General features: G+C 54.4%; 4 protein-coding genes across 11 annotated transcripts; 2 read left to right on the forward strand and 2 right to left on the reverse strand.

Moving 5' to 3' along the window:
• Positions 1 to 4,473: 4,473 nt before the first annotated feature.
• On the reverse strand, positions 4,474 to 31,553 carry UHRF1 (ubiquitin like with PHD and ring finger domains 1). Of its 4 annotated transcripts, XM_062618754.1 has the most exons (17): positions 17,360 to 17,464; positions 16,317 to 16,479; positions 13,500 to 13,763; positions 12,648 to 12,820; positions 12,057 to 12,272; positions 11,404 to 11,510; positions 11,046 to 11,232; positions 10,232 to 10,355; positions 10,037 to 10,144; positions 9,369 to 9,473; positions 8,403 to 8,509; positions 7,786 to 7,948; positions 7,549 to 7,686; positions 7,063 to 7,174; positions 6,785 to 6,942; positions 6,512 to 6,610; positions 4,474 to 5,980 (listed from the first exon to the last, which is right to left on the reverse strand). In XM_062618754.1, exons 1-17 carry the CDS (start codon positions 17,452 to 17,454, stop codon positions 5,834 to 5,836), a joined length of 2,466 nt encoding a protein of 821 aa, XP_062474738.1. In that variant the 5' UTR covers positions 17,455 to 17,464; the 3' UTR covers positions 4,474 to 5,833. The 4 variants fall into 4 exon arrangements, with proteins under 4 accessions (XP_062474738.1, XP_062474740.1, XP_062474742.1 ...); XM_062618756.1 differs by lacking the exons at positions 16,317 to 16,479; positions 17,360 to 17,464 and adding an exon at positions 31,451 to 31,553; XM_062618758.1 differs by lacking the exon at positions 16,317 to 16,479 and having other exon boundaries at positions 17,360 to 17,698.
• LOC134163665 (perilipin-4-like) lies at positions 27,649 to 33,285 on the forward strand. Of its 5 annotated transcripts, none has more exons than XM_062618742.1 (7): positions 27,649 to 28,089; positions 28,540 to 28,735; positions 29,285 to 29,367; positions 29,680 to 30,282; positions 30,349 to 31,117; positions 31,511 to 32,019; positions 32,103 to 33,285. In XM_062618742.1, exons 1-7 carry the CDS (start codon positions 28,030 to 28,032, stop codon positions 32,661 to 32,663), a joined length of 2,781 nt encoding a protein of 926 aa, XP_062474726.1. In that variant the 5' UTR covers positions 27,649 to 28,029; the 3' UTR covers positions 32,664 to 33,285. The 5 variants fall into 5 exon arrangements, with proteins under 5 accessions (XP_062474726.1, XP_062474727.1, XP_062474725.1 ...); XM_062618743.1 differs by having other exon boundaries at positions 29,680 to 30,021; positions 30,100 to 31,117; XM_062618744.1 differs by having other exon boundaries at positions 27,651 to 28,089; positions 29,680 to 30,385; positions 30,509 to 31,117.
• A 627-nt stretch (positions 33,286 to 33,912) lies between these two features.
• On the forward strand, positions 33,913 to 37,343 carry TICAM1 (TIR domain containing adaptor molecule 1). The gene is made up of 2 exons (XM_062618759.1): positions 33,913 to 33,980; positions 34,786 to 37,343. Exon 2 carries the CDS (start codon positions 34,964 to 34,966, stop codon positions 37,052 to 37,054), a length of 2,091 nt encoding a protein of 696 aa, XP_062474743.1. The 5' UTR covers positions 33,913 to 33,980; positions 34,786 to 34,963; the 3' UTR covers positions 37,055 to 37,343.
• A 4,204-nt stretch (positions 37,344 to 41,547) lies between these two features.
• Positions 41,548 to 44,511, reverse strand: FEM1A (fem-1 homolog A). Its single transcript, XM_062618760.1, has one exon. The coding sequence runs from the start codon at positions 44,284 to 44,286 to the stop codon at positions 42,238 to 42,240; it is 2,049 nt and encodes a 682-aa protein (XP_062474744.1). The 5' UTR covers positions 44,287 to 44,511; the 3' UTR covers positions 41,548 to 42,237.
• Between the last annotated feature and the right edge of the window lie 23,946 nt (positions 44,512 to 68,457).

Raw genomic sequence — 68,457 nt, forward strand, 5'->3', positions numbered from 1 at the left:
TATATTCTTTGCATAGGAGTAACTCCTTCCACTAATGAGAAAGGAACAGCCAAAGATTCCTTTTGGCACTGGACGAGTCTGTCTCCCTGCCCCAGCTTCTTTCACTTATTACAGGGGAACCTCAGAATTAGGAACTCGCTGTCACAAAGCAATTACCCCAACGCACTCCAACAGTTATTTCAGGTAATTGCTGAAACATAACTGTAAGTTTTAAGTTCTGGTCTGAAGATTTCTACTGACTCCATGAATGTTAAAACAGGAAAAGGAAACAGAACAGAAAACAGGGAAAGTTCGTAAGACACAAGTGGCTTTTTGTACGTGAAAAGGGGAGGGAATAAAAGCACCATCAGGCACCCGAGGAACACAGCTCCTGAAAATTAACTCCCATTGGTTAGAAGAGACTTCACTTCAGAAGGTGCAAGCTTGATAGAACACAATCATGCGTTTACACTGTCCCAGCAGAAAGACAACCGGGTAACGCAGCAAAACTCCCATGTTCTAGGCCTTAACAGCAACGTGAAACCAGCTTGTGCCCCTGAACAGCACCATTCTCTACAGCAGCTTTAATTAAAACTGTAAGAGGTAAAGAACAGGTATAAAACCAAATGTAATTTGTGACTTTAACCCTTGAAAACAAAGGGGTCCAAAACAGCCTTTCCGCAATACACCCATCTTCTAAGCAGCTATATACACCACTTCAGCATGAAGAATCACACCCAGTTTTAAAGGAAACCCCACTATCACCTTCTAATGAAGGGTTTCATGAAGAGCTTCTCCTTTCCACCACCTCCTCCATCCCAAAGGAGCCCAACACATCTTTGATTTCTTTCTTTACAGAAAGGGGGCAAACTGAGCCGCTAAAACCCAGGGCAAGTCCCCAGCCACAGTGTGACAGGACAAACAGCTCCTGCAGCCCATGACTCCTTCAGGACCGGTCACTTGTTCACCCTGCAAGGTTCTGTGCTCGGGACTGGGTAGGGGACCCCGCGGTTCGACACGGCAGGAATATTGCAAAAAATAAAAGTAAAAAGAGGAAAAGATTGAGGTTTAGCCCTAAAATTTGACAGCCTCTGAAAGAGAGGGGGGGAAACAGAGAAAAAGAGCAGATGTCCTGCTCCTGCCCCGGGTTTTCTCCCCGCGGGCCTGCTGCGCACTGCCGGCAATGAGCACAGGATCACGGACCCAGCTTTCAGCCGCCCACCTCTCACTGTAAACCCCCGACCGGGAGCTCGAACAGCACAGCACGAACACCCCCACCCCCCCCACCGCGGTGAACGAACCCCGGCTGCCGGTACCGGGGGGCGGGGAAAGGGACCACCCTGGGCAGGCTCTCCCCCCCCCCAAGATCCTGCGCTGAAACACGGAGGAACCTTCCGCGGACACCGGGCCTGGGCCGGGGCGGGTGCCCGGTGGGGGGACACGGCGGGGACGAATGCGGGATAGGGGTTTCGGGGGGCTCCCACCGCGCCGCCCCAAGACAAAGCGGGCGGAGGGCACGGAGAAGCGGGCCACGGAGGGCCCGGCCCGGCCCCTGGCCGCACAGACCGGTCCCTCCGGCCACCGAAGGCCGGGCCGTGAAGCAGAGGAGGGCCAGCCGGAGGAGGGAGGCGCGGCGGGCCGTCCGGAAGGGAGAGGCATAGCCAGGGCCCACCGCTAAGGAGAGGTGGTGGGGAACGGGGAAGGACAGGGACGAAGCCCGGCGCCCTGAGGGGTGGGCAGCGCCGAGCGGCGGGGGCTCCGGCGCCGCGGTCCGGGGGTGGAGCCGCAGGCAGCGGTAGGGCCCGGCGGGGAGAAAGAGGGGGACAAGCGCCGGTCTCCCCCATACCTGGGCCCGCGGGCGGCACCGCTCGGCTGCGGCGGCGGCTGAGGTTGAGGCGGCGGCGGCGGCACCACCGGGCTCCCCGTCAGCGGAGCGCTGAGCGGCCCGGCGCTGAGGCCGGGGCGGAAGGGGGGCTGTGAGGAGAGCGCAGCGCCCCGCGGCCAGCACCTGCCGCCCGCCTCCTCGCCGCGCTCGTTGGCTGCGGCCGCCACCACCTTCATCGCGATTGGGCGCTGCGCCGCTGAGGAGCGGCGGCCCCGGCCCATGGCGGCGCTGTTCACTGAACAACAAGGCGAGTGCAGCTGTTGATTGGCGCGTTGCTCCGGGTAACGGCACGCCCAGCAATAGGCGGAGCAGCCGCTCTCTGTCACGTCTTGCCGACGCTTTCCGCCAATGAGACGCGCCTAGAGGGAGACGGCGGCCCGCCCTTGCTCGCTATTGGAGGAGAGGGAGGCACGGCGGGCTGTGATAGGCAGAGCGGGGTGCCCGTCAAGCGCCGCGCCGCTCCGCGCTCCGGCGGGGGGCGCGCGGCGGTGAGTACGTGAGGAGCCGCACAGCCGCGCGCGGGGGGGGAGGCGGGGGGGGGGGCTGCGGCCGCGCTGCGCCAATGGGGGGGGGAACGGCCCCCCCCCCCCCCTCACCTCATGGCGGCCGCGAGGGGGTCCCCCCCCCCCCCCCCCCCCCTTCACCTCATGGCGGCCGCGAGGGGGTCCCGCTCCTTGCCCGCTCCCTGCCCGCTCCCTGCCCGCTCCTTGCCCGCTCCCTGCCCGCTCCCGGGCTCAGGGCCCCCGGGCCCGACCTTGCCCCTCGCTGGGGCACTCGGCGCTGCCGCAGGCCCTGAGCCCCAGGGCCGCCCGGGCGGGGTCAGGACGAAGGTGTTAAAGATGGCCCGGGCGCTGTGGGGACGCTGGGGTTTCCCCGCTCTCATCGCCCCGGTGCCGGCACCGTGACGGGAGGAGCGGGCCCAGGGGGAGCGCAGCGCCTCGTGACAGAGCCGTGGGCGACGTAGAGCCATAGACTAGGTCGGGTTGGAAGGGACCTTGAGCTCAGCCAGTTCCATGGGCAGGGACACCGAGGTGTCAGGGGGCTGGAACTGGCTGAGCTCAAGGTCCCTTCCAACCCGACCTAGACTATGATTCTGTGAGAGAAATGGACACCACGGCCTGGAGCCGGGTGCGCTCCAGCTCTTGGCCATGTTTGAGGCCCCTCATGGACCCCAGGAACGTTCCCCAGCTCCTGCCGGTGCTCCAGGTCGGCTGCATCGCGCAGCGCATTCTGTGAGAGCCCTGGGATCTACCTGCAGCTTGTTCCCTTCCTGCCCAGAGGACGCGGTGGTACCATCACATCCCGGCAGCCCGGTTCCAGCCCCTACCCGGGACCTGCTCCCGCACGCGTCCTGCTCCCTCCGTGCACTGCAGCTCCCATCACCTCATCGCCATCCCCACAGCAGCCGCTCTTCAGCGTGCCTGCAATTACAGGACCACAGGAACCTGCCACGATAAAGGAATATCAGGGGCATCTTTTAATTTGCACTCAATTAAACTCCAGCCCATGGCATCTGGCTGTGGGAATTCCCAAAATAGGAAGGACATCCTTGACTGGGTTATTTTCCCTTTTATCAGTGTGGTTATTCTCGCTTCCTCATCCACAAAACACATTTTATCACATCCCATATTGGATATTTACTCCAGACAAGTACGTACAGGAAAGGAAGTAGCATCCTACTAATAATCTCTGCCATTAAATCCCACAATCCCTTCCCCTCCACACCCCAGCTCACTTTATCGCAGTCATTTCCCTTGTAGAGCTTTATGTTAAGACCTGCAAGCCCAGAATTACAAAGCAGCTGATTTGCAGCCATTCTAATTCATGCTAAATAAACACCAACACTGAAACCTACACAGCAAAACCAGGTTTGGCTTCCAAATACCAAAACCAATGGACCAAGGAGGTCATTGCAAGGGGGTCTTTTCCATTCCAATGCACAGACATTCCCTCAATTTCAGCCGCTCACCCCAAATTCTTACCCCAGAATAAAATGTGGAAGGGCAGTTCCAGTGAAATTTAAATAAATTTAAATAATAAGCATTTAATGTTAACAGCAACCTTAAAATTAACTCATTCTAAAAAGGGCAGATTAAACTGCTGCTTAATTTCACAGCTCTCGTTTTCAACATCTCGACTGCCTTGAAGTCTTCTTCATTTACTTTATCTGCACTTGTCTATGGAAACCTCAGTGTTTAAATGTACTTCTCTGCCTTGGGAAGTTGACAGAGATGCTCCCACTCCTTGCTGTAAACACCTCCCATACGCTCCGTGGCACTTGGAACAGGTTTGGCTTTATTCCATCAATGTGCAGACAATTCCCATTGCCAGGTGATCCTTGGGATCTCAGTACTGTGGAACTCTTAACGGAAGTTATGCCCCCAAAAGAGAGGGATGCGGGGAATCTCCCTGTTTCTAGTCGAACATAACATAGGCCTTTCAGTGGTGCCTAGAATAATAGCAAATTAGTGTTTTCCCCTATTTCTTTTTAATGAAAAGTCATAATGAAAATAGTAGGTCTTGGAAAAGGCTTAGCAGAATGGAACAGAAATACAAATCCCTGCACAAGCAATGAGGACACCCATTTCAGAAGGAATTACAGGCAACACTTTCATCAGAAAAGATATTTATTTTGAGAACTTCAACTTGCACATTGTACAAAAAATTGACAAATTCAGCACAAAAACCTATAAAACATTTGCTTTTTTCCCCCCTAGTATATTAACGTAATTTTAAGAAGAGTAAGCGTTAAGAAAACCAAAAATAGGCACATTTGTTCCAGTCTGTCTGCAGTAAAGTGTGAGTAAAAAACATCCCTGTCTTGTTGAGGTATTAAACTGCAAACTTTGGTAATGGTAGAAAAAGACAACCCATTCACAAAAGCGAGGCCTTCTCGGGGTCATGTACAGTAAAAAAATGGTTCATAGAAAAGTCAGAATTGGTTATTCTCCATTTCCAGGTAGAAACGCAGCAAAAAGAAGTAAAAAAAGACTGACGTTACCATAATACACCTAGCATTAGGAGGAAACCTGAACGGCAGCAAATTCGTACTAATCATGTACAGCTACAGTGTTGTGTTTTAACCAAAGATTAAAATCCGGTTGGCAAGTTTAAAAGATTCAGTGCTTATGAAAAAATAGATAATATGTGGTGATTCAGAGCCCAGTCTTTCAGCAAAAGGACAAAAGGCACTTAAGAATGGCTTTAGTATATTCCATAATGGCATTTCTGGAGAGAAAACAGCACCCGGCTGAACCAACAGTTCCCAAGTAAGAAAGAAGCCCAGCTGAGGTAGTACTTCATATTGCTCCAGCTACTTGGCTATCTGCAAGCAGCTTCATTTGTTTGAGATACAAAATTAGCAGGAAATGGCTTTTGAGAAGTTTGTCAAATGTCTAAAACCCAGTTCTTTACAAAAATATGTAACAAATACCCACTTGTGGTTAAAAGATCACAAGCCAGGAGCCATCACGTACAAAAGGAACATCCAAACTGCTGCCAAGGTGATGCCCAAGTCTACCTTTATGGCCAAATCCCCAAACACTGAAGATTGTTCTAGCAACCAAGCCATTTTTGGGGAATAAAATTTCAAATACAATAAGAAAAGAGAGGGGGCAGAGGGGGCACTCTGAGACCTTTCCTAATCTTTAGTGGCCTGACTGGAAGCACTTGAAATCCTTTTGAAAATAAGCATGATCATTCTGTGCTGATGGGTGACAAGTTTGAGGGGGAGAAAAGAAAAACAAAAAATGCAAAAATTCAATGTTTAGAACAAAAACAAAACCCACGGACATACAAAAGGATTTTCCTTAAACTTTATAGTTTGGGTTTTTTCCCAAATAAGGAAGACTTTAAAGCCTTTTCGGGGGTCTGGGAGAACACAGACTACTTGTTTCTCTTTTTAAATTAAGCCCATTGAAAACCCATTAAGAAGCTTGCACAAAAGAAAATGAGAAGTGCTTTACAGAATCACCGTCCATTGCCATATCCAGGGAAGAGCTGAGTGAGGATGGTCTGCAGCGTTTCATTCACGTGCATGCTGTAGTTTTTGCCCAGGTCGTAGCGACAGGCAGGACAACTGTACACATCGGCTTTGAAGGATCGATCCAAACAATCCTGGTGCAGGACAAACTTGGTTAAGAGGGAGAGAAAAATGCACTGCAGCTTGATCTACAACACCCCCCCGGAGAGAAGGAAGTGAACCAGGGAAAAGTAGATCCTGGTTCACCCAAGTACTGACAAGAGGTGAGAAAAGCCAAGAGTGATGCATGCAAGCTGCTTTATTACATGCATTTCAATGGAGCATCTCAGTCATGGACACTACTTAGGGGTCAGAGGTAGTTGGTTCAATGGCATTTCTAAAGAGCAAGAATTCTCCTGCAGCTGCTAAAGACCATTGGAACTTCTGCAAAAACACATCTGTCTTCAAAAGAAGAAAACAAAACCCCCCAGGCTCTGCCACACTGTGGCATGACTGCGCCCACAGAGCTCTGGTCATCTTTGACAAGAATCAGAGTAGCAATAGAACATTGGAACTTTCTTTAAAGCAGACTTTTCTACGCAGAAGAACCTTTTAAGATGGTAAAACACTGGCACGGGTTGCCCCAGGAGGTGGGGGATGCTCAACAGAAGAGTTCAGCTGCTCACCTTGCACACGTTGTGCTGGCACACAGTTGTGACCGGCCGAAACACGACCTCCTGACAGCAGATACACAAGAAAGCCTCTTCCACTTTACTCAGAAATTTCTGTCAAGAGAACAAGTGCATCAAGTTATTGCTACCACCTCTGAAAGAAACAACCCCACAGCCCACTCTGGGTCTGCAGCTGTTTCTTTAAAGCAGCCAAGAGGTTTGTGTCTAGGTACAACAGTATTAGTTGTCTCTATTTTGGGGGGATAAAAAGAGAGCCCCATGGTATACCGGTCCATCTTTGAGAGCTTCTAGTACTCCATTCCACAGCTTTTCATTGGCTTCATCATTTTTTATAAGAGATTTTTGCTGAGTTGTCAATTTGTATGGCTCAACTTTCGTTTTCTTTGGAGTCCCCGCAGGAGAGGTCATGAGTTTTTCCTCCCCACCTAAAAGAAAACACAACAATTTTTTAGACACCCAAACAAAAAGCAACCAGAAAAGAGTAACCAGGTAAAATGCACAAAAACCTACAAGGCTTTCTCTATCCACTTGCCTACTCCACAAACCTGCTGATTTCCTTTTCCTCTTTCCTTTCCCTGGGGTATCAAACTCATCATCTCCATTATTCTCTTTTTCCTTATCTTTGTTTGCAACAGCTTCCAAATACCCTTCAGGATACTGCAGGAAAACAGAGAACAAAAAGGACCCAATGCACAACACCAGTTTAGACTCAGATTGTTACAGGTCAGCAGAACAACCTCTGGAGAGCTTCTCCAGGGGTTCTCTGCCTAACAACTGATCCCAGCTCTTTCAAAGCAGCTAGACTAGAGAAATTCTATAAGGAATAAAACAGGAGTTTTGTTCATTTAGCTTCCTAAAAACCCCACAAACAACCCACAAGACTGAAAGCACTGCTTCCCCCTCAGCGTAAGGGGGGGCTGTCTTGATTCTTACACAAGGATCATCCTCAGTAAGAACATACGATGGAAAAGTTCCTTCTCTCCATCAACTTCATTGCCAAGGGTAACCCCAAGAATGTTCCAAAAGAGTACCTGCATGGTTAGGCCAAGCTTTTTCATCCTGTCCTTTCCTTCCTTGGTCCAAGGAGCAGGTTCTTCATCATCCCTCCTAAGTAAGTAACGCCACACTAAAAATCCAGATTTCCCTGTCTCAGGCCAGTATTTCACAACCTAAAAAAGTCAGAGTCAGGTCCATCACACGCCATCAAAACCCCTTGAGAGCCAAATTATCTCCCCCTAATTCAGTAAGAGAATTCAGATCCTTCTTACCTTATATATTCCATCATATCTGTTCCCTTCTACAGGAGCATATTTACTGTGTTTGCCACCTTTCACATTCCTCACCACTCGGACTGGCTTTCCAGCTCTCCAGTCCTTGGCTTCAGCTCCATTTTTATCATTGATGGGGGCACTGCAGTTCAGAGCCAGAGCTCTGGAAAAGAAAGCCCAGTCAACACTAGGAACAGTGGGAGCCTCCTGACTGCAGACCACGTTTAAATATGCTGATTATTCATGGACAACCTCCTCCACTCGAGTCCACGCTTACTCGTAAGAGCAACGGTTCAGAATGACAAGTGACCAGGGGCTAAAAGGTCTTCAGGAGACAGTAGGAAAACTTCTACTCTAATTTACTCCTCCAGGCCTTAAGTTTCAGTCAATATTAAATCTGAGACTAGGACCATTTACAATCCCGTTTCACTTACACTGCCCTGTAAGAAGCATTTCCATCTTGCAGCTGATCTGCAGCCTAAAGACAACAGTGGAAACCCAATTCTCACCATTTGTTCCATTTAGCCAATTCCTTTTGATGCAAACAGGACAAAGAGCTTCTCAGGGTGACAGACTGCCAGCCCTGAGGTCAGAAATGGAGCGCTAACGGCACTGACCTGTTCATGTTGGTGAGTTTTTGATCACAAGACTGTTCCGCTGTGCGTTTGTTCCCAGAGAGATCGCGCCCTCCGCTCCCTGTATATGTGAAGGAATTTCCATGATCCTGAAACGTACATGGATGGTTTCGACACATTCACAAAGATCATTCAACAAAAGCAGGTGAGTTTTTAATCAAGCAGCTTTAATGCTGTATTCTCAGAAAAGGAAAGACGCTTCCTCCCTTTATCTCCCAGCCTTGCTTAAGTCCGTGGTGCTCCCTTAGATTGTGAGAGAGGACTCAGGGTGACAACTGTTGTTGTCACACCCCCAAACAGTGCCCAAAGAGCTCTGTGCTGCTCACACAGAACCAGCCTGGAAGCGCAGGGGCATGCTCCACATGAGAGTCATGTAATAACAGTGCAAGTGCTGAGGCACAAGTTACCTGCCCTTGCACTCAGAAACAAGACTTAGAATGGCTGCATTGGTGCGTGGCTGTTCTACATGAGCTTTACCAGGCTGCGGTCAGGGTAAGGCAGCACGGGCTGGTGATGTAGCAGTGCCTGCACGAATGAAGAGCAGAGCCTGGCACAGCCTCCCAAGGGCTTGGTTTGACTGGCAGAACCAAGACATGTAATCAAAGTAGGACTTTGTTGCCTGGTTTTGTTCCTTGTGTGTCCTTTGACACACCAAGCTCAGGCAGAATATACCAGGAGACTGTTCAAGCTGTGGGTGTGACAGAGACCCCAGGGAGGCAGCTCAGGACTCCTGGAATAAAAGCTGACAAATAGACATTGAACGTAATTCCAGGGACCCCGTTTCTCAGCTTGGCAAACGTGACTGGATTGTCCTTTCCATTTGCTTAAGTATCGTCAAGATGGGGACGTGATGTGCCCCATAGGGAATGTAAAAAAGGAACTAAGGAAAAGTCTTTGTTGGAACAAGTTAGTTTGGCTCTCAGACAAAACTAAGCAAGGTTCACTTACTATGTCATCTTCATAGCCCCCTGCCAGCACCAAGGAGTAGGCACCATCGTTACTCCTGCCATGGATCCCCGCAACGTGAGGCCTGTGAACGCCGGATTCACTCACCTGAAAGGGAAACCTTTGCTTGGTCACTGCTGCCCACAGGCTACAACCAGCACAGCTGCCCCTGGTCTTGGAACCAAGGTCACTGACAAACAGTACTACCACAGCTCTGGTTTGCACATGGGGCAGGGTGAAAGCACGTTCTCAACACTGTGCTGGATTTAGAAGACTTCTGATAGCCAACACTTGAGAACAGGCTCTGGACAGGTCAGTGCTTTTTCTTCCCCAGTGTTCTATCAGGATGAGAAAATAACCTGTTTAACGTGGGTGTTTGAGAGAGACCCTCACCAGAACAAGTGGGAGGCACCACACACATCCAGGACAAACTATTGGAAACAAATAGGTTTGGGTGTTACCAAAAAGCACTGAAAAACCCAAACACACCCTTGGAACGCCTGGACAATGCACCATTAGTTATGGAACACTTGAGCGACACAAAGCCCGAGTTCTTCCCTTGCTGCGCTTACATACACACGCTCCAAGATTTAACTGTTTCAGGTTTCTCCTAAGAGCTGGATCGTTCCCATTTTTCCCTACGGGGCTCAGGCCCGGATCTGCCTTCCTACCTGCACTCTGAACTTCCACATGGTGCCAACCGGAATCCCAGGAATCGGTCCGTAGTGGTTCGAGGGGACAATGGTGCATTCCTTTGTGCGACCGACACACGCCATGCCCTGTTCCAAGGAGCAAGACCCATCAGCCAAGAACGACGGGGAACTAACACACGCTATGCTTCAAAAGAAAACAGCTTTTGAACTGACCTTGCCCCAGTCTCTCCGCGAGGATGAATTAGCAGATGCCATCTTTTGTTTCTTTTTACTGTCTTTTAATCTCTCTCCTGCTAAAACCACCTCACTTGCATCATTTCGACATTCAGGGCAATACCTAAAGTCACCAGTCAATGAAAAGTAGCAAAGCCTTACATTGACAGAGAATTTCCTCAAAACACACTGAGTTATGTTACAGACTAGACAGGACACCAAAGCAACTCTCCCTGCTGGAATTACACTGGCATTAGCTAGTGCTCTACACAAGCTCCTAAACCATTGCAGATGTGGCAGGAAATCAGCTGTACCATAAAATCCTTGTATAAAATGCTGAAACGGGACAAGGAACAACACAGTATGTATGTACATCGCTATCTATATGCATAGAGGCAGATGTATTGCATTATCTATCTCTGTATATCTATCACCATATATATTGCAGGTCAGAGTATGTATCACCGGCCTGATGTGGTGACAGAGCTGCAGACTACCTGTAAGCAGACCATAAAAACCATGACACAAGTTAAGGCTCTTGGCATCAGGCTTGCAGTTTATAGGTAGCTCCTCTTCTCTGACAGGTATAGAGATCCCAAAACTAGCAAAAGAACTTGGAAAGCCACTGGCTTCGAACATGCTCTGACTAAACTGATGCTCAAGAAACGCTACAAAGTCCTTCCAAAACACCCAACCACACACAAGCATCTCTTGAGCTCTACAGTCACGATATTGCCACCTAAGGGCAGCGCGAAGCCCTCGCCTTCTGCTCCTAATCAGACAGTAACTGCAGCACCACAGACACAGAACTCACCAGTCCTCATCGTCTGGTATGCTGCTGAGGGGAGGGTTGAGGCAGTAGATGTGGAAAGCCATATCACACTCGTCACACATGAGCTGTTTCTCTGGATCCTGTTTACCTCCACAGATGTGGCAAGCACAGATTCTGCACGTCTTGTTCGGGTTGTCCTTGCAAGCTTTACACACAGGTCCAATGCGACCTGTGAGCAGAAAGAAACCACAGCCCCCTTCAGGCTCCAGAAGGGACCGAGATACACTGGGAACGGACAGAGGTGGCACAACTGCGGGGGTCCTGGAACCCTCAGACCTCACAGAGACAATCAGAACATCCCCAAGGTAAGACTGAGGCACGAGAACCACGCAGCACTCACGTTTTGCTGGAGGAGCAGTCAGTGGGCAAGCACTGCCTGGCTCTTCTATTTTATAGATTTCATCCACTAATATAATTCTGCAGTCATTCAAGGAATCCCCGGCATCCCTGTGAGGAGAAGGGAGGAAAGTCTGAAAGGTGAGCCTGTGACAGCAGCAGAGTTCACAGCTGTGGAGGCTCCTCAGCAACGTGCATGATGTGTCTTTAGTCCTGTGCCACACAAAACCCACTACAGCACCACGTCAGCTGGGCCAGTGGCACAACAGCATCACCACGAATCCCATCCCCTTCATGCAATTCACGTGTAAAACCCTTTTTGTTTTAACAAACTCCAGCACTTGTAGCATTCCAGTCAGCATTAGTGACTGTTCTACCCCAGAAATGAATTTCAGACTGATTCTTCTCAGATTTTATAGTTTCAAAGTCAAAATCACTGCGGGGAGAGGGAAAAAGAGGAACATTCTGGCAACCCTGTGAAAATTACTGAGATAACACAGCAGACAAGTCTCTGCCTCCTCGCAAACACGGGGCACTCCATGACTCCACAGTGCACATTGCTCATGCCCTGCAGCTGCAGCAGCATTTTTGAGGAGTCGCTCCGAGTTAAAAGCTTAAGCAGAGCATTCGGTTTATTCCACCTTACAATTTGCTTACCCAAGTAATATCTTTGCATTTATCTCCTTGATCATTTTCATTTCTCTTTTCTGCAGGATCTCTGCATCGTACCAGAACCCTCTCTCCTTTGGCTCATCGGGGTTGTAGTTGACCATCACCACCTGCCCCACTTCCAGCTGGTGCCACTTCAGAATAGTCCGTGCACGAGCCCGTACATCATTGGAACCCAACTGCACAACTCCATTCTCTGGATAGCTTGGAGCAGAGGGAAGGCAGGGAGGGACAGAGAAGGAAAATCTCATTCAACATCACAGCTGTTCCAAGTGATGGATTTTATCCAGACAGGTCAATTTATGAGCTGATGCAACATGCAATTTCCCACTCAGACACAGCCAGAATGGGGCACTCTGGCTCTGCTGCTATTGTATCCCACTTCAGACTTGGATAACAGCATTTCATAGTTCTAAAAACCTGATTCCAACCCCCTGGAATTCCAGCTGTAAGACAAACTTACAGCTCACAGGGCTCAGTTACTGCACCAGCCCAGTTCTGGTTTACCCTGTGGAGCTCTACAGTCAAATTTCCCATCCACGTCATGCTCCAAATGGACAAGAAGGGAACCAAACTCACTCTTCATACTTCACGTGGTATATTACATCTTCTTCAGGAATGGCTCTCGGCTGCTCAGGATCTGAGCAGCTCTCAGCGGATGCACTTGCAGGTTTTTTTCTGCTTACATTTACAACCTGAGCTTCAAACCATGCCCCCATGTTCATATCTCGAGCGTCGACCAGGTCATTGATCTACACAAAGCAAAGGACACAGCTCACTCAAATGGGCTTTCCAATGAAGCATTCATTTCCAAGGCTATTAAGGACTGAATCATCCCAAGAACCCCATGATCAAGATATTTCACAGATCATCATAAAAATTTAGATCTCCTTCACCCTTCCAATCCCAACCGAAATACAGGTTGAGCCCCTAAGGCTAAATATCCATTCTGCACCAACAGGAGCACAAGCAGGCTTCTTATCTAGCACAAACCCTTATCAGGCAGTCTGTAACAGACTTCCCAAGGGTCTAGCTCATAGTCTGGCAAAGGCAGCACTAGGTCTGCAATAAAATCCACTGAAACAGGCAAGTAAAGGGATGCTGCACAGCTGGCTAAGATTTTCTTTTGTTCATTCAAGGAAGTTTCAGCTTTGACAAAGGCAGCGACTCCCAGGTCGGAAGGATTCAGAGTTTTTAAATCAAAACGGGCCCTCGGAATGCTTCCGATTCGAATGAAGTCAGTTTTGTCGTTGTAGTTAAAAGGATAACATGAAAAATAAAGCATTCTGACCTACAACACGAGGCACTGAACGCACTGGTGGTGCAGGGGTTAAGAAACGGAAAAGCAGTACCCACAGAATGAGGGCACAAAAGTCACTTCCCCATCAAAGAGCAATTCCCGTCCGGCTGCAGCTCCCGGGAACCCCTCACCTTATAGAGGCCAAAGCCCGGGTCGGTCCAGTCGGGCTGTGCCGCCGTGCCGGGCTGGCCCTCCAGTTCCAGGGCACCCTCGCCGTTGTGAGAGCTCTTGTCGGATTCGCTCTGGCCCGAGCCGCAGCCAGAGTCTGTGTCCGAGAGCTCGGGATCCTTTTCCTTGCTGACAGCGGGAAGCGCGGCGGGGCTTTGTCTCACCAGGAGCTGCACGATGTCATTGAGGCCGACGCTGTAATCGAAAAGGGAGTGACCGTCTTCCATCTGCAGGGAAGCAGTGAGACCAGGCGGTTATTGCATGCAGAGCCACCCATCGCGCTGCCATCGTCCCTACGTGCCGAGACGGAGCACGTGGCTTTCAAACAAGGAACTTGGCTTGAACTTCAGCACCACAGATCCATATGGAGTGCTGTTCTTACCATAGAAATGTTCTTTCCTCAGCCCTCTGCAAGCCAGGAGAACAAGACCTCCACGCTGCGGTAGACTCAATACCCAGAGCAAGCCACAGCGTTGTAGGAGATCTGAAAGGGTTTGCAGTACATTCCCAAGACACCAGTTCTGGGAAGGACTCAAAGAACTCCAGATCCCCTACATTCCCTATCAGGATTTAAAGGTAATTCCACACTACTTACTAACTGACAAGGAAGTTCTTTATTCCTTAATTCAGACACATCAGAACACCACCTTGGACTCATCTTTATATTGGACTCGTGTACGTTCCGGATGACGGTTACAGCATCGCTGCTGAACATGGGATTAGGCAGAAGCCAAATTGCTCATCGCTCGCCTCTCTCTGGGCAAGCACACAAGTTTCCCATTGAGAGTAAAATCAAGAGATTCAATTCAATGTGAAACTGCCCCCTCGCCCCAAGCACGTCCCGCTTCCACAGCCTCTCCTAGGTCAGCGGGTTTGTCTGGCAAGGCTTTGGCTGCGGTTTTGGCTGCGGATCCTGCCCCTGCAAGAAGTCCACAGGACCACGAGGCCTCTGCGTGCCCTCCGCAGAACTCCGAGGAGCGCTCCCACTTCACAGTTAAACCGTCCTGCTGGAGCCCACAGCAGGGGCAGAGCTTCACCACATATTTAAGGTCTGACTAAGAAATTACACAGGAAATGATCATCCCCTTCCAGCCCAAAGCACCAGAAAAAGCAGCCCCTGAGCTTTGTTCTCTATCGGGGGGGGGAAACAAAGCAAAACCACAAAAATTCACCCTTTGTGGGAATCACTGGGATTACTCAGCTCTGATCTATGGCACGAAGCGGCTGTGGAACAACCCCTGGAAACCTGAGCGGGCAGGAAGAGCTCTGGGCTTTTCGGAGATGAAAACTCCTCGAGATGCACAAGAACAAACCTGAACCCGGTCGTTTCTCACCACAGAGACCACGACTCGGCTCTGAACACGGCGCTGGTCTCAGCAAGGTGCGCCAGAGGCACCAGTGCTGCCAGGGATGGAAAAGCCGAGCCCAGGCGCCGGCCCCAAACCCATGGGAGCGCCGGGAATGGGCTGGAAGAGGCGCCCGCAGCCGAGGCCGTACCTCAAACAAAGGCTGTGGGGCTCTGCATGGACCAGGCTTTTCCCACCATCATTGGGGGATTTGTAAGGATTCAAACAGGCGAAGCGCAGCAGGGGGAGGATGCTGAAGGGAGGCTGAAAGCCATGGGGGGAACGTTCCTATGGAAAACCGCGCCTAAAGGAAGGAGTGCTGGAACTGCACAGGGAGGAGCTGTCTTTGTCAGGCAAGAGCATCCTCACCAAAACAAGTTATCACTTCCAAAGCTCCGCTCACAAGATCATCAGGGCAGCCCTGGCAAAACCCAGGACCAACCCTCCCTGATCGCTTCATCCACAGCCACAAATGGGCAATTACTGCACCCACAACTACACCAGTGAACAGAGAGGAGGCGGTGCGAGCCCTGCAGAGATGCTACACGTTCCTACAAGCCTCTTACACTACTGCTGGTACCCGAGCTTGTTAGATTAAAGCGGCTCCAGGTGTGTTTCCATATCCTACAGTCACACCTGCTAATTCTAACGCACCACCAGCTCTCATCACCCTAAAATGGAGGGAAAGGGGGCATAAATAGCCTAGGAGAGATTGTCTAACACCCCCCATCCTATGGGATTCCAGCTGCAGCCCAAAGCAACTGCTACCTCTGCCATAAACGTCTCTGAACAACCAAGCACGGGCACAGGAGTTGCTTTATGTGCAGATTCAGCAGGGCAGGGGATGGAAAAGGGTGCTTTGGGAAATAAGTTTGGAAAATGGATTTGAGAGCAGGGTATTTGGGAAAATGTATTAAAAACCGCATTGTAAAATCGGTGTGGTTGGGTTCAAGGTTAATTTTGAGGGATTACGAACTCGGGGGAAGAGAACAGCTGCCGTACAACTGCGGCGCTGTGGGGAACACGCTCGAAACGTCACGGCACGTTCTTCACTCAATGAGATTTCGATTTAAGGCAGCACAACCCCGAAGCCACGAGCTGCTCCCCCACTCTGCAAGGGAAAAGCGGCTCTTGACGGCTTTCCGAGGGGCTCAGTTCACAGGGCAGGAACCCCGGGAAGCGCTGCGCCTGCAGACATCGCAGCGGCGGCGGCAAGGCAGGAAAGGGACGGGCTCGACGGAGGAGACAACGAAAACCCCTCCGGCCCGGCTGAGAGGGGAGCCTGGCAGCGGGGCCCGCAGCGCCGCAGTCGCTAGAGGGCAGCAGAGCACCCGTCTGCGGGCAATTAAAGCCGAGTCAATGAAGCTCTCGCTCCCCAGATGGCGGGGACATGGGGCGGGGGGGAGCGGTGGGGCCGGGGCTGTCGGACGGTACCTGCTTGCCCCGGTAGAAGAGCCGCTGCCGGTGCGGCTCCACGCCGAACACCTCGTGTATCCGCAGCCGCAGCCCTTCCACCTTGGTGAGCTTGGAAAGCGAATCCACGCGGTGCGTCTCCTTCCCGTCCATGGTGCGCACCTGGATCCACATGGCGCCGGTCCTGCTCGCGCCGGGGACACCGGGAACGGATCGGGGTGAGAGCCGCGGCACCGGCCCGCCGGGCACCGCATCAATGGGACCGCGCACCCCGCCGCCACGCCCCCTTTCCACCCCCCCCGCTACCCTATTGGCCAACACCCCGGCCGGCTCCGGCGGTGATTGGTTACTGGCGGGTTTAGCCCCCCCCCCCCGGCCCTCCCACGCTGACCCCTAACGGCTCTGGGCCGCGCCCCTGCCCCTCCGCGGGCGCGCGCCAACTGCATCTCGCGCCACAATTGAAACCGCCCCGCCCACCGCCCCCGCGAGGTCTCGCGAGATCATGCAAATGAGACGCGTCTAGGGTCTTAAAGGGGCCGTCACCACCCGACGGCCCGGGGCGAGCGATGCCCCCGGGGGACCGGAGGGGTTGGGCGGGGAAGCAGCGGAGGGCACCGGCGGCCGCAGCCCGCGCGCTCGCCCTGGGACGGGGCAGCCCCTTTGCTCCGCCCGCGTTAAACCCCGGGGGTGTCAGCGGTGCCCCCGGCCCCCTCCGCACCCCCCCGGAAGCCAAGCGGGGCGATGCCCCCACGGCCCTCCCCGGCGCCGCCGCTCACCGGGGCCCCGCGGCCCCATTGCAGGGGCACGGAGCGGGGTCGGCGCCGCTGCCGCAACCCGCGCCCGCCGCGTCCCGCAGAGCGGCACCGGAGCGGCCGCGCCCCGCCGAGAGCGGCCCCGGGCCGGGGTGCGGGGAGCCGCTGACCCGAGGCGCGGGAGCTGTCATCGGCCTGGGCGCCGCGGAGCCGCTCCCGCAGCAGCCCCGGCACGGACACGGTCGGGAGGGGGGGGCCAAAGCCCCTCCAGCCGCTCCCCTCCCGTTACCCCCGGTCCCGGTCGGGACTCACCGGCGTGGCGGGGCTGGAGGCCGGTGCCGCGCTGCGCTCCGCGGGCTTTGGAGTTTGGCGCGGAAAAGCCCCGTGCGCCGCGGGCGCCCGCCCATTGGCTGCCGCTGGCGGGAACGAGCGAGAGGGGCGGGGCCGCCGCCACCGCCTCCCGGGAGCCGGGATCGGGGTTCGGGGTGGGGGGGTCATGGACACCCGGTGGGACCGGCGCTCCCCGGGGGCTGCACCGGGGATCCGCGAGGCGCAGAACCCCCCCGGTTCCCAAAGCGCGGGGTCCGGTACCGGGAAACCCCCGCGGGCACCGGGAGCCGGTATTGAGCCGTAAACACGGCCACGGAGAGCCGAGTGACCCCCTCCCACAGCCACCCGGTGCCGCTCCTCCGCAGGGGTCCCCAGCCCCTGGGGACGGAATAATCCGAATAACCGGAATAATCCGAATAACCGGAATAATCCACACAATCCGCAAGAGGCCTCTAACCCTTCCTGTGCCGTTAGATCCAGGTCGCTCCAGGGGCCCGTGTGCTGACCCCATGGCCTGGGTGACCCGGCAGAGTGGGGCCGATGGGATGCGCTGCTCCAGGAGGATGTTTTCCCCCCAAGTACAAAACTGCACACGGGAAATGCGCCGCGGGAGGGGGGAAACCGCGAGCGGGGGGGGACCGAGAGGTTTCCGAGGAAAGTCAGCTTCAAAATGAGTCTAAAACCATGGAAATTGGTGGCTGGGGAGGGGGAAGGGGGGAAGACACCGGGGCTGGAAAAGCGGGAATGGCGGCGGGTTGGGCGCTGCCGGAACAGCTCCGCTGACCCCGCAACCTGCGGACAAAGGGAACGCGAGGCGCGCCAAGGGGAAGGCAACGCGGCCTCTCCCAGTTCCCCCCGGCCCCTCCAAACAGGGATCGGGGGGATCCGCAGCCCCCAGCGCGGTGCCGGCTGCACACGGAGCACAGCGCGGGAACCTCAGCGTTGCTCCTGCCCTGTCGTGGCTCCATGGGGATCCCTCTGTTAAGCCGGAGGTCACGGGCTGGGAGCCGCTGGCCTGGACTCGGTGAGCCCCATGCGTGCGGGGTGCTTCAGGGCAGAGCCTTCCCTGTGTGCCTGCACTGGAGCCTCAGCCTTGCCCTCGGGCAGCCCCAGGCCCTGCAGCCCGAGGGGCCCCGGGTGCTGCAGACCTGGTCGGGAGGAGGAGGAAAAGCTGAGCATCGGAAAGCACGTTTTCACCCTTCTGAGGCCCAGCTCCAGTCTGAACGCCCCAGGACTGGATGTCCTGGCCTGAAGTTCCAACTGGTGTTGCTGAGCAGCCCATCCGGATCCGCATCCCACCACCCACGTACATCCATTGCCAGAGGAGGGCAGAATCCACATCCCTCATGGTTTTGAGATGCAGGACAGTTCTATGACAGACTTTTACTACCCTCCTTCAGGTCTTGCCCCCGCCCCCCCCATTAGGGTACCATCTCACATCCATTTAGGAAGCACCCATACAGGTACCCAAGCATGGGACACACACACACGTCCTTTGACCCTCAGCAGCTCCCCCCACAGCGCAGGGAGCTTCCTGTAGGACACGGATTGCTCAAGGGAAAGGCTTCAGGCAGCAGCGGGGAGACCGGCGGCATCCCCAGAGCTGAGTCAGAACAAGCAGCCCCCTCCTAGAGAAACCCCACTCATTCAGAGAATCCACGCAGGGCAAAACCCACGCTGCAGCCTACGCGCTGCTCTGCTCGCCTGCGCCTACTCAAGGCTCAGTTCCACATCATTCCAGTAATGGGACGTTGCTTTCATTAGAGTTGAGTGATACCTGCTCTCCTTCCCGTTCATTAGGGGATAGGACGTGAGGGAATGGTGATGGGACAAAGGGAATGGCTTGAACCTGCCCAAGGGGAGACTGAGATGAGCTCTTAGGCAGAAGCTCTTCCCTGTGAGGGTGCTGAGGCGCTGGCACAGGGTGCCCAGAGAAGCTGTGGCTGCCCCATCCCTGGCAGTGCTCAAGGCCAGGCTGGACACAGGGGCTTGGAGCAAGCTGCTCCAGTGGAAGGGGTCCCTGCCCTGGCAGGGGTTGGAGCTGGAGGAGCTTTGAGGTCCCTTCAAGCTCGCAGAGAACTTGGTGCTGCAGAGACAAAGCCTCAGGCTTCCACTGACTGCCAGAAGGAGCAGACCACGAGTTGGTCACAGCGCAGTCACCCCAGGGCTGCGCGGTTTGGTTGCCTCCCTTTCGCATTGTTTTGGGCAGCTGGGATGCAAAACGCTGCTCTGCCATCTGGTAATGCCCCCTGCTGGGAGGAAACAATATCCCGCTCGTGTGCCAGCAGCGATGGCCACGGCAGCCCCGGAGAGCCTACAGCACGGGTGAATTGACTGGCACAGAGATGCAGGCGCTCTCCAGGCCATGGCAATATTGTTCCCTGTGAGTCTGGGCACGGCGTTTGAGGAGAACAAGAGTCCCAGCGTGGACATAAGAACCGGCAGCTGATGAACACCCTTAAAGCAAGGCCTGGGCAAAGAACCACTGAGAGCTGCTCTGAGCAGTCCCAGCGGGGGCAAAGGTATCCTTGGGTGGCTGTTGGAGCCCCGCGATTCCCAGTCCATCCCTTCCAATGCCCTTACAGCACTTGCCAGGAAAAGCAGCAGGCCGCTGGTCCCATGAAGCCACAGGAAGCATCACGCGAGATCCCAGCGCCCTCCATGGTTAACAGGGTTCAGCTCACAGGAAACCACCTGGATTCAGGAATTCTTTGCACCTTTGGCTTCTTCTGCAACCCCCCTGGCTCCCACCAGCTCAAGAGGCCACATCTGTGGTGCTGGGATCACCCCAGCCATGGGGAAGCTGCAGAGGAGCAGCTAAGGGGAAAATCCTTTGCCAGGCAAGGCCTCCCCTCCTCAGTGTCCCCATGGAATATCACTGCTTGACGTGCCAGTAACTTCATTCTGGCTTCCACCTTCCCGAAGAGAAATCATTCGGAGCTTGGAAATCACTGCTCAGATGTGGAAATCAGTGCAGGAAAAGAGGTCCCAAAGCAAAACCATTGGAGCTGAGGACACAGAGGCCTCCCGTTGCCATTCAGCTCCTTCACTTTCTGCTTCTCAACATCCATGAACTTCCCATTGCCGAACCTTCCTGCTCCCAGTGTTCAAGCAACGCCTTATCCCACTTGTAACCTCCTGGTTTTGGGGGCAGCCTTCCTCGCGGGCATTCCCGGTTGTGCCTCTATGGCACCAAACAGGTATTTCCTCCAATTCCCCAGCTGCTTGGCAGGGGGGCGGCCAAACTCCACGGCTGGGGAGTGCAATGGTTACTGGGGAAGCAAGAGCAGGGGTCTCAGCAAGGGCCTGAGCTGACACCCACCCCGCCCTGCCCCGAGGGGTGAGGTAAAGCCCCGCAGGAGCAGACGGGTGCCAGAAACCAGCCTGGGGAGCAGCGGAAGGGGGAACTGGGCGCCGGGGAGAGCAGCCAAGGAGCCACGAGGCTGCAGCGAGGGCAAAGCCGGCGCCAGGCGCTGCCTGCCCTCAAGCCGGGGCGGAGGTGCCCGAAGGGCAGCGGGGGCTGGGGAAGGCTCCCGGGATGCGCGGCCGGAGGGGGCCGAGCCCCGCGCGGTGCTGAGGGGGAGCAGGAAGCGGAGCCGCGCGGGCCTCAGCCTTGCATCACCCCCGCCCGCCCCGCGGCCCCACGGGCGCTCAGCAACGCAGTGACCGCCGCGGGAGACGAGGAGGCCGCTTCCGCTGCAGCGGAAACGGGGCGCTTCAGCACCACGTGTGGTCCCCGAAGGGACGGCGCTGAGCTGCGACCCACAACAGAGCAGGGGAGGGGTCGCACCTGAGCGCGGGGACCCAAGAGCCCCACATCGGTGTGGGTGCGCACGCCCCCTAACAAACCCAGCCAGCACCGGCGCGGAAACAAGGGCAGGGAGCTGGCAGCGGGGGGGTCCTGGCTGCCCCCGGGCACAGGAGATGGGGTTCAGGCCTGGGGACCACCAGGAGGACTCTGCCCCACGTCCTGCTGCTGCTGATGTAGGGTTTGCACAAAGGCGGGGGTTACTGATGGGATGCTGCCTCTTGTAGGACGCGCTCACTCCAGCCAGCACAGCTCCCTTACCCCAAACGTGTTTCTCTGCTTCCTCCCATATCCTTCCCACACTCACCCAGCTCCTTAGAACTGAGTTTATCTTGGCCTGCAGTGTATGCTGCTTACACACAGCTCACGTATATAATGTACCTTGTTCTTACACACAGCTCATGTATATAATGTACCTCGTTCTGCTTACACACAGCTCATGTATATAATGTACCTCGTTCTGCTTACACACAGCTCACGTATATAATGTACCTTGTTCTTACACACAGCTCATGTATATAATGTACCTTGTTCTCCTTACACACAGCTCATGTATATAATGTACCTCGTTCTCCTTACACACAGCTCATGTATATAATGTACCTTGTTCTCCTTACACACAGCTCATGTATATAATGTACCTTGTTCTCCTTACACACAGCTCATGTATATAATGTACCTCGTTCTGCTTACACACAACTCATGTATATAATGTACCTCGTTCTGCTTACACACAGCTCATGTATATAATGTACCTTGTTCTTACACACAGCTCATGTATATAATGTACCTTGTTCTCCTTACACACAGCTCATGTATATAATGTACCTTGTTCTCCTTACACACAGCTCATGTATATAATGTACCTTGTTCTCCTTACACATACAAGAACCACAGGACTGAGCATGCAAACCTTTGCTCTGGAACTGCAAGCTCCAGGTTTTCGGTGTCCTGGCACGGAGCAGGAGCTCCAAGCGTTGCTCTTTTGACCTAGTAGCTAAAGCCCCACTTCAGATACCAAACAACATTACCTCATTAATGCTAATTACTGCTTATCTCACGCGAACCATTTGCCACTGGTGCTCACCTTCGCCTCTGCCGCGTTACCAGCCACATGAAGGGGATCCATGCTGACAGCACCGGTTTCCCCACTCAGGTGATGAAACAGAACCTGCCTCAGGAGACTTTCACCATCCCCACCACAACTGCCCTACTCAGGCAGTTTGCATCATTGACACCTTACCTGAGGATGCAGCTGCTCTCCTCAGACAGGCCAACATTCAGACAACACAGGAGTGATCCTGATTCCTACCCCCCCAATCCATCAGATCTTCCAAGGACGGACAAGAACACCCGTTCTTTCCCCTAAACTCATCACAGCCTCTAAAAGCCACCGTGCCGCATCTCCTAACCAGCCTCACAAACACTTCCCAAGCACTGCTCCCCTGGAGGGGAAGCGGATCCCAGGAGGGACCATGCCCTGGGAACTGCTCCTTCCTTAGGAGCATCCTCAGTGCTGGATCCCCATCCCTGGGAGTTTTCAGGACTCAGCAAGACAAAGCCCTCAGCAGAGCTGGGCCGGCGTTGCCAATGGTCCTGTCTTAAGCAGCAGGATGGATTGCCTGACCTCCAGAGTCTTTCCAGCCAACAGCTCCATGCCAAGCCTGACGCAAGGGGACTCCTTCCCCCCTCAAAGCTGAGCACTGGGAATTGTCTACATTTCTGTCACCAACAGCACTGACAGCTCCTGCTCTGCCTTCACGGGTCACAGACATGAGACCCGAGGTCTCCTGCATTCACTGCCCAAAACCAAGGTGACTCAATCACTTTAATGGCTCTAGAAGACTTCAGATCGTTCTTCCCCGTGCCTCAGATTCCTCCCCCGCTGATCTTGTGAACAGACAACAGGAAGCTTAATTGGCGGCTTCCAACCAGATTTTGAGATCGGGAGATGGAAAGGCACAAATGGAAAAGCAAAACATTGACTAAACTGTGAATTATGTGTTATTGCTCAGAGCCCTGCATTGCTGGGGCTCCTATCTTCAAAATCACAGCAAAGCAGCAGCATCTTTCCCCATCGCTTATCTGCTGGAGCCAGGCAAGGGCTGAGAGTGGGAGCGCACGCCCTGCTCCTCGGGTAGTTACAGCACCCGTGCTGCAGGGTAGGAGAGCTCTGCCAAGAGCACACCAGAGCCAAGTGAGGTTTCCACACCACGGAGCCCACGTCCCGCTTCTCCGGCACTTGTTGATGCTCCCTGCGATGCCAGCGAGGAGCAGCCACTGTCCTGATGAGCTCCAGCACCCGCACACGGGCTTCCCAACCACACCACTCACGAGCCAGTCCTGACAAGTGCCCTGGGCTCAGCTCGCTCTCTGGCCAAGCCTTTCTCAGTGTCCTGAAGAAGGCAGCAGCGTTGGGGCTGCCATGGTGGCAAGCAGCATCACCAGCTCAGAGCATGGGCCCAGGAGCAGTGCCTGCAGGGCCATGGGCTGAGCCCACCTCACAACACAACTCACATCCCCATAGACTTCCATCACCTGCATCCCCCAGCACCACCTCCCTGTCCATGGTTGCTGTGGGGCAGCAGGACCCCATTGCATGGCCCTGCAGTGCCTGGGGATGGACACCCCGGCAGCGATGTCCTCTTTGGGGGTACCAACCACCACCACCACCACCATCACCTCCCTGGGGGGGCCCTCACCTGCCTCCCACACCCACAGCTCCCGCCCCTCTCTCTGCCCTGCCCTCCCCATTGGCCAGGGCAGCACCTGCAGCGTCTCCATTGGCTCCCTCGGCTGCCCATCAGCCCCCGGGGGTATTTATGCGGGCGAGGTCCAGCACTCCCTGTGCTGTCAGCGCTGGGAGCCAAGGAGCCAGGTAAGGCTGGGCTGTGGGGCTGTGGTTGTGGGGCTGGGGGAACCCCCCAGGTCTGCCCCTTGTTTACCCAGGGGCTCTGCAGCCTCTTGCCCCGCGTGGCTCTTTGCGGCTCCCCCAGGGATGGAGGGTGCGGACAGGGCTTGGAGCTGGCTCCATCCTAGAGCCCTTGGCTCCTGGCTGCACTAAGGCTGACGTGCCCCTGCTGAGGGGCTGCTCCAGCTCCCTGGGGAAGCACAGGGCTGTGTGCTGCGTTTCTGCTGCTTTCCCCATCTGGGGGTGGGGGGTCTTGGCTTTCTGAGGCCAAAGGTGACATCTTACGGTGTCATGCTGTATCTGCTGTGCCTTGGGGAAGAGCTGGAAGGCATCAGAGCCTTCTCTAAAGGCTTCCTAGACTCCTCGATAACGCCATGTGGCTGTGATCGAGCAGCTTTGGGCCTGAAAGCTCTTTTCTGCTTCTTAAACAAGAGGACCAAAGCTGTGTGAGGGTGCACTGGAGACAGCTCTCCCCCCAGCCAGTGCAGGATGCATACCCTGGCCATCAGCAGTGGTGATGCTGTGGTATGTGCTGCAGGAGGCAGCTGATCACTTGGGCATCCCCTTCCTGTTGACAATGCTTCCAGCCCTGCCTGGAGCTATTTCACATGATCCTTAGGTGTAGGCATGATAATGGTGCTCACCAAGGGGGTGGCTGGAGTGACAAGGTGACTCTTGCTCTGCAGATGGAGGCTCTGCTCCCTGCTGAAGGGAGCCCTTGGCAAAGTGCCTTTGTGCTCCTCAAGACTAACCAGGTTTGCAGTGTGGCTTGGTGACTGCCTGAAACCCTGCATGGCTGCAAAGGGCTTCAATTACTGACGCTGGCCCTGCTGAAAGGGCAGACGGCAGTGCGCGTTAGAGCAGCGTGCTGCTTGCTCTGCAGGTTACAGCCTCTGTCTGAAGCCGAGGTGTGTTCTGTGGAAAGATGGGGAATGGGAAGTACTGAGGAGCTGTTTTAATGAAACCCCCTTTCCTCTTTCCTGGAGTATCTCCAAATTCTAGCAGCTTGGATAGCTGATGGTAACTGCCCCCAGGAGTTACTGGCCTGCAGCCACTGGCTGCAGTGCTTGATTTCTCTTGGAAGCGTGGCTTTAATCTTTGAGGTTCCCTAATGCCGATGGCTTTCCAGACAGGTCAGATGAGCACCTCCGCCAGCAATTCCCAAAGGGATGTCCTAAGGTGAAGGCTGAAGATCATCTGATCCTCTTCCTAAAGCAAGCTCTGCCCTCAGAGCATCTCCAGAGGGCTCCCCGGGCTGTGGGCAGTGCCATCCCCACTGTTCCGCAGCTCTAGGAACTGGGGTATCAGTGGCAAATCTCGAGAAGAATGTAAATAAGTGCTTTCACCACCAATGGGCCCTGATTAGCCCTCCCTGCTCATAGCCAAAGCACTCCTTCAGCTTTGTTTGCCTAAAGGGTCATTAAGGAATTGCCAGTTAAGCTATTGAGCAGGCATGCAGCCATGGCCAGTCTGTCTTCCCAAGGTAAAACACTTCTGGAAGGGAGAAAAGCTTCCTAAACAACAAGAGCCCACCCTCACATCTGATCTTCAGGGAAAAGCAAAGCCTTGCCCCAGCTAAAGGAGTAGTTTAGCGTGGGATGGTCATTGTCAGGGTGACAGGAACCAAGCCCCAGCAGGAAGGGACTTGTCCTGCTGCCAGGCTAACGCGTGGCACTGGCTGTGACAGTCAGACCTGCTGCTCTTGCTGGTTCACCCAGTTCAGACTGGTGCCAAACTGGGCAAGGACCAGCAGCTGAGCTATTCTGCCGTGCCAGAAATGGGTGCTGAAGTTTCACCTCGCTGAAACTGCCTGTTTCAGCTTTCTCCAGTAGTGACCTAGTATTTCTCACGTAGCAATGGTATGAAACCATCTGCTTGTCATTTATATCCAAAGCAAACAGCGATGCTGTTTGTGCTCTCTGGCCTGGTGGTTCCCCCCACACTTGGGGGGGTCTCTCTGTTGGGATTCCCCCTTGCAACTGGCTTGAAATCGTGCCTTCCTTCAACGGATCCTGAAGCAGCTCACCCAGAAGTGCCCAGCACTGTGCTTTCCTGCAGGCTCAGAAGGAAAATGAGGTCTGCTCAGCACTTCTGCAGGGAAAAGAGAAACTAAAACCATGCTGTGGGCTCAGGAAGATTTGCCTGCCCCACAGATACTGGCATTGCAACACACCTCATCCCTCCTACGTGGAGGAGAGCAAACCATGCCCTAACATGACTGTGCTGCAAGGATTATCAGACACGGATGCATCCATAATTAAGATAGGCTCCTAGTACTTCAGAGGTTGGTTCTAACCTCAAACTGGTTTTTCCATCAGATGAGGAGTTGCTTCTGACTTACGCTGCAGCCAGAGTCCTCTCCTTTCTTGGCTGTGGTGTGCCTGACACCAAGGCCAGTAAGATCCTCTGCAGCTGAGTTTCTCCCACCCTTCTAGAAGTGTTTTACTCAGCAAAGGGGCTGTTTGCAGTGCTGTGGAAATAGCTGTGCTTTGCCCCGTGACAGGGCTGCAGGCTGATTCAGCCTTCTCAGCTTCCCAAACACCAAGCAGCTTGCCCTAAAGCAGAGCAGGAGGAATAAGCAGTGAGTGAGCAAAGCCTGTGGACTTTGGGACTCTGTTCAAGCCCTGCTTGGCTTTGGAGCCGGGCTGCTGGAGTTCAAGCTGTGCTTCTGCAGGGCTGTTAAAGCCTCTCCCTTGGGATGCTGGAGGTCCCCGTGCCTGGGACCCCTTTGCTGCAGACAGGGAGCACTCGGTGCCCCATTAAAACACTGATGAATTGCATGCTTCACGCAGCAGCAGCAAGATTTGTCCCCCTGAGAAGCCTCCCCTGGCTCCAGCCAAGGGCCAGGCCTGAAAAGTGCTTGTTTCACTACTTCTTGCCCGGCTCTCTGTTCCTGTTTGCACAGGAAAATAAAACCCTTACACAAGGCAAAGAGCACAAGAAGCAAGACAATGGCCTCCTCCTGAATCAGATGGCAAGTTCTGGGGGGCAGAGCCTGGAGCAGTGCTTGGCTTGGGAATCCAGTTTGTGAGGAATTTTGGTCTGGGGGCTTTCCATTGGAAAATGCCACAGCGGTTCTAAGAATAGGGCTTCACTGGCACGGGAGAGAAAAGCACTGGAGAGCAAATATGCTGAAATCCTTTCTGTGCCTGGCTAAGGATGAGAAGCAATCCTGGATTATCACCCGATACTGGAGTGTCCAGATACCAGCCTAAATCTGTGCTGGGGAAGCCAATACCCACTGAAGATATTGCATCATTTTTATACTTGAAGTTCTTTATGGCATGATGTAATGAGAGCACTGCTGAGGCTTGGTTTCACAGGAAGCGAGGAGAGATTCCCTGCTTCACTGGGCAGCAGGAGGAGAACACCAGGAAAGCTTCAAAGGATCTTCATGTCCTTCCCCGCGCTGCGTCTGCCCCTCTGGCTGGAGCTGGTAGTGGTAGGGAAGGTGCCAGAGGGTCCCCACCATGAACACAGGCAGAGTGGGGTCACCAAATGACTCTTGGTTCAGTGTCCTTTGCAAGGGATACTCCAGAGGAGAGGGGCTATCAACATCGAAGGTGAAATAAGGTGAAAGAAGCCCACTGCTGTTTCAGCATCTCCAGTCAGTCTCTTGTAGAAGGACAGTAATCGAGTGAGACAACCTCCAGTGGTTCCTCACTTACATTTGCTCTCCAAGGAGCAGCTTGGTGGGCATCCAGACAGGGTGAACCCACCACACACAAAATGCAAGACAGATAAGAGTTCTCACCCACTTCTAACCTGCTGCTTTGAAGCCAGATAAATGTTATCAGCAGTTAAATAAGTGGGATGGTTATTGAAAGTATTTGGCCGTTTGGGGATTGAGGGAGGTGGCAGAGCACAGTCCTTCTCCCACATGAATATGCTGTCCTACCCTTGTTTCTCCTTTCAGCTGCAGCTGTGTTCACTATGGCATCACAGAAGACCACAAAAAAGGATCTGCTGAAGGCTGAGGAACAGCAGCAAGGGGTAGGTGCCAGGGCAGACAGAACTCTAACATGCAACAGTTAAACTCCCTGCTGAGGTCCACTGGTGCCTGTCAGCACCTCAAAACAAAGATTAACCCTATGAAGCTGTGGCTAAATCTAAACTCAGTTGGCTCAGAAGCTCAAGAGAGCTTCAGGGCCTGCTCAAGTAATTCTGACACATGAGCTGTTACAGGCCCTATTTCCACATCTGGGTTTGGTGCTGAAACTCAGAGTGACTCAGAATTCATGAGCCCAGAGCTCACAAACTTTTAACCCTGGCTTGTCACTGCCTTGCTATCGGGTTTTGGATGAGTCTCTTCAACTCTGAGTTTAAGAAGGATGAGGAGATGAATTGGTCTCCTAAGGGACCTTTCTGCATAGACCCATGGCTTGTATTCACTCCCAGCTTGAGGCTGGGTCTCTAATGTCATTTATTTCTCTTGGGGTTTAGAGTGCTGTCAATCGAGTCACCAGCTTGCCCTTGCTCAACTCTGCTTTTAACCTGGTCTCATCTGCCTACAACTATACCAAGGAGACCCATCCTTGCCTCAGCGGTGTCTGCAGTGTGGCTGAGACCGTGGCTGCTGTCGCAGTAGGTAGCGTGGTTGGGGGGGCACAGCCCATCCTGAACCAACTGGAGCCGCAGAGTAAGTGAGGAGTGACCCTCTCTACACAGATGAGGAGGTGGGGAGGGGAACTTCATGTGTCTGTTGGATGCTGTCTACCTCCTATAGCACCTTGTTCTAGTTGATTGTAGCACTGAGTCTTCCACTTGGCAGCTCCCAGCTGCTCAATGGACACAACAAAGACTGGCCTCTTGTCTGTGGTTCCTTTAGTTCACCAGCCAAAACCTCCCTGCTCTTCATCTCTCTAAGCTAGGAGCATCCCAACTGGTAGTAGCAGTGTCTGCCTTGGATATAGCTCAGTCTGTCTCATCCCAACCCTTTAGGCTGATAATCCCACCTGCCCAGGGCAAGTATTGCACTCCAACTGGAGCGACAAAGCTGAGAAGGCAAAATGGAGACTACTTAAAGCTGCCTAACTGTAGGGTTTATTCACTCTTCCAACAAGCCACCCACCCCAGAAAGATTATCTGGGGAGGAGCTTGCTTTCATGAGTATCCTGGATTGGCCATTGTAGGGTCAAAAGGCCCTCTCCCAACTGAAGAATAAACTAATACCTGTTGTATTTTCTAGTTGCACTTGTAAATGAGTATGCCTGTAAAGGACTGGATCAGCTGGAGGAGAACTTGCCTTTTCTTCAACAGCCAGCAGATAAGGTAAAGGAAAGGCTTTTCCTTATGGGAACCTGTGACTTGTCTCTTGCTTGATGGAACTGTTATGGATACAGAAAGAAACTTCAGCAGCACTGCTTTGTCAGCTCGGGCCCTGGGATGGGCTAGAGGAGGCACTGTGAGCTCATGAAAGCTGGAGAGATGCCTTCAGCATGTCCATGTAAATACAGTGTACAGACTTCCTGCTCTCCCCCAAGGCTACAAGCACAACTTAGCCATATGGGAAAGCTACTTCAGGGAGGGAAAACCTATTTCAGGGAAAAACAAAGTCACTTTCTCTGCCTCTCACTGTTGCAGGTAATCTCAGACACCAAGCAGCTGGTTTCCACCAAAGTGACATCTGCTATGGATGCTGCCTGCGAGGCAAGAGAAGCAATGGCCAATAAAGTGACTGAAGCTGTGGACCTCACTAAAAATGCTGTTGGGGACAGTGTCAAGCTGACCAGGTCAGTGGTCACTTCCACTATTAACAGTGCAGTGGAGGCTGCTCATGGTGCCAAGGACCTTGTAACCACCAAGGTGACCGAAGCAGTGGACCTCACAAAACACGTGGTGGAGGACAGCATTGAACAGACCAAGTCTGCTGTGGCTTCTACTATTGTCAATGCTGTGGAGGCTGCCCAGGGTGCCAAGGACCTAGTGACCAGCAAGGTGACCACTAAGGTGACCGAAGCAGTGGAGGCTGCCCAGGGTGCCAAGGACCTAGTGACCAACAAGGTGACCACCAAGGTGACTGAAGCAGTGGAAGCTGCCCAAGGTGCCAAGGACCTGGTGACCACCAAGGTGACCGAAGCAGTGGACCTCAGTAAACACATGGTGGAGGACAGCATTGAACAGACCAAGTCTGCTGTAACTTCTACTATTGTCAATGCTGTGGAGGCTGCCCAGGGTGCCAAGGACCTAGTGACCAACAAAGTGACCACCAAAGTGACCGAAGCAGTGGAGGCTGCCCAGGGTGCCAAGGACCTAGTGACCACCAAGGTGACTGAAGCAGTGGACCTCAGTAAACACATGGTGGAGGACAGCATTGAACAGACCAAGTCTGCTGTAGCTTCTACTATTGTCAGTGCTGTGGAGGCTGCCCAGGGTGCTAAGGACCTAGTGACGAACAAGGTGACAGAAGCAGTGGAGGGTGCCAAGGACCTTGTGACTAATAAGGTGACAGAGGCAGTGGACTTCAGTAAGCATATTGTGGAAGACAGTGTTGTACGGACCAAGTCTGCTGTAGCTTCTACTATTGTCAATGCTGTGGAGGCTGCCCAGGGTGCCAAGGACCTAGTGACCAACAAGGTGACCGAAGCAGTGGACCTCAGTAAGCACATGGTAGAAGACAGTGTTGGACGGACCAAGTCTGCTGTTGCTTCTACTATTAGTGCTGCTGTAGAGGCTGCCCAGGGTGCCAAGGACCTAGTGACCAACAAGGTGACTGAAGCCATGGACCTGACCAAAGGGGCTGTTCAAGACAGTGTTGAGAAGACCAAATCAGCGGTCACTTCCACAGTCAGTACAGCTCTGGATGCTGCATATGGCACCATTACCAGCAAAATCAACACAGCCCTGGAGCAGGGCAAAGAGGCTCTCCAGGAGGGTGTGGAAATGACCAACTCGGTGGTGACCAACAGCATAAGCAAAGCCAAGGCAGTGAGCCAAGCAGTGGGAGGTGGTGTGGAAGCTGTCCTGGGTATGTCAGAAGACCTGGTGGATAACTACCTCCCCATGACAGAGGAGGAACTAGGTGAGAAAACGCTTGCTTGGCGCCTGTAAATGCAAGTCCTTGAGCAGCTGACTAGAGAGCACCTGACACTGCAGGGCTCATCTTCTGAAGCAGCCAGGTAGCTCCATGTGGCATGGGACAGAGCAAGCATTTGCTTCGCTGGTCCTTGCCCATCAGCCTCAAGGCAAATAAACCCGTGGGTACATGCTTCAACCTATCTAAAGTCTGCTTATCTGAAGAGAGCACGTTGAGCAGGGACCAACATATACCTTTAACATCTGAGCAACAACAAACCTCGCCTGTTTGCACAGCACGCTTCAGCCTTCATGACTGATTCTCAATGGGTGATCTTACCTCTTCCCCTCCAGCTGGGCGAGTGGAGCACAGCTACACCTCTCTTCTTGTTTCCTCCAGGTAAACTGGCCACGTCTGAGGGACCCGGGATGGCTCCTGTGGAGGAGCAGAGGCAGAACAAGAGTTACTTTGTGCGCCTGGGTTCCCTGTCGACCAAAGTGCGGCGCCGAGCCTACCACCTCTCCCTGCACAAACTGCAGCGCCTCAGGCAAAGCACCCAGGAGACTCTCTCCCGGCTCCAGCTGGCAATAAAACTGGTACAAACCTGCCTTTCCCTCTTTCCTCCTGTCTGTAGCCTTCCTGCCCTGCTGGCCAGATGGAAGCTCTTCCTCCATGCTCCACCAGCTGCATGTCACCTCGGCTCCCTCCCTGGGAGGGAAGCACTGGTGCTGCTCTGTGTGTGCTTGCAGTCCAGCTCTTCCTCTCATTTTTCCTATCAGATTGAGTCTGTGAAAGGGGAGGTTGGCCAGAAGCTTCTGGATGGGCAGGAGAAGCTCTGTCAGCTGTGGCTGGACTGGAGCCTCACCCAACCCAAAGGAAACCAAGTCAGAACTGCCTCCCAAGTAGAGGTATCCCTACAGGGGGCATTTAATCAGGCCTCTTGGTGCATCTCACCTGCTCTAGTAACTGAGCTCTATCTCTTTCCCATCAGGTAGAGTCACGGACTCTAACTATGCTGCATATCATCACCCAGCAGCTCCAACCCATTTATGAGAACCTGAAAGCCAGCATCCAAGGCCTGCCCAGCAACATCCAAGCAGCTGTGCATCAGGCCACTCGAAATATCCACAAGCTCCACAGATCTTTTGCCAGTGCTGTGTCTTTCCAGGACCTCTCCAGCACCACCCTGACCCGGAGCCAGGACCGGGTGGCAGAAGCCCGAAGGTCCTTAGATGTGCTCTTTGAGTATGTAACCCAGAACACTCCTCTCAACTGGGTTGTGGGGCCCTTCAGGGCAGTAGCTACCATGTCACAGGGGAGCAGAAAGCAGCAGAAGAAAGATTTGGTGCCTCCAATAAAATCACCTGTGCTGGAAAAGCCCACATCATCAAAGGAGGGGGCTGAGACCCCCGAAGAACCAAAGGGAGCGCACGAGATCCTAGGGGAAGAGGGTGAAGTGCTGGAGAAGCTGGAAGAGAAGGCAGAGGAAGATGCAGAGGTGGCACTGGCTGCAAAGGAGGTAAAAACTAAAGCACCAGAGGAGGATCTCTGAAGAACTCCAGCTCCTGTGGCCATGGCTCCCTGGCTAGAACATCACTTTGTCTTTTAATCATGTGCCAGAAGTGCCCCCTGCTCCCTCGCTGAGCCTCCAGTGAGATGTAGTTTGGAAGGAGACTGAAACCCAAGTGGGCTGATTCCATACCTTGATCTGCTATTCCTTGTAAACCCTGCTGCTGCCCTGAAAGGGAAGATGGGGCCCTCCCTGTCCTTTGGCTTCTGAAGTCAGCCCAGGTGCGTGGGAAGGGGTGGCTCTTGCTGAAACAAGCTGTGGGAGAGAAGCAGTGATTTCCACTTAGTTTTAATGTTGGATTTGGGTTTTATTCAGGTAAGCTGCTCTAGAGGAGGCTGGGCCTGACCTCCTCTGGCAAGTTTTAAACATCCATGTTCCAGGTTACCTTCCTTTCTGCCTCTTGTGCTTCCGGAGAGGCTCAGCCCCGGATGGCAGAAGAGGCCACCTCAAAAAGGGACTTTTCCTTATGGATCCAACCCTTTCTTTCATAGAGAACCACTGAGCGAGGTGGGATTTTCCTTCAAGCATGCCAATGTGCAAGGGACTATCTTGCCTTCAGGGATGAGCTGTTTGTGAGTAACTCCATGCAGGCTTTGCAGCCATAAAGAAGTCCCTCTGCCACAATGCCAGGATATCCTGCTATTAAAACAGGGCTGATAAGTGCTGGATATTTTCCCAGTGAACAATGCTTTGTAATCATTTCTAATGTAACTTATTTGGGTAATGCCTGTCCCAAGGCTGGAATAAGGGCAAGCAGACATCAGAATAAAGCATGACCTGTGTCCAAAGAACTACCCATGTCCGTGTGTGTGTCTAAAGGGGCGTTGCTGTGTTCTCCCTTAGCCTGAGTTGGGAGCGAGCTTGCATTTAATGAATCACTTCATAGGTATGTAGGCACAGGCCAAGGGGAATGGCTTTAACCTGCCCGAGGGGGGACTGAGATGAGCTCTGAGGCAGAAGCTCTTCCCTGGGAGGGTGCTGAGGCGCTGGCACAGGGTGCCCAGAGAAGCTGTGGCTGCCCCATCCCTGCAGGGCTCGAGGCCGGGTTGGACCCTGGGGCTGGGTCGGTAACGCCTCAGCCCAGCGCTAGAGGCCAGAGCCGCTTCTCCGGATGCAAAGCTTCCGGGGGGGGGAGGAGGTGGCAGCTCCCCGCTTCCTCGTGTTCCTGCCCGCTCCGGCCGCCCGCATCGCTCCCGGCCCGGGCACCGCGGCGAGCCGGCCCCGCCGCACAGGGCACCCCCGGAGCCGGGCCGGGGGCGCGGACGGAGCGAGGGGCGAGGACCGGGAGCCGGCTCCGCGGTGAGTCAAGGGGCGGAAGCGCAGCCCCGAGGTGCCGGGGGCGGGGGGTTCCCGGGGCCGCCCTCGCCTCGTGCGGCCGTTTCACGGCTCGGGAGGTTTCCATGGGAAGAGCCCCCAGGTTCCTCACGCGCGGCCTGAGCTCCCGCATTGGGCAATGGGAGGATTTCTGTGAGAAAAGCGCCCTTTGCGACGGGAAACTTTCCCCGTCCGCAGCGGCTCTGGGGCGGCTGCTGCGCTCCCCTTTAAATAGGGAAGACTCGGCCGGGCGCAGGGAGCGCCTGCGAGCGGGGACCCTCCAGGCACCCGCGGCCCCGCTCCGGACGAGTCCTGCCGGTCCGTTCCGCCCTGGGCAGAGGCCAGGTGAGTGCGAGGGTTTAACAGGGCTCGGGAGCAGAGGGAGAGGCAGGGTCCACAGTGACATGAGGCTGCCAGGAGGAGGATGCACGTGGGTTACAGCCCTCGTGGCAGGAGGAGTCTGAATGGGCTTCCTCTAGGCGGGCGTCATTCCTCACTGCCCATCGCAAGGAGTCTGGAGCCGGCTGCCTGGAGGAGAACAGACGCTTGGATTTACCCCAGCGCGTTATTAGTGCAGCAATTAGTTCAAAGCGGTTGTAATTAATGTGACTGGAACGCAGAGAACGTGCTCATGGCTTAGTAACAGGCTTGGGATAACGTGTGGAGCTCCGGCAGACCTGCAAGCGCTGGAGAGATGCAAAAGTACTTTAAAGCTGCGAGGGGGAGCTGGAGCATCCCCCCAGCTCCCCACATCACCAGTTCTGGACGTTGTCCTGTGTTCTCCTCACAGGTTCCTCAAGACAGAGACGCCCAGTTCTGGGATGAGCTCCTGAGCAGCACAGAGCCATTGCTCGTGCAGTACGTGCCGTGTGGCCAGAGCATCGGAGAGAAACGACCCTTCAGGTGCTGGGAAACCCCTATTCCATCCATGCTGCCTTGGTCGCTGGTCCAGGCCACCAGCTGAGGAGATGGCGCAGAGCACCCCGCTCCAGCCCAGCTTTGAGGACGTTCTTTGTATTCTGTCCCGGGTCCCTCCAGAAAAACTCCTGAGCCTCAAACATAAACTGAACTTGGTATTCAGGCCCAGCAGCAAATTGTTGCAAGCCATGATTCTGCTTGCTCTGGGGCAAGAAACGAAGGCAAGGATTTGTCTGGATGTCTTGAGGGATAACCGGGCAGCTCAGTATGTCCACCAGACCACACTGGGTGCTGCAGGAGCACAGAAAGATGGGGAGGATTTGCAGCCTCCCAAGCTGGATGCAGGTGCCATGGAGCTTCTGGCACAGATCTACACGGTGCTGGGGAAGGAGAAACTGTGCAGCCCTGAAGCCATGGAGAAGGCCTGCCAGGCTGCCAGAGAAGCCCGCAACGCCAGCAAGGAGACTGTGCTGGGAGCACTCCACAGCATTCCACCCAGGGACAAGGGAGAACACGGCCCTGCTGCCAGCGTGGGCTCAGGTGACAAAGAGCAGATGCTGAGTTCTGATGCAGCCGGACTTCTCCTTCCAGCCACCCCAAAGTACGTGGTGAGGAGTTCTCCGGTGCAGATAGGAATCCACTCAGACCTCTCACGCCTCTCAAGCCCAAAGAGTCTGCACTCTGTGGAGAGCTCCTTGGAGAACCTCTCTTTCCCCAGCCACTTGGAGATCAGCGCATCACCAACAGCTGCTCTGCACAGCCGGGCCTCCCGCCCGGAGTGGGCACAACAGCCTGACGGGGACAGGCAGAGCCATGGCCTGCAGGAAGCCTCCGGCCCCGGACCCAGCTCTCAGCCTGCCCAAGTCTTCCGAGCAGTGAATGCTCCACAGGCCCGTTCGTGCCGTCTGACAGTCCCAGTTCCTGACATGGAGCTGCCCACGATGGGTGCTGTGAACCAACCTGGGGAAAGCAGCGATGTCTCCAACACAGTGGCAGCAAAACCTCAGGCACCGAAAGAAAACACAGACAAAAAGCAAAGTGAAAAGCAACCATCTACAGGGCTTCCTGCCTCAAGGGCTGCCGTGGACACTGGTCCTGCCCACATGTCCATGGTGGAGTCCCACGTTTCAGGAGGCATTCCTCCTAACTCTGCATCTGCTTCCATTTCAACCCGTTCACTTCCTCCTCCTCCTACCTATTCCTTCGCCTCAACTCTTCCCCCTCCTGAGGGACCTCGTTCCAGCTCACCATATCCCCTGCGCTCCCATTCATCCCCGTCTCCTGCCTGGCCTCCTCCTCTCCAAACTGCGGAACCAGCTCCCACAGCGGGGCTGGATGGTGGGAAGTTCTTCACTTTCGTTGTCCTGCATGCCAGTGAAGATGAGCTTGTTGCCCGTCGGGTCAAGGACCTGCTGGAGAACATGGGGGTGCCCAATGGTGCCACGCTCTGTGAGAACTTTGCCATTGCTGGACGCAGCCATATGACTTGCTTCCAGGATGCTATGGAAAACTCTGCTTTCATCATCCTTCTGCTGACCAAGAACTTCCCGTGCGACCTCTGCATGTTTCAGACAAACACTGTTCTGATGGAGTCCATCATGAATCCATCCAAGGGCGACTCAGTCATCCCTTTTATACCCCAGGAGAACCCCTTGGAGTGGGGTCAGATTCCTGCTGTGCTTGGAGGGCTGACACCCTTGGATGAGAAATCTCCTGGCTTCTCCAAGACGGTGCAGAACACCTTCACCACCAGCAGGATCAATGAGAAGAAAGACTCGTGGGACATGCTGCAGAGAAAGAAACTCCAGCTGCGAGAGGAGCGGCACCGAATGCTGCAGAACGTGGCTGCCCTCAACCTTGGCTCCATCCCTCCCTCAGCAACACAGCCCCCGCTGCTGGAGCAACCACCCCGACAGTGGTGGTCCCCGGCTGGAGGTGGCCCCGGGCCTGCTCGCATGGGGTCTCCTCCTGACCAGCCCCCATCAGGCCACTACAACGTGCTGCCAGGTCCAGGAGGGATCCCACCCCTCATCATCCAGAACGCCCGAATGGTTCAGATCGGGAACCACAACGTGATGCAGGTGGAAACCCTCACACCAGGTGCAGAGGGCCCTGAGGAAGGCTCCAGGCAGAGCTTTTGAGGAGAGCAGCAGCAGCTCAGCCACGGCTGGAGCTGCTCACGCGTGGTTTTAAACCCCAGATGTGTGATTGTGCTGGGACTGGGACTACTCTTACTTCCCTGTGGGTTAAAAGTGCCACTTCCTGGAGCCCAGGAGAAAATGACCTGCTTTTGTGTTGGACAAAAGAGGCTGCAGCCTCCTGCGACACTTTTCCTTGTGCTTCTTTATGAGTAAATGAGAAAACACTTCTGAGAAAACTCTTGATTTTGAGGCCACTGGGTGGGTTTAGAAATAAATTTTAATTGATTGATTTGCATTTCTCCACTTCTCTCCTGTAGAACTCCCCAAGGGGCAGCCAGGGATAGCTGGGAAACCAGGAGATGTGTCTGTACCTCGGGGGTGGAGGGAGCTGGGCCATGGCACACACTCCCATCAGACCCAGGGAGGTTCAGGAAAGCAGCTTCTGACATCCGAGGGGCAGCAGGAATCACTTCCCAGTTCCCCTTGGGAACTACAGCGAGAGCAGTTTGGGTGGTGAAAGACAGAATTCCCCAGTGCCCCCTCAGCATGGCCTGAAATGGGTTTGTATTGAAGGAAACTGTTAAAGAAGTGGGATTGCACACCGGGCCCAAGGGGAAAGAAGGATCTGTCCAGTAGAGCTTGGAAGGGGTGGGGAGGAAAACTACTTCATGAAGATGGAATGAGACGGGGAAATGTGGAGGAGGTTTGAGGAGGCAGAAGCTACGTGTCCATCCCTCCGTTCTCACCTGCTTGTACAAGTCCGAGGTGGGAGCAGGAGTGAGCCGGGGGCAGCACAGAGGAGCGCTCTGTGCACATTCCCCACCTCTGTGTAACCTCCTCTGAGGGGAAATGAACAGATTGAGCAGAAAATGAAAAGTGCTGAGCAGAAAATGAAAGTGCTGAGCGGAGCAATAGGGAAGGGGTGGAGAAAGGCAGGAATGGGCAAGGTATCCCGCAGGCTACACCTGGGAGGTATCTCCTGAGCTTTCAACACCAGGAGGCAGCTGCAGCAAGGCCCCAGACCCCGCACTCCTCCTCCAACAGCTTCTGCTGCAGCCGTTTGCCTGCTCCGTCAGTAGAGGTCAGCCCCAAGCCACCACTGGAAACGGGGCTGCAGAGCTCTGGAGTCAGCTCACCCTGGCAGGAAGGACCAAGTCCTTCCCCAGGGGGGACACCTCAAAGGCCAGCGTGATGGATATAGGGAGGTGACCCCATGCAGGTCACTCTGAAAGCCTGTCCCAGGTGGGTTCAGATGGAGAGGAGCCACCATGGTCTGGCAGCCAAAGCACAGGGCTCCTACAGCAAGCGAGTAGCAGCCTCCTGAATACAGCTCCCAAGACATGGGAGGAGAGAACAGAAGGGGAGCCCTGGCTCCTCAGAGGAGAGCAAGTAACTGTAAGGGGCCAGTCCCCTCCACCCGCTCTGGGGAGAGCTGCAATTGCTGCCTTGGTGCCTTCCAGTACCTTGTGCCCCTCAGAAGGGGCTGAGGGTGCCTGCAGGGTGATGGGGGAGAAGCCCAGGCACTGAGCAAACCTGAGTGCAAGCTCCTGGGCACCGCCAGATGGAGGAGCTCAGAGCTGGTTGTCCCTGCTCTTGAACTGCAACAGGGAAGCAGCTGGCAAGTCTGGGTTTCAATCCCCCAGCATTTCCTCTTAAAGAGGCCACAGGTCCTTCCTCATGGGTCTGTCCACAGGTTTCTCGGCTTCCCTCAAGGAGGCTGAACTCCTCCTGGACGTCCCTGGGCGAGAACAAAAGCCCAGGCTTGGACAAATCAAAGCCCGCTCTGTCCTGAGCAGAACAAGAACGCCACGAATACAATATTGCTATTTAAAACCTGCCACGGTTGTTGCCTTCCAGCTTTGAAACAGTTCAGCTTTGAACTTGGAAGGACCCAGTGACAATGGATTAACCCATTTACTCTTTATAGAGAGCCTGCTGGAGTCCTCCAAGCGCCTGGATTCTTTCTCCATCCCTATTTAGCCTCCTCTACGTCACCCCTGTTCTCTAGGTGTTGTGTTACCACACTCCTGTCACACTGCAGTTGCTGCGCTCCTCCCCTGGGGAGAAGCCATGAAGACATACCCATCACTCCTTCCCAGCTCCTCAGCTTTCTATAAATACAGCCTCATGCAAAAGCAGGCATCTGGAAGCTGTTCCAGCTTGTAAACAACCTCAACAGAGCCACATCCAGTCTGCTTGGAGTGGAGACAGGCTTGGGGTACTGCAGGGTTGGGGCATTTTAGTGTGTGTGGAGCTCAACAAGACCAAAGGTTGTTGGGAGCAAACTCCACTGAGGAGCCACAGCCCTGGTTTAACCGCAGCAGCAGGTTCACTCTTCCCCCGTTTTCAGGGCCCTCTTTGCCATTGCTCACCCTGGAAGGGAGCTTTGGCACCAGGGCCTTGTGTTCACCAGGAGGTTTCTCTGGGAAATGGAAGTGCTGGCATGGCACCTCCAGCTTTGGCCTCTAGGCCACTTTGTCAACAGTGAGCTTACGGCATTAGGAGGCTCCAAAGACATCCACGGAAGGGCACCAGCAACTGCCCGCAGGAAAAGCCCAGTGAATTCCTCACCACTTTGGCATTCCTAAAGAAATCTGCACGAATGAGAGGCTTTATTCTCCAGAGGGACAATCACCAGGATCCAAGAGGGAAAAAGCACATCGGAGGTTTTAAGAAAGGAGGAAAAGGCAGATGTTTTGCTCATGGCAGTGGATGGAAGGGCTCCTGGTGTGCTACAGGAGGGTGTGCAGCCACCCCAGTGCAAAACCACCCTCCACTCTCTGCCCAAGAGTTACTCAGCTAAAACCATCCCCAGAATGTTTCCCTGCTCCCCACAACCCTCTGGTTTGCCCCATGCACTGGAGCTGGCCCAGACAACACCCATAATAAGTATGGACTGTTCACTGTAATTACTCCTGAATTCATGCAGGGATTTCTCCCACCCAGTAATCACCATCAGCACTGGATTGCTGGGTCCTCACTATGTCATTACACATTCTGTCTGTGTTAAAGAGAACAAAATGCCATTTTCCATCACACAAAGTATTCTCGCCTCCATGAGGCTCTTACATACGACTGGAGTTCTGGAAATGCAAATCCTTGTGTGGAACTAACTCCAGCACCTTTGCCAGGAGAGAGGTTTGCAACTGCAGTACAGCTCGGCTTCTCCCAGGAGGATGACACAAACCAACCATGTCTGTTGACTGCACACACCCAGTATTTCCACAGCCACAAGTGTAGCATCCTCAGGACACAAGGTGAAAAGGGAGGCTCCCCACCAAGAACTCCAAGGCACTTGCATTCTAGCAGCCATTTGTTGGTTTATTATTTAAAGTTAAGGGCGCTCATCAGCTCACAAATGAACAATTTCCATTCCTGCAGTTGAGTTCAGGTTTCAGCCAAAAGGAAACTAGAAGGCAGCTCAACTAACTCTGCACTTTACAGCTCCAGACAAGTGAAACCTCCGGGCTTTATAAATACATGTTATAGCTAACACTGCAAAACTGGAACGGCAGATCTACAACAGCTCGAAGGGGCAGAGCGTTGGGTTATTGAGGCATGTGGATACGCTGGCTTATAAATACAAGTAGAGAAGCTTCAGTAGCATCTAGTGCATGGTTGGTTGCCAGGGTGCTGCTCTCCCAGTTCTTGACCTTTCCCAGAGCTCAGAGGCAGCTGCTTCACCCCCACCTGTGTTTTCCAGCCTGCCCAGGGCCAAGCACTGAGCCAAGGCTGCCCAAGCCCAGTCCCTCCCCCTGCAAGATCAACTGCGGCAGCAGCATCATGTTCACCAACACCGAGTGCTTACCAGCAAGGAGGGCTCTGCTAAGGGAGGCAAACACCACCTGTGTGCAGGTCCTAACCCAGGGAGTTTGCCTCACCAGTACCCAAGGGAGATTCCCAATTCAATCGCTGAAGTAGCACCATCCTCCGGGAAGTTGCAAAAAGAATCACAAGCCAAAAGCAGAAGCTAACAACCCACTCCAGGGAGGGATATTCCAGAGGGGGATAATGAAGAGCCCAACTGATTGATACCAACAGATCTCAGCAGAACAAGGAGGCACCTTTAACTTTCATTTCTTGCTTGCTTCTCCCTTCAGACCCCCCCCCCCCATACAAACGTGCCACCAACACTCACCTGCTTTACCAACAGTGCAAGCACCAGCCCACCACAGGTACCTCCCACCCTGGAGGGTTTGTCAAAGCCCATCCTCAGAGATGGCTCAAAGTGCACTGGTTTGGCTCTGCAACCTGGCCATATCCACCTCGATCCCTTGGAGCTAAAGGGCCCTGGTGCAGGGAAGGGAGTGGACGCTGGAAGAATGAGCAAGCTAAGAGCCTAAATACCACATTAATGTTTTGGGTTGAAGGTAGCAGTTTTCCCTCCCCATTCATAAAACCCAACATCTATTGATGAAACTATATAACCAGAACTGACCTTACTATATCTTACGGGACTGAAGAAGTCTTGCAGCATAGATAGGGCCTGGCTCTAAAAGAGAAAAAATAACCCAGCTTTATGCACAATCATTGAAATCTCAGGCCTTTACCACCACTTGCTACCTGGCCAACCAAGGGAGAAACAAAAACCATCCTCAGCATACCCAGCCCTACTGCCAGGCAAGGCAACTACCTCAGCAGAGCACAAGGCACCCGGCTCTTCCACTCGCACTGTCCCAAATCTGAGAAAGGGGGGGGGAAAGAATTAGTTGGAAGATGCTTTATTCCTCACTTGCATTCCTATCTGCTCGGTATGTGGGATGGGAAGCACTAGATCACATGTGTGAGGTGTAGCTGCTCCAAAGCTTAATGCTCAGTTAATCCAGCACTAAGGGGAGAGGCAGCAGGTCCCAGGGGATCTCCATGGTCCTTCCTTCTCAGGGCAAGACGGTTGGCATGGGAAAGGGCAGGGGCCGCAGCCTTCTCTGGATACAGTGCACTGGAGCTGTCTGGTACCTGAAGGTGACAACACTGAGGGGCAGCCATGGGCTCTCGAGCCTCCTCTTCCCCTAGTCCTGCACACGCCAGCTTCATGGTGACAGATGAGGACGAAGCTCACATCCCATCTCAGCACAGCAACAGCCTTCAGCATCTAGGCAAGGATGGGCCAAGATCCCAGGCTGCACGACCTCTGTGGGGGGGAAGAAGCGACGGGAGAGGCTGGAGGCTTCAGCTCTCCCACCCTAATGCAGTTCAATGAAGGCTTCCAGCTCCTCAGGGATGAAACCCTTGTAGGGAATCTTGTGCTTGTCCAGGGCGCGAGCAGCAAGGCACTGGAGGGTGATGTAATTGAAGGGCTGCATCATGCTCTTGGTGAGCAGCTTCTCATCCAGCAGCTCATAAGCAGTCTGCTTGAAGGCATTGGTGGCATCCATATGGGCTCCAGCCTCCATCAGGGCACTCATGATGAGCGGGCAGTTGTTGCGGGCGGCAATGTGCAGCGGGGTGTTGTTGTCATAGTCACGGCTGTCCGGGTCAGCCCCACACTCCAGCAGCAAGTTCACAACGTGGAGCGATGGGAATTTGCCCACGGGATAACGTCCCACTGTTGTGGTATCTTTGTCCACAGCCATATGCAAGGGAGTGAAGCCGTTCTTGGCCCGGGGGCTGCACTTGAGCAGGCGGTAAATGGCCTGGCGCTTCTGGTGCTCCTGCTCCGGGGTGCACTCCACCTTCTCCAGCAAGAAGACCAGGTGCAGGATAATGGCCAGCGTCTTGGTGAACTGTGCTGAGTCAACTACAGGGTCCTTGCCATGCACAAGAGCTCTCTCCACCTCCCGGACCCCTTTGCTCAGTACTCCCATGAGGTCTGAGAAGCCCAGGTGAGTTGCTAAAGTGCCTTTGGAGCGGTCCTGAAGCACGTAAGAGAAAAGCTCAGCAAAGGAAAGGAAGCTGCTGGCAGTCATGGGGCTGAGAGGCTCCAGGTTGCCTTGCTGCATGTCCAGGGCGTACTTCCACAGGTTAATGCAGCGCTCGAAGTTGCCGGAGTCAGCGTAGACGGCTCCTCGGTAGCGGATGTAATAGGAAGTGTCCGGGTGGGAAGGCCCCAGGATGCGCTCTCTGATCAGCAGCGCCTGCATGCGCATCTCATCCGGATCAGTGATCAAGGCTTCCAGCTCCTCCAGCGAACTCACTTCCCGGGAATAGTCATAGGCCAGCACCAGCTGCCGGGGCTCAGGTTTAGGCAGGTATTGCCCCCCCTCGCACCGAAGCTCCATCGCCCTTCGCCAGTACTTGTGGGCTCCCAAAAGGTCTCGTTTCTTATCCACAAACGTGGCACCCAGCAACTCCAGCGCTTCCACAGCAGCCTCTCGAGTGCAGAACACGTTGGGGACCTGCTGCTCATCCTGGCTGGAAGCTGAGGCACAACATCTCTCACACACCTCTTCATCACAGCCCGGAGGAGCCTGCTTGCCAGCGCCACAGCACCTCTGATGGCTCCCACCTGAGGCACAGGTCCCATTTTGGCTCCCTGCAACCTCCTCCTCCTCCTGCTGCAGCCCCCCTTGGATGAGGTACTCCACAATGTTGGTGTGCCCGGTGACGCTGGCAGCCAGCAGAGGAGTCATGCCATAGCCATCCTTCTCCATGCGGGCTTTGGAGCGGAGCAGGAGCTGCAGGATCTCCAGGCTGCCGGACTCAGCGCAGTCATGCAGGGCTGTGTTCCCCTTCACGCTCCGGCGGTTGACATCAGCCCCTTTCTCTAACAAGTAACGTGCAATCTCCCGGTGCCCTTTGTAGCAGGAGATCATCAAACACGTGTGTCCGTGCCGGTTGGCTACTTCCAGGTCTGCCCCGCGCTCCCCGACCAAGTAACGCACGATCTCCAGGTGCCCATCGAAGCAGGCGGCCCGCAGCGGCGTGGAGTTGGTCAGCGTGGTCTGGTTCACCGAGGCCCCGTGATCCAGGAGGCTGCGCACCACCCCCAGGTGCCCGGCGGCAGACGCTGCCCACAGCGGCGGGGCCCCCTCGATGGTCTCCCCGTCGAAGTTGACGGATCCGCCCTCCTCCACGCGGGCTCCGCAGTGATCCAGCAGATACTCCACCACCTCCAGGTGCCCGTGCCGGGCGGCGATCAGCAGCGGGGTGCTCCCTCCGCCGGGGCCATCGCCGCCGCCCGGCCCTGCCGTCAGCGCCTCCAGCTCCTCCCGGCTCCGGCTGCCCAGCAGCTTCTGCAGCAGCTTCAGCTTCCCATCGCGGGCCGCGTTGTACACAGCCGTGCGCAGGTCCATGGCGACGGGGGCCGCGGCGACCGCACCGGGCACCTCCTGGCCATGGACCAGCGGCTCCTCCGCGCCCACGGCTCGGCCCGGGGCGAGGGACGGCGGCGGGCGGGCCTCGGGGGGGGGCGGAAAGGAGCCCCGCGGGGCCGGGGGCGCCCGGCCGGACCCCGCTCACCTCAGCGCAGCAAACGCCGTTCCCTCCGCCCGGCCGCCATCTTAGGTTTGGAGCCTGAAACAAAATGGCGCCCGCCGGGCAGGGGCGGGGCGGGAGGAGGATGATGGGAAATGGAGTCCCGCGCCCCGCGCGGCTCCGCAGGCGCCGCCCCCCCGGAACTCGGCTTCCCGGCATGCAGCGGGGAGGAGGCGGGGCCGGTGGGCGGAGAGGTGCCGCGGGGCCGCGCGGGGCACCATGGGAAGTGTAGTCCCGGGGCGGGGCGGGGGGAGCGGAGGCCCGGGCTGCCCCTGCCCCTGCCCCTGCCCCTGCCCCTGCAGTGCGCGGCCGGGCCGGGCTGCGGCCTCCAGGGCCCGTGGGCAGGGCAGGAACGGGGCTGAAGCGGCTCCAAGCTTTCCGTGGGGCCCGGGCGCCGCGTTCCTGCTGCTGGGCTCTATTTATAGGTGTTCTCTTCCCCGTTCCAGGAAAACAAGGCCAGCCCGGTTATTCCCGATATTATTATCCCGTCTGTCATTATCATTATTCAGTGCGTTCACCCGTTTAGGTCCTGTCTGGAATTACCTTGGATTATCCTGCTAACGCGTGCTGCCTTGACATGGAATAGCATTTCTGTTGCTAAGAAACTGCTTTCTGCATCACGGACTCGTTTTCCCGTCAGCAGCTGCTGAAGTCCGGGAGCAGCTCCCGAGAGCCGGGATGCCCGTGGCAGAGTTCCACGCAAGCTGCATGGAGGTGTGCGGTGCGCGCAGGGACGCAGCAGGCCCATGCGGGGAAAGGAGCACCTCTGGTGTGTCCGTGCGGTGTGAGCGTGGTTTCCTGTGTGCTGCAGTGCATGGGAGCAGCCCCATATCCCCTCCGCACATGGATGTGTGAATGCACGCACACAGATGTGTGAATACACGCATACGGATGTGTGAATGCATGCACATGGATGTGTGAATGCACGCACACGCATGTGTGAATGCACGCACACGGATGTGTGAATGCACGCACACGGATGTGTGAATACACGCACAGGGATGTGTGAATGCACGCACACGCATGTGTGAATGCACGCACAGGGATGTGTGAATGCACGCACACGGATGTGTGAATGCATGCACATGGATGTGTGAATGCACGCACACGCATGTGTGAATGCACGCACACGCATGTGTGAATGCACGCACACGGATGTGTGAATGCACGCACAGGGATGTGCACATGGATGTGTGAATGCATGCACACGGATGTGTGAATGCACGCACATGGATGTGCACATGGGTGTGTGAATGCACGCACACGGATGTGTGAATGCACACACATGGATGTGCACACGGATGTGTGAATGCATGCACACAGATGCACACACGGATGTGTGAATACACGCACACAGATGTATGAATGCACGCACAGGGATGTGTGAATGCACACACATGGATGTGTGAATGCACGCACACGGATGTGCACACGGGTGTGTGAATGCACGCACACGGCCACAAGACAACGGCTGTGTTCTCTTCAGCTGATGGCACCGAGCGGTGCGGTGATGCTGCGGGGAAGGGATGGGATCCGGAGGGACCTGGACAGGCGGAGAGGTGGGACCATGGGAACCTCATGGAGGTGAACAGGGACCAGGTCCAGCCCGTGTGTTAGGGCAGTCCCAGCACAGCCACAGGCTGGGGGTACGGGATGGAGCAGCCTGAGGGGAAGCTCCCCATGACCCAGCGCAGACCCCTCCGTGTGCTGGGAGCACCCCGGAGCAGGAGCTCAGGGAGGGGATCCTGCCCCTCTGCTGCGCTCTGGGGAGAACCCCCCGCAGCCCTGATCCAGCTCTGGGGCAGCAGCACAAGAGGGACATGGAGCTGCTGGAGCGAGTGCAGAGGAGGCCATGGAGCTGCTGCGAGGGCTGGAGCAGCTCTGCTCTGGAGCCAGGCTGAGAGAGCTGGGCTGGGGCAGCCTGGAGAAGAGAAGGCTCCTGAAGGGGAGACCTGAGAGCAGCTCCAGTGCCTGAAGGGGCTGCAGGAAACCTGGAGAGGGGCTTGGGACAAGGGCCTGGCAGGGGTTGGAGCTGGATGAGCTTTGAGGCCTTTTCAACCCAAACCAGGCTGGGATCCTGGGGTTCCAAGTAAGGAGCTGCCGGCAATGAGCTGGGGCAGACGTGGTCCGGTTTAACCTGTGCGTGTTGGTGTGCACGGGGGGCTGCGTCTCCATCCCTGCTTGTGAATCCGCAGCACTCGGGCTGCTCAGGTGGATGCACGGGGACATCTCCCCTCCCTGCTGGCTCACTGGTGTTGCCATGGTGATCAGATGCACTCGCACTCTTAGTGAGGTATCTGTTAACGAAAGCTTCCTATGAATTTCCCCTCCGTAGAACGCGGATGGAATTCACCGCAACACCAGGGAGGGCTTTTAGGTCCCAGTTTACTCCAGAGCCTGCCCCCGCTCTCGGCTGGGCTCTCAGAACCATCACAGGGTAGAAACGCAGGCGATGAAAATGGCTTTTTCCATGGATAAAGAGCAATGAGAGAGTGAAGAGCACGAGGAGGAGCCAGAGCAGCCTCTCCCTGCAGGGCCGGGACTCACATCCCTCATCTGCGCAGTATCCCCCGCAAGCCCCAGAGGCTCCCGGGCAGGGTGATGCAGATAAAGCCTCGGGCGGTATTCCCAGGGTATAGAGGGGAATGGAATCCCCGCCAGAGGGAAGAGCAACTAAAGCATGAGCCGCTGGGACAGGGCTGCCGGATTGTGTGGCAGGAGGGTTCATTGTGTCTGCAGCTGCCCTTTCAGAGCCCCTTTCAGCCAGGCTGGATCACGCAGTGCTGCAGGAGCAGCAGCATCTTCCTCCCAGGGTACTTAAAAAGCAAGTGAGTGGATGACTGGAAGTATTGGACAGGGACTTAAGAGGTCCAGGCTGAGACCTCACCCTTGCTAGAGACTCCTTGGGCCGGTCCTCTCATCTTCAGGCTTATTTCCCTGCCAATAACATGGGAATAACGACTGCTCTTTACCTGGCTGCTTATTGAGACTGTGAACTCGGAATGTACAGCCCAGGTTTGCTGGGCTTGTAGGGCAGCCAAGCCACAGAGCTTCAATTCAAAACCATAGCGTGCAGTGCTGACTGTAATACAGTGACATGGTTTGGGACGTTTTTAGCATGAAAGGCTCAGGAGTTCCTCATCCGTTGTTCCACACTGGAGGCCTTCCCTCACACTGGGGGAACGTTTGGATCCGTGCTAAGGGTTCCAGAAGGAGATGGAGAAGTTAGGATCTGAGGCCATGCTTGCAGCCCCGAAAGCCAACGTCAAGGGCAGTGCGAGGGGCAGGAGGTGCTCCTGCTGCTCTGCTCGGGGGGACCCCACTTGCAGCACTGGGGTCCTCAGCATGAGGACAAAAGGGAGCTTTGCAGGCAGCTCCGTACCAGGCTTTTCTCAACCTTTTAGGGCTTTGCCTGATCTCCACACCCGGAGGGTGATGGCTTCAGGCTGCGGGGCCCAGTGAAGCCAGAGCCGTCTCCTCAAGCAGCTCCATGAGGAATGTGCTGTACAAAGGGAACAAGCCTAAAACCAGTGCGAAAGGGCCCCGTGGCATCAGGAGGAGCAACGAGCCCGTGCCCAGCTTGCTGCAGGGGCTTCTGTCCTGTAACCGCCTTCCTCATGAGGGCTCGGGATGACGTGTCCTGTGCTCTGCTCGTGCAGGGCATGAGGCCGCGGCTAGCTGGGAGGAGGGATTCTGATCAGACTGCACAAGAGGCAGGCTGGGTTCACACTCAGGCAATGGGCTTTCATTTACGTTAGGCACCAGGCTGGCAATTCCAACGTTAATGGTGGCACTGCTGCCCTCTGAGGTTTTGTGGATTTAATAGATCAGTGGGGGAGAGGGGGAGCCTGGCTCCTTCTTGCTGAGGATACAGGGATCTTTCCTTTCAGCCAGCATCAAAGGGCAGGGATCTGCAGAGTCCATCAGCTCTTTCGGCAGTAGGTTTCCTGGGAGAAGCATTGCTCTGCTCCTGCCTCTGCATTAGCCAAGGTGATAAAGAGTAGCTTTGGATCCCTCCCTCTCCCAGACGGAGAGGACAAAAGACTGCCTCTGAGGCGAACAGGAAGCAGAGGAGCATCAGATTTGGACCTAAACCTTAGGCTCAGTTTGCTTTTGTGTGTTGCCTTTGTGTGCATTGGCAAGTGATCACCTCTGTCCCTGGCCACAGCTCTCTGGAGTAACTGTGGCTGACTCACAGGGGTTGTGATGGAATAAGGAGCTCCAGTAGAAAAGGATGAGGAGGAACAAACTTCCAGCTGGAAGAGGACCAAGCGAGCCATCCTCCTCAAGGGCAAGAGTCACTGTTTCCTTTTACAGAGGCACCCAGTAAGGCAGACACTGGCACGAGAAGCTGCGACAGGTCAGTGGCAGAGAATAGAACCTGGGAGCCCAGTTGCTGTTCAACAAGGAAGTATTAGGACCCACTGAGAACCTGGATGTTACTGACTGGCTCCAAGGACTGTAAAGTCCTTGTTAAGCACAAAGCACAGAGGTTTGAGGGCAGGGGACTCCCTTTGCCATGGAGACATCTGCACCCGCTCCGCACAGAGGGTTCTGCTTTCAACCCAAGTGACCTAGCTGAAGGTCAAGCCGAAAGGACTTAGGCTCCATATGCCATCATAACAATGACGTGGGTGATGCTGAGCATCTCCTGTTTAGGAGAAAACTAAGAAAGAAAATGCTCGACAGCACCGACAACCCAAATTGTTCTAAAGACATTTTGGCACTCACTTTTACCACTGGCCTCGGTGCACTTCAGCAGTTCCATTTTCACCCCTAAACACCTTTGAGAATAGAGGCTCTGGGTGGTGTGGAACATTGGCTCTTGCCACATTTAAAAACCCTGTTGGAAGCAAAGGGCCTGACTTTCAATGCAGTCCCCTCCAGGCATCAAGGTATGAGCAGAGCCAGTGCGCTCGGTAGCTGGTGTGTGCGTCCTGAGCCTGCCACACGTCTGCTGTGGGGTTGAGACACAATCCACACCACGACAGTGGGTTTCAGGTGGGTGCTGTGCTTCGGGAGGGCTGCTCAGGGCTGCTGCAGCAGCCCCACAGCCTGGCTTCTTCACAGACACTTCCGCTGCTCCGCTCAGAGCCCACGTGTGGGATCCCTTCGAGGGGAAGGGAACTGAGGAGCAGAAGTCAGGATACGGCCTCCAGGGTACCAAAGTGCTTAAATACATACACAGCCTCCAGGTTTGCGTCGCAGGCAGGGCTCTCTGCGGGCAGCAGGGCCGCTGCCCCACGGCACAGCGAGGGTGCAGGTCTGTGCTGGATGGCAGGCTATGATTTGTTGTCACCTTTATCAATCAGAACAACAAAATCATTAGTCTTCCACACAGAGGCAGACCACGAGAGCAGCGCTTCCTCCTCCGGGACACCCTCCTCTTATCCTTCCTCAGTTGCTCTCACGCTTTCAGTGCTGTTTCTCGTTTCAGGGCTGGACGCTGCCTCTTGCAGTGCAAAAGAAAGCAGTGCTCTTTGTGAGGCGGTGTCAAACCGCCCTGTAATCATCCGTGCAATCTGGTGACTGTACCTGGGAGTTTCTGCTCCATTGTCTCGCTCAGGAGGCTAGATATGCGTGTGAAGCATCAGGCAATGCTGTTTGCAGGGATAGCAGGGCTCAGCAGGGTCTCCTTTTCCCTTCCGCTGTGATGAACTCCTCCAGGAGTGCTCTGTCAACCTGTCTGTCAGTTGTATTTTGGTCTAAAATAAGCAAATGTAATAGAGGCTCGGGAACGCTGGAGAAAAGGAATCAGCAAAGAAGAGGATAATGATGGTGCCGAGTTTCCGGGAATCCCACTGAGAGACTGAGTCAAGTGAGAAAAACAAAACCTGACTGCAGTTGCCTTTTCTCGGAGGTTTTTGATGAGCAATCTTTCTTTCATCCCAGCTTTAGCTTTGCTTCCACTGCCCGGCTCTTCCCTCTTAATACCTTGCATATGGCATGAATAAGGTGGGAAAGGACAATGCTGCCTCGCATCCGTGGAAAGGATCTTCCATTCTTCCGACTGCCATTGTCCGAGGGAGCCTGATGGACCTCAGCCACTGAAGTCAGACAAGGGGCAGCATCCTCCCCATCTCCAAACCCAAAGGAAAGGAACAAAAGCCCCCTTGAGCAGCCCCAGCTCTGGGAGTTGCTGTGCTGAAAGGCTCCTTTCAGAGGAGGAGAAAGCGCGTTCAGCCGAAGGAGCAGGTTTGCTGCTGCTGCTGCTGCTGCTGCTGCTGCTGCTGCTGCTGCTGCCGCCGCTGCTGCTGCTGCTGCTGCTGCCGCCGCCGCTGCCCCACGGCAGCTCCGCGGGAGCAGCGCAGTCCCCTCGCCCTCCCTCTTCCTCTCTTTGCCCTTTTCCACCTGGGCGCTTTCTCCGGGCGCTTCAATCAGGCTCCAGATGGGCTGTTCCAGCCCGGGGATTTGCGCTGCTCAGGAGATAACAGCGCTCGGTGCCGGCCGAGGCAGCGCCTGCGTTTGTGATAGCTGGAGCTGATAGCCGGGGATGTCCAGGTGCTCTTGTTTGACAGGGGTATTAGCGCTGCTGCCTTTGTGCAGGAAATCAGATAAAGCCGTGCTCCAGGTGCTACCCTGCACCCTGTTTGCCTAACGCCATCGCCAACTGCTGCTTGCCACCTACAGCAGAACAGAGCCCAGGCGCCCCAGAGGGTGGTGTTTGCTTGTACGAGGTTGTCGTCACCCCCAAACTACCCTTTAAAGGGCAAAACTGAACCTGAACATAGCAGTGAGTGTGCACCCCTTGCTCACACTTCATGAACTAAGAAATTTCCTCTAAACCATTGTGTATCTTCCCGTCTGCCCCAGTGCAGAGTGTTCTCAAATGAAAGTGGGTTGGGGGGCAAGAAAGAAGTGTTTAGAAATAAGCTGCCCACATCCATTCAATATTCTGCCATTAGAAGAGAGAATGAATTGTAAAGATGGATAAACCTGGGAGGGAGAGAAGCTGCTTTGGGAAGTGCTAACCTGGAGTTTCAGGTGACAGGAACACATCCCACTCCTTGTTCTGGCGCTGCCCGGCACGGCGATCCACCGGGTCCAGGAATTGCCATGGATTATTGCTGGACACTCATGGCACGGTCAAGGCAGAAGGAACTGCTCAGGGTGAGCAGGGGATGAGCTCCTCATCCTCAGCTGGAGCAATGTGTTTAGCAGAAGACACATCCCAGGCTCAGGGCGTGCGAGGCTCCTGCCTAGGCTGCACACAGAGGATCAGTCTCCATAGGGCCGTATTTCCCACTGATGTTTTTCAGGATGGGATCTGCCACTTTGAGCTTGTCCCGTCATTTTCAGCCATCGGAAGCCGATGGCTGCTGGTAACCCCGTGGTGCTGAGAGGCTGCTGTAGTTCCTCTGTAATTGTTTGGATAGACAGGATCTAAACTTAGCTACAGAACATAGGGGAAAATAACCTAGGTAGGAAGAGTGGGGCCTCAAGGGCTTGGCCTCCAGCTATGTTAGAAGAGGCTGAACATCCCGGAGTGATCCCCAGCTGCACTTCCAGGCTGTAAATTAGACAAACACTATTTCCTCTATAGCAGACCGCAGGGATGGGAGAAAGAACAGTGCAGCCTTATTGCTGTTATTTCCTTTGGTTTCAATCTCCGTCCTCTGCCCTCCACCTCCTCCTCAGAGCAGTGCTGCCCACTTTGCCCGATTGGTTATTTATTGCAATGGTTTAAAGGGAGGCAGGGGGAAAAATGCTCGGTGCAAATTATATTTTGAGCTGTTGTGCTTTGCCTCTTTGGCGGATAATAAATCTCTCGGGCAATGCTCCTCTGTATGGGATTTGTCATTAAATGCAATTAAACAAACCCTGCAGGTGTCCATGATCAGGCCTGCAGCAGCCCATTCACAACTGCAATGTTATTACCATCCTGACAACAAAACACCAGATAGTTCCTGAGCTCCTCTGATCGATGAGCTTGCCTGACTTGGAAGTGGAGGGAGGAGAGAAGGGGGAGCAGAGTGGTACAAATGCTCTTTAGACTTATTGATGGCAAAGTCACAAAGCTGCTCGGCAATCAGAGGGAAGGTGGGAAGAGAAAAAGGCAGAGGAACAGGAGGGCTGAGAGGGGAAAATGAGAGAGGAGTGTTTGGGAGCAAAGCGATAGAAGTGAGGCATTATGGTATCCATCTACCCAGTGATCTTGCTAATGCACAAGGCTAGAATTTAGGAGGTATTTTAGGTCTAAATCTTCTCCTGTAACTTCGGCCTATTAACACTTCATGCTCCCAGTGTCAGAGTCATGGAGGCTCCCTTTGCTGTCAGCGCAGAAGTCCATCTCGCCCTAAGACAGGACCTGACTGGTAGGCTGCCCTGTTGTCCAGGGCTCTCTGCTTCTGTTAACTGGAGCTAAATGGTTGGATCAGACACCAAATGAACTGCAAATCCCACCTGTACCAGCCAAAGGAACTGGCTTTTCCTTAATGCGTGCTCCTTTCTATCTTCATTCACAGGGAGGCATTTCCTGGCGCAGCGCTCGGGACACGCTGCAGAGGCATTGCTAACAGTATTTGTAGGAAGCAGATGCAGCATTAACACCAGAGCTGCTGTGGGCTCTGACAATGGGGCAGCAGGGCTCACATCACCCCCCCAGGCAGCCTGCAGTCTGAGGACAGGGGTTCAGAGGAAGAACAAGCTGCAAACACCAGGCAAATCATTCTGGCTGATGCTTTTGCTGAGCTCAGCCTTGGGGTGCTCTCAGGATGAACCTCTTTCCTCCCTCTGCTCACCCCAGGAGTCCTAGCTCAGGCCAGTTGATTGCTGGGGCACAGAGAGAATTGCAGTGACGAGGGATTGCTTGTATTACTGCAGTGCCTTTGCAAGTGCACAGCACCACAGAAGGCAAAGCTGGCCTTAGGTTGGATAAAGGGAATTCAGTGAGGAGGCTTCAGCAGTGCAGGTGCACATGGAGAGCGTAAGGGATGGTTATTTACTTCTACAAAGAAAAAGCTATTGTCAGGGTCTTTGACTAAGTTTTCATAGCCCCATCTGGGATGCTCAGCAGGGCAAACAGCAGGATTCCCTGCTTACTGGCCTCAGAGGTGAAATTGGGATTGTGGCAGCAGGAGCCAGGACTTCTGCTCTCAGTCCATGATCTCAGGCTGACAGCTTCCCTGGCTCACGCATCCAGAGCTCCACGCAGCGCTGCTCTCTGGCCCTCAGGTTGCTGGGCCAGGCCAGGTTTCTGTACCAAAGAATGTCCTCTTTTACTCCCCTACTCAAACACTGGAGGATTTCCCTCTACCACTTTGCGTGTCCTTTCTGCACTGTGTTACCACTTCACCTGCTGCTCTGTGCTGTCAGCAAAGCAATGGGCAGCACAAAGTCAGCGCTGGTCCACTGAAGCCCCATCCCTGGCCGTGTTCAAGGCATTGCATCTCCCTGCTCCCTCCCATTGCCCCTGCTTCCTGCCTGGGCTCTGCTCTCAGACACGGCTGCCTCCTGTGGGGTTTGCGCTGGGGTGACAAAGCCAGCACAAAGGGATGAGCTCTCTTCTAGAGGAAAAGAGACAAGAGCTGGCATGTCCTGGCCGCCCCCGCGGAGCCCGGTGGCTGCGCATGGAATGAGTGTCACTGGGACAGACCCGCAGCTGGTCCACCGGAGCTGAGGGGAACTCTGCTGATTTACACCAGGAGAGCCGGCGGGGGGGAACCCCCGGGCTTTCCATCAGTGGGTGTGAGAGTGGGGTCGGAGCGGCTGCGTGTGTGAAGGGGTGCGGAAAGCAAGGGAAGGGGAGCACGGGAAGCGCGCATCCGTTGGCTTGGCTTCTCCAACAAACACTATTTTTGCTCCCTTCTTTCCACTTCCCTCCTTCCCCACCTCCCTCCCCGTGCTGCTCATCTCCCTTTGTGCACCTCTTCCCTGCACTCTCCTCTCTAAACAGGTGCAGTTGCCACTCAATAGACTTTAATTACCACTTCAAGGGCTCTCACCAGGCTCTGTTGGGAGGCTGGAGATGAATTTTCCCGAGGATTATGCGGATGTCTGAGTTCTTTTCAGCGCGATGGCAATATTGCTGTCAGGCTGCATCCTTCGAGAGACTGTTGCTTCGTGTTCTCTCTGCTTGTGTTAACAAAAACTGCTTCTGAAGGATAAAAAACCCTCCAGCCATTAGGCAGATTAACTGTCAGGACAGCAAATAGGTCTAAAGAAAAGTATTATGGGCACTCTAAAAAACGCAGGGGTCTCAGTCTCTTCTCAAACATCATTTCTGCTCGCAAATACGAAGTGGAGAGCTCAGCATTCCAAAGCTTTCTATGGGAGACTGGGGTCTAAAAATACAAGTTGTTTTTAAGCACTTTACCTCCTTTGTTGCTCCATGCGCTTCCCATCACAGCTCGCTGGAGAAATGCTCAGTAAATGCATCCTGCGGGTACCCTGGGGGATTCCTCCAGTGCAAACGTCTCCGTTGATTCCTGCCTTCAGCAGAGTTTGCCTACGATGGAGAGTTATTCCCAATGTTTAACTAGTAACATAGCATTAGTTTTATTAGTAAGATCCTCTTCAAGAGGCAATCCTGGGTAACGCAGAGCAGAAGCTGCTGGATCTACTTGAAACTGCACAGCATGTGAGCATGCACTTGTGTAGAGATGGAGATGCACACAGAGATGGATATACACCCTGATACCCCCACCGCAGGAAAAGGCAGGAGCTGCAAACGGAATGGGGTCTTTTGGGGAAGATGGCCAAATATTCACAAAGGAATTTTGCTTTAGCTGAACGTTAACATTTTGAATTTCCCTTCCTAAAATGACAAGCAGGAAGGAGATTGGTTTAGACCAAATTAAGCAACGTTTTCTTCTGCTAAAATAAGTCTGTTTTCCTAAACAAGCAATTCAGCAAACAGGGGGAACAGTGTAACCAAATCTGCATTTTTGCATAGGAAACATTTTGCCTAGCTCCAAAACATCTGGGCACTGCAACATCTGGCTGCTGTCTGCCATCGCTTCTGCCCTGCTCCTGCTGCACGCACCAGTGCCCATGGCAGAGGGCTCTGCCCCTCCTGCCCATGCAGTGCAGTCCTTGCTGAGCATTCACACCACTGAGCCAGTCTGTACCTGTGGGTTACAGGTATCCAGGCTCCTCATGTCCCACGGGCGTTAGTAACCACGGGACTCACACACCAGCCCCAGGTTCTTCTGTGTAGTCATGTCCCTGCACCCGAATGGCCTTCGCATCCCATCGGATGCAGTCCACCTCTGTGTGCTGCTGCCTGCTCCCAGCTCTGGGCTTTTGGTGCTACCTGCAGCACAAAGAAGAGAGGAGGGAAGGACAGATGGACAACATTGATGGGAATACGCTATTAAAACCCAGAGTAGTCATAATTGCACTCCTGCCCTAAGTCTCTGCTTTAGGCTCTATGTGGGATGCGTTGTTCTTCCTCCCTTAGGCTCAGAGTGCAACTGTGACCCGATGAAGCAACAAGGTGCAGGACACCACGGGCTCAGCCTGGGATGACGCTGCTCACTGGCACAGGATCCATGATGGGAAAAGGCAGAGGCATGGTGATGTGCCCTATGGAGACTTCTCCGTGTGCAAGCACAGCACACCGGCCCTCCTGACATCCCCACTCTCACTGCTCTACTTCTCACTGTAGCTTTCTTTCCCCTTGTAGGAGTTAAAAATCCTCCTACCTTCATCACCTCCTCCACCACCCCCTTCCTCCTCTTTGCCTTTTCCTTTCCAGGCCCATGTTCTCCTGCCATTTCTGTAGGACCGGGATGAACATTGATCACAGCCATCTCAAACCCATCGCTCTTCCCCAAAGAGCCAATGAAAATGTCACCCATGAGATAATCATCATGTTGCTCACGTCCCTTAATTGCTCTCAAAAGTACACGTCGGGGCTGCAGAGCCTCTTTGAAAGGCAGGTTCTGGCCTTTGGCACGTTATTGACAGGCTTTTGATAGGCCCCTTTGTTGAGGAGCAATTTTGTCCCTTTTGCTGTGCAGTTTTCTGTTGGGTTTGTTGGGTTTTTTTAAAGACAGCCCTTTTAGAGAGAGGAGGTTTTAAAAACAGAGCTGAGCTGGGAATGAGCAGGCACCAGGCTCACGCCCCGGGCAGCAGCAGCAGCAGCACACGGCTGAGGTGGGAGCTACCAGCACGGTCCATGCAAGACTCCATACAAGAAATCAAAGCTATGCCGATGGATGGCTTCATCCCAGTTGGTTTTCATTCCTTCCCCTCTTAGACCTGGTAATTAGGTGTTCCCTTGCAGTGCATTGCTAAGCCATTAGATGTCTTGTGTGTTCCAGTGCGTCCTCCCTGGTAAACAAGGAAGAGGAAGTTGACACTCAAGCTGTGCCGCAGCCCGTTGGTATCTATTAGTGATAACTCTTCTGTTTGCTTCATACCTGCTGATCAAAATGGACCGAGATTCCCCCATCACCATCACAGGTCTTCGCTGCTGGGCCTGCTTGCAAGGGGAGATTGAGAGCAGAGCCAAGCACTCTTGCTCTGCCATTGTCATGGGCACAGATCCTCCATCAGCAGTGTGAAGCCTGTGACACCTCCCTGAGCAATTCCCTGCACACACATGTGCTTTAAAGCCACCTCTTTAATACCACTTCCTTTTAACATGCCCCCGGTGTAAGCTGGGGTCCCACTGCAGTAGATGCTGCACGTGTATCTCAAGTTAACCCTTTGCTAAAGCCTCCAACATGGCACAGGGCAGTGCAAGCAAGCTCCAGCCCTCGCCCGAGTCGACTTCCAACACAATCCTTAGCAAAATCTCCAGCCTCTGTGCAACCAAATCCCAATTCTTTCCTCTCTGAAACAATGTCCCTTGGAATGATTTGGCTGTTAATGAACCCTGACTGAGCTGCTGTATTTTGGAGCCACTGGTGTGCATTTTAACAAGGAGCTCTCTGTGGATGTGCATCAACAGAGCCAGCCCCATAATGGAAGTCTGTTCAGCATTGTAAGTCCTGCATTAGGCTGTGCCTGTAGGAAACCTGGGATGTTCCACTGAGACTGCCTGTAGGTAATCATCTCTGTCCCTAACCAAGTGCTCTGCTTGCATCTATTCCAGGAAGCAGCTCCAGAGATTCTGAAGTTTAGACCCTAATGCATTCACTAACAACAAGGGGGGAAAGTGCTGCTTGATTATAGATGAGAAGGAAAGATGCAAGGGTATTGAGAATGCACTGGTATTGAGAAAAGCCTCCAGCACGCTGTGACTTGGCTGTTGAACCCTGTCAGGGACTGGAAGCCCTTGAACTTCATTGTTTTCTCTGAGCCAGTTCAGCCACATCACAAGCAGTACTTGAACAAACATCATTCACCTTGAATTCACCGTAGAATCCAGCATGATTCAAATGATGCATCGCAGTGCTTCCCACCACAGAAACCTATTTCATACGTTACATCCACTTCGGTACAGACTCTGTGTGTGTGTGCATCACGCACACCCGGCACAGGGTGCACAACATCCATGCGTTGTTGAGGTGTGTTACACAGGATGGAGTCTGTTCTGTCAAAATCCAGGAAGAGGAGCTCCTTCCAACCCATTCCTCATGGGTAAGGCAGCAGAAAAACAGAATCCCTGTCTTTTCAAGAAAAAGAAATCAGCTGATTTATTGGGAACTCAGTAGTTGGCACCTGCTGTGCTCCCTACCTGCGTGGTACCCTGCCAGGCTGTGTGAAACCTGCCTGCGCCTCTGTTGCCAAACACACCTTCAGCAGCGCACAGTGAGATGGATTGGAAAGATCGCCAAAGATAAAGGAGGAGAGAATCAGATGATAAAGAGGTCAGGTAAGACAGATGGATAATCTTCCTCCTGGGCCAAACGTGACAACATAATAACCTTTTCCTTTTCTCTAGTCCCACCTGCTCTTAGGACTCCAGGGCTTGATGGATATCACTTCATTTGGTCTTCTGGTCCCCCTGGGAAATGGCTATCACAATGCCCATCTTTACAGAAAAGGGATCTGAGGCTATTACTTAGGTTTCATCTTAACATGAGGAGCGCAAAACTCAACCCAAGTGTTCTCCTGTCAGGCTGCTCTTAGGTACCCCCCGTGCCTTGAGCACACTGAACACAAGCTGGAGAAACCAGAGAGCTGCAGCCACCTTTCACAGCCTTGTCCTCTCCTTCGCAGCGTGTCCCTGTTCCCATCCCCAGCTCCTGGCACAGCAGCAGGTACTGCCTATTGCTGCTGGCCTGGGGGGGCTTCAGTCCATGCTGGGATCTTGTAGGTGGACTGCTCATCCTGGCTCTAGAGCTTCAAAACAAGTAAGCAATTTTGGATACCTTCCTTTCAGAAGGCTCCTGAAAATCAGGACTAAGGGGAATACATTGTGCTGGGCACCCGAAAACATGAAATGCTTTGGAAAATGAAGGGGGAGGTTCTGCTTCTGAACATGACTTGGGAAGACTGCACAGCCTCAAGTAACACAGGATAAAAAGAAGACCTTTGCATAACATTATGGAGACATCCTTTAATCCTCAGTTCAGGCAAGGGTTTAACGTCAGGCGTGTGTTTGATTCCTGTGGGAGGGAAGTGCATTCGTGTTCTCCTCCAGTGGGGCCTGGTGTGGGGGGTGCTGTAGGTTTGTTGATGAACATTTGGGAGCCAGACTCAAAAGTCTCCCGTCTGTCACAGAATCACGGAACGGTTTGGGTTGGAAAGGGCCTTAGAGAGCATCTAAGTTCCAAGCCCTCTCCTGAAGTGTGATGCTGAGTAAGACACCCGAGGCTTTGCCACCCTCCTGCACACCCATGCATTCACACGCAGAGCCCCACGCTGGACCACGAAAAGTCCATTCCATGCACCCCATAAACCGCCAAGCCCGAGCCACAGCCTGCGCCAGGCGCTGGACCAGCAGCACTCCCACGGCCGGGCTGCTCCCCGCGGGGAGGTAACTGCGGGGCTTGGAGGGAGGCAAGAGGCCGCCAGGCTGCAGAGGTGCGCAGGGCAAGCAGACAAGTCCCGGTGCAGACAAGCCCAGGCGGGAGGAAAGCCCGGGGGGAGCAGAGCCTCCCCTTCCAGCCCCGAGCTGCCGGAGCTCCGCGCTCGTTACGCACCGGGCAGGGGCCGCGCATCCCGACCGGACCTCTCCGGAGCCATCTGCTCGCTGTAAATAGGAGCTCCTGGAGGCAGGGGGGCAGCGGGCTCCCTCTGGAACGGGTGAATAGCCCTATTGAGGAGCAGGAGCTGCCGATCAAACAAAACCTGGCAGGGAGGGCTTCTCCCCTGCTGCAGGGCAAACCTGGAGCTGCAGGGCTGAGCATGGGTTGGGCGCTTTCTGACCACAGCGCACATCAAGCGCTCCTTTGGCAGCAGTGAGCGAGGATTTTCAAAGCTGAAGACTCCAGATACCCTGCGCGGCCTTAGGGTACTAAATAGCAATACTGAGTATTGCATTAACTGTTCCTTAGCCGTTTCTTGTTTCTTTGTCTATTTTGGCTCTAGGCTTAAATTTAGGAGATTTTATTCAATTTCTATCCCAGCATCTCTTTCCCTAAGGACATGATTTGCAAAGATATTTCAGCGTCTAAAAATAGATCATTTTACCAGGATTTACCAAGGAATCCGGATCCCCACTCCTGCTTATTTTCCAGTGAGGCACATGTGCCTTGTTTCCCTCAGTTTTAAAGAGCCATTAAACAATGACGCACTTGAGGCCACACAACTCTCAGCAGAGTCTTGGAGGGAAGGCCCTGCCTATACAGAATGTCTACATCAACACCATCACCTGCTTTTCATCTCCTCCGGGCTTCGGGTCCTTATCAGGAGTTTAAGAGACAACTCCCGTTGATTTCAACCAGCAGAAAGGCAAATTCCTTGCTCAGAGTTGTGCCTTAGGATCTCATTCCGGCCCCGGTTCAGTTGTGTACCCAAGCCCTGTGGGGTGTTTGCTGGGCTGAGATGGCTGCAGGTGCTCAAATACCCGGCTGAGGCAGGGCAGCCCCTGCGGCCCCGTTGTCCAGCAGAGGATGGGGTTACCAGAACCGCGCTGGTGTCACGGTGCAGTGCCGGGCCGCGGCGCACACAGACACGCACACATTCCATGGGCATGAATGCGGGCGTTGGGAAGGAGCTGAATGTAAACTGAATGTGAGTGCAGGTGCCTGGAGCAGGCAGGGAGAGCCCAGGGCTGCTGCCAAGCTCAGGTGTCTGGGGTGGAGCAAATCTCTGCCCAAGAGAGAAGAACCTCAACGTGTTTATCCAAGCTCAAACGCAGATCTCGCAGCTGAAATCCACTCTTTCTTCCTGATGAGATTCCCAAGCACCTCCCAGTCTCCCAGCTACTCCCAGCCCAAAACCCTACCAGATGCCACGATTGCAGCGGAAAAGCAGCTCATGACTGGAGTGGCAGGCACCGCACAGACAAATATTTGTGCAAGGCATAGAGAGCCCAGGGACTGGAGCACATTGTCTCTGATGGGAGGGGGAAAGGGAAGGAGGATCTTGCCTTTAGCAGAATTAAATAGCAAAAATCTATTATGGAGTGTTTCTTTCTAGCCACACATGGGCTGTTCCCTTGTAGCGGGCAGTGTGGTTACCTCCTGCCACATCAATCTCCAGTTTATGCACTTTGCTAAATACTTTAAGGGTCAGGAATTAAAGTCGGTTTGGTTCAAATCCCCTGCTCTTCAGAGTCCTCTCTGTTAGGATTTCTCAGAAGAGGGACAGGGTTGTGTCCTTCTACGACATGGGGTTTGGTTGAGAGCTACAGAAAACTGCCAGTAAAAACCAAGGTAACCAAACACCCCCTAACAAATTGAAATGACTTTGATTAAGCGATACATGCTGCACAATGCAAAACACGGTCAGTGGAGGATCTGATATCCTCTCCCAGCCTCTTTTTTATATTAAATCTGAATAGACAGTGTCACAGAATACAGACACAACCCCATGGAAACAGGAATAAGGATTTGGTGCAATATCGTTTCCTGGCTTCTCCTCAAGTTCTTTTGTGTGTCTCTTTTGGGGACAGGAGCTAAAGACCAGCATTTCTTGCCCTTACGTTACAGCTGAACTTCAAAGGGAAAAGCCCTTCTATTGATGGGAGAGAGGAGGCATTGCACAAACTAAGCCTCCGTGTTCTGTTGCACTAAGAACGATCACAGTCACTGTGCAGCTACCCAGCTGATGGAAGATGTGAAAGGATAACACAAAGCTATCTCTTATCTCTCCCCTCCAATTCCACAGGCAAGCACTTCCACCGTTAACATGTTCAGCGGATAGAACGTGTATCTCTGAAGGCTGTGGTATATTCAAGGCCTTAAATGAAATATCTACTTTCTTTTCAGGTGTTTTTCTTTTTTCTTCCCAAATATTTAAGCCTGAAACAGCAAATAGGAATTTCCTTCAAATGGAAACCATTGGGTTTCCTTTTCCTCTCAGAGATCCGTGTTACTGAAGAGAAATGTGGGTGAGAAGGCAGGAGACGGGGCCAGTCTGAGCCCTGGATTACCTCTCCTTGCTGAGCCTCTGCTTAGCAAAGTGTTTAAACATAGGTGTAACAGAGCCGGGGGAGGATCTCCAGTGAGCAGGGAAAGGTCTCACCTTCCAAAACCGGAGATAAAACCAAGGCAGCAAATCACTTCAGCTGAAACAGAGCTGGGAAAATGCCTTATTTCCGAAGGGCTTAAAGACTTTTAATATTTAACATTAACATTAAGACCTTTCACATTTTATCTTTTCTTTCCTAAACTACATTGTATTGCTCAAATGTCTGCCCTGAGGCAGGGTTCAAGACTTCGCTCTTTTACTTCGGTCAAAATTAGAAAAGAAAAACTTGGTTTCATTTGATTCCATTCAATTATCTTTTTTTTTTGGGGGGGGGGGCAGGTGGAGGGGGTCAGCATTTTGGGAAAATGATATAGCCATTGAGTACTGGAAGATGTCTGTTGAGGGACCCTAAAAGTCCCACTGAAGCAAGACCAATTCTGAGTGCTCAGATAGAAGACACTACTGAGGAAAAATAGATGTCAAAGAAGAATTTACCCCCAACAGCACCATGGTGAAAGATCCCATTTCTCCTAGAAACTAGAGAATTTTAAGAGCAACTTTACAGACGAGCTATCAGTCAGGCACATTTTCAAAGCAGTGATTTTGAGTTTTCCAGCACAAAGCTTTGACACTGGAGCACGTGGGCAGATCTAGAGCCGTTCTTAGCTTCCCGAAGTGTTTTGGCCCCTGCCCTACCCCAGACCTGCATCAGGGCTTGTGTCTCACCGGGGGCGCTCAGGGCTGTTCGGGGAGGCGCAGGTAAATCTGTTCCCGTCTCCCTTCCCACCACGCTCAGCCCTTGGCTCTCACCAGACCCCAGCTTTGCCGGCTGCAGCAGAGGTCCTGGGGCGCTGTTTGTACCTGCCCCGGCGCAGCCGGACCTCCAACCCACACCGGTGTTCCTGGCCCGCCGCCGGGCACCGCGCGGGCTGACCGGGGCCGTGTCTGCCCCGCCTTCCCCGCTCCAGCTCCTTCCCTCCCCGGCCAGAAGCCCCTTGCCACTGTCCCCTGCGGGGCTGGACTCACCCCGGCCCCCTCCGGCCCCGGTGAACCGCCCAGCGCCGCTCCCCAGGCTCGGGGTGGGGACCTGGCGGCGCTTCCCCCGGGGGCAAGACCTGCCCCGACCCGTCGGGCCGGGTGCCCATGCCCGGTACCCGCTCCCGGTACCCGCTCCCGGTGCCCGGTGCCCGCTCCCGGTGCCCGCTCCCGGTGCCCGGTGCCCATGCCCGGTGCCCGCTCCCGGTACCCGGTGCCCATGCCCGGTGCCCCGGCGGGACGCGCGGTTCGGGCCCTGTCCGTGGTGCTGATCCGCGGCTCCGGCTGCCCCCGCCGCCCTTCCCCGCTGCCCCGGGGCTCTTCCCCCCGGGACGCTGCAGCCCCCGGGGTCCCTCTGCCGCTGGAGGGGCTCCCCGGCAGAGGCGGGACCGGCTCCACAGGTACCCGGGGTGCCCCTCGCCTTCCCCCGGGCACCTGCAGCATCCCCGACTCCGCTCAGCCCGCTCCGCCCTCGGCCGAGCCGCTTCCGCACCCGCGGAGCTCACCTGTCCCGGGTCACCTCTGGAAGCAGAGGGGCTGGGAGAGCTGCCCGGCCTCTGCCTCGGGGCTTTTATCAGCCCCGGGGGGGCGGCGGGAGGAGCACCCGGGCGGGGACTCGCCGCTTCGGCCAACGGGAAGCTGCTTTTCCTTGCAAATGCCGAGATTGCACAGATTACATCATGGAGAGCTGCCTGCGTTTCAGTGTAAGAGTCTCCTCCTGGGTAAAGGCGGGTCGGAGGAGCGGTGGCAGACAGCAACAGGTCCGTCCCTTGGGCTGGCAGCGCCCGGACCCCTTGGAAATAGGGCAGTGGGCTGGGGAGGTATCCCCAGGGGGGACACGTGTACCCGTGGGGAACCCAGGCGCTGCGTCTGTGCCCAGAGAGCTACTGGGATTCTTCCAGTGCTTCCATGGGAGCAAGGAGCTGCATGTTTTCACTGGTTTGGGTTGGAAGGGACCTTAAAGATCATCCAGTCCCAACCCTCCTGCCATGGGCAGGGGCATTTGCTGTGTGGATGTAAGGTGCTCAGTACCTCCCAGGACCAACCCCAGAACATACAGCAAAAGGACAGTGAGACTTGGTACCCAACTCCCTTCGAGGAGCCTACTCAAAAGGAAATCCAGAGTATGGGACTGAGCTCAGGGCTTGTGGCTGTTATTACCCCAGCTGGATCCCTTTACCTCATTTGCTCACCAGGATTCTCCCAATCTGCTCTCAGCTTAGCCTTAACTGCTGCTACCTCCTGGTACAGAGCTGCAGCTACATCATCTCTGATTTCCCTCCAGCCTTTGTGTCTGCTCCTAAGTCAAGTGGAGGAAGGTCCCACTGAGGTTAGAGAAATGGCCCACAAGGGGTGATGAAGAAGAAACTCTCCAGCTGTGTATCAGTGAAGAACAGCCATTCTGCAGTTGTTCAGAAGGGGTGAGAAATGCACAGGCACTGCCTGTTCTCCTGGCAGCTGTAGGCTCTTGTATGAGGCAGGACTCTGGATTCAATTCCTCTCCATGCCATCTAACCAGTCATTTCAGGCAGCAATTTCAGTTGAGACTTCAGAAACCTGATTTTCAAAGGGCTCTCAGTTGTGAACATGAGGTGTACCTGCCAAGATCAAACTGTCTGAAGCCTGAGCTACTCATTCAGGAGATGCATTTGAAATGCAGGGCTTATTGCAAGAAGAGACCTGGAAGCTCACTGTGTCTGGGGCAGCCTCCTTCCCTCCGGCTTTTCCACCTTGGGAGACTCCTGTGCCTCACTCATTTGCATTCTCGCGTGGAAGAAGGGGGTTGGACGGATTTTTCCCGTGGAGAAAGTCTGGGATGAACTTAGAAGCCACAACAGGAAAAAGGTCACCGTTTGATTTAATGATTTCAAGTTGTTTTCCACCCCGTACTCGGAGCAGCCCTCGCGGACGGGTAATTAACCACGGAGTGAAGGGGGAGCGAGGTGGACTTTGGCCCCGGCTGACCCGATTCATGCACCATGTCTGATTAATTCACCTGGTCACATGGCAGCTGCCAGCGACTTGTTGCTGGGCATCCAGAGGTTTCCAAGGGAACCGCTCCTTCTCCCGCCGATGCTCCTCAACGAGTGCCGGCTCCGGAGGGCCCGATGCGCTGCCGGGAGCAAAGGTGTGCGGAGAAACACCCCTGCCGGGCAGCGCCGCGCTGAATTCAGTGATGCTCTGCCTCTGGGCAGAGCCCTGCCGTGCTGCTCGGAGCCCGCGCCACAGCCCTGCCTCTGCTCACCCCGCTGAGCTCAGCCCCAGCCCACACACGCATCGCCTGTGCCCAATCCCCCCCTTCAAGCCAGAGGCACCTCGCAAACCACACAACAGCTACGTGCTCATCGAGACACGCTCCCGGGGGGCTCCTCTTTACAGAGCAGCTCAGCTGAGAGCGCGCATCCATGACCCCTTTCCTGAGGGGTGCTTAAAAACTCTCCTTCATGTTACAGGCACCTTTACGGATGGAAAGCCAGGCCCCTGTGAGAGGAAGCTTCCCACCACAGCACGCACAGACCCAGCCTTACCTTTGCAGAGCTCCCACACAGACCAATCTTCTCTGCCCCCTCAAACCCCAGCCACAATGCTGCCTACACACAGGCGTGGTGGCTTCCACATCCGCAGCCGCTCCTCTCACCTCCCTCACACACACGTCCTTACACAGGCTCTGCACTATGGGCACTCCATGCCCTGTGCACACGCTCTGCAGACTGACACTCGCACCCCTGCTTGTAGCTGTTCCTGCTTGTTTGTTTGCACACAGGGCACAGAATCAGAGAATCGTTAGGTTGGAAAAGACCTAAAAGAGCATCCAACTGTTAACCTAACACTGCAAAGTCCACCACTAAACCAGGTTTCAGCACAAAGGGAAACTGAGGCACAGACAAGCCCTGCAGAGCTCTCTGCTTTGCAACGCACCAAACCACAGCTTTGAGCATGGCAGGAGGAGGCCACAAGGTGTAGAATCAGAGTAATAGGATTTGGGTTGGAAGGGACATTTAAATCTCATCCAGTTCCAACGCCCTGCTGTAATCAGGGACACCTTCAACTAGACCAGTTGCTCAGACCCCTGTCCAACTTTGGCAGCAGAAAGTCAGCTTCATTCAGCTGAGTTTCGTAGAGCTGATTTATCCCTGGTGCCACAATGGTTTGCATTGCTGCAGGACATGAACACTCAGGAAAACAGGTCTCAAACATAGTTTTGTGGAATAACAGATTGAAAAAGACCTTTAAGATCATCAAGTCCAACTATTGACCCAGCACCGACAAGTCCACCACTAACCCATCTACCCATCTGCTAAACCCCCTAGGGGTGGTGTCTCGGACTGAGAAGAAATGGTACTTGGACTCAGCTCAAAGGCTTAGGCAAGAAGTGGCACATTCAAAACTGCATCTAAGTGTGAATTAACGCCGTGACCAGGAAGACACAACTCCGTGGAGGGCACAAAGGCTACGAATGAACAACCGCTTCTCAGAGCCAAGGTCTCCGTAGAGTGAGGAATGAGACGAGTTTGTGCCAGGCTGAGCTGTCCCTCAGGGTGTGCACACGGGGGGTGGGAGCCCGCCTGCCTGAGCAAGCACAGGGCTGCGGTGATGGGTAATGAACACACTTTTAATGAGCTGTCTGCAAAAGGCACAGTCAAGTAGCAGCAGAGTACGTTCACGCCTCAAGGGAGAGCGGGGAAGTCTATCTCCCTGCCTCTATCTCTGTGTTGTATTAAACCCCGTGTGCATGCACTTGAACTTGCGACATTGAGACCATCATAAATATAATGAGGAGAGGGAGGTCACTCAGAGAAACGTGCCTGGCCTTGGCTGAGTTTGTGTTCGCGTCTCCAGCAATAGACTCTCAGCTGCTGAAGCAGTTAAAAGGGGAATATTGTAAAGAGAAAGCCCCTGCTAAGTGAGTAAACAAGAACTTGACAAGTGACTCTGTCAGGGACCAGCAGGCTGTGGAAGCAGAGGTGAAAGGAAAAAAGGGAACAAATAAAACCAAGCTGAAGAGCCAACAGCGGCTCTGGAGCAGGATTGTCATCAGCACTACAAGCAGAACCTCTGCTGCGCTCTCAGAAGTGGTTTTAGCGCTTAGAAGACAAAATCACACGACCTCTCACTAAAATCTGGGGTTCTCTGTCCCTCTGACATCTCAGATGCTGTTTCACACAATACAAGGAGCTGGTGCCCTGGTGAAATCACCAGGGAAGCTGAAAGCAGACAAAGAGCAGTGCTTTTTCGCACAGCACATCATTACATTTTGGAGCTTGTTTGCCACAGGTTATTGTGAAGACCGAAAGCATAAGGAGGCTCAAAGGGGCTTAGACAAGTTTATGGAGATTTGGCCTATCAGCAGCGAGCAAACTTAACATGGATGCAGCCTCCAGGCAGTCCTCGTGGATTGCTGGAAGCTAAGGACTACAGGTAGGAGAAGCCTCTTCCCTTACATTCCCTCGCACACTGTCCCAAGTATCTGCCTCTACTGACCACAGGGTACGAGGTACAATGTCCCAGTGCACACGGTCTGCTCTGGATGAGCCAGACCCTGTTTATACTCCTAAACATACCACGAATCACCAATTTGGGCTGCTGCTTCTGGTCAGTGAGCAAACCCCCAGCCCCCCGGTGCCTCCCAGATGTGCACAGCTCTGTCCCACTGCCAAAGCCCTCCCAAGGCCCCTGGCGTGCACGTGTTGCTTTGTTTGTGGCGGCTCAGTGAAAACCGAAGCAGGGAAATGGGGCTCAGGCTTGAAGCGGTTTCTGCTCTTGGATGAGGACATGCATGGAAGCAGAAGTGAGGGCTAAAGGGCTGCTCCTGGAGGCAGAATTCCTGCCTGGCTGTGCCGTTGGCTCTGCTAGGGAGAGCCTACAGGCACCACTGCGCGGGAGAGCGAGGCAGGTAACATCCCTACGGCCAGAAGGGAATGTGATGCCAGGCCTGCTCGTGTGCTCAATGCCTCCATGTGTGCAGAATGGCTCACGGGGAGTACAAAGCTGAGAGGCACTTACAGAGGCATTTAGCCTCACGCAAAACATTCTCCTGGGACACCAGGGGGATGGAGCAAGGCTGGGCAGGCTCCTCTCCATTGAGCTCCGCTTCACTGAAATCAATATGTGATTAGGAAGCGGCTCCAGCCCTTAACAGCCTACCCCTGACGAGCATCGGGTTTGTGTTGAATGAGGACGCCTTAGGCTAGACATGAGGGAAAATTCCTTGCAGTGATAAGGACAATTTAGCCCTGGAACAGAGCCCTGGGAAAGGGCTGTGCACAAGGCTTTGGAAAGCAATTCAGAGCAAATCCTGCCAGAGGGGATGTGAGGCAGGAGCGAGCCTCGGGGCAGCAGGACGGGAATCCTGCTCATTCGGGTCTCCCGGGTTGGAGCGGGGTTTCCAGAGCTGTCTGATCTCCTGACAGCAGTGCCAACAACAGAGGTGGTGGACCCCAGCTGCGGGCTGCCTCTGCCCCTCCTTCCCTCCTCCGGTCCTT

The sequence above is a fragment of the Pezoporus occidentalis genome, unplaced genomic scaffold, assembly GCF_034315485.1.
Source record: "Pezoporus occidentalis ecotype Australia unplaced genomic scaffold, CSIRO_AGI_Poc_V1 ctg202, whole genome shotgun sequence".
NCBI classification, from domain to species: Eukaryota; Metazoa; Chordata; class Aves; order Psittaciformes; family Psittacidae; genus Pezoporus; species Pezoporus occidentalis.

Bases quoted from the DNA above. Each gene is read 5' to 3' on its own strand.
- TICAM1 (XM_062618759.1), top strand. From the start codon at position 34,964: ATGGCGCAGAGCACCCCGCTCCAGCCCAGCTTTGAGGACGTTCTTTGT.
- LOC134163665 (XM_062618741.1), top strand. From the start codon at position 28,030: ATGGCATCACAGAAGACCACAAAAAAGGATCTGCTGAAGGCTGAGGAA. The intron at 31,118-31,510 runs GTGAGAAAACGC...TGTTTCCTCCAG, and splicing joins CATGACAGAGGAGGAACTAG to GTAAACTGGCCACGTCTGAG. The intron at 32,020-32,102 runs GTATCCCTACAG...CTTTCCCATCAG, and splicing joins GAACTGCCTCCCAAGTAGAG to GTAGAGTCACGGACTCTAAC.
- FEM1A (XM_062618760.1), bottom strand. From the start codon at position 44,286: ATGGACCTGCGCACGGCTGTGTACAACGCGGCCCGCGATGGGAAGCTG.
- UHRF1 (XM_062618754.1), bottom strand. From the start codon at position 17,454: ATGGGCGGGCGCCCGCGGCGCACGGGGCTTTTCCGCGCCAAACTCCAA. The intron at 11,233-11,403 runs GTGAGTGCTGCG...TTCTGCTCACAG, and splicing joins GACTGCTCCTCCAGCAAAAC to GTCGCATTGGACCTGTGTGT. The intron at 7,687-7,785 runs GTAAGAAGGATC...TGACTTTTTTAG, and splicing joins GATATGATGGAATATATAAG to GTTGTGAAATACTGGCCTGA.